The sequence below is a fragment of the Oenanthe melanoleuca genome, chromosome 1A (assembly GCF_029582105.1).
Source record: "Oenanthe melanoleuca isolate GR-GAL-2019-014 chromosome 1A, OMel1.0, whole genome shotgun sequence".
Taxonomy (NCBI): domain Eukaryota; kingdom Metazoa; phylum Chordata; class Aves; order Passeriformes; family Muscicapidae; genus Oenanthe; species Oenanthe melanoleuca.
The window spans coordinates 63556798-63628129 of record NC_079334.1 but is presented as its reverse complement, the minus strand read 5'-3'; the positions used below and the strand labels follow the sequence as shown (position 1 = coordinate 63628129).

At 44.6% G+C, this 71332-nt stretch overlaps 2 protein-coding genes and 1 long non-coding RNA gene across 4 annotated transcripts in view; 2 read left to right on the top strand and 1 right to left on the bottom strand.

Moving 5' to 3' along the window:
- The window catches only part of CAMK1D (calcium/calmodulin dependent protein kinase ID), an 81684-nt gene extending 65965 nt beyond the window's left edge, over positions 1-15719 (top strand). Inside the window, exons 7-9 of one of the 2 annotated variants that reach the window (XM_056515699.1) lie at positions 3264-3351; positions 4592-4730; positions 11815-15719. In XM_056515699.1, the coding sequence (XP_056371674.1) occupies positions 3264-3351; positions 4592-4730; positions 11815-11816 (229 nt within the window). In that variant the 3' untranslated portion in view covers positions 11817-15719. Of the gene's footprint in view, positions 1-3263; positions 3352-4591; positions 4731-11788 lie in introns of both variants that reach the window. The other variant, XM_056515691.1, reaches the window with a different exon arrangement.
- An 11976-nt stretch (positions 15720-27695) lies between these two features.
- Positions 27696-62998, bottom strand: CCDC3 (coiled-coil domain containing 3). The gene is made up of 3 exons (XM_056481780.1): positions 62232-62998; positions 61145-61319; positions 27696-29591 (listed from the first exon to the last, which is right to left on the bottom strand). Exons 1-3 carry the CDS (start codon positions 62642-62644, stop codon positions 29316-29318), a joined length of 864 nt encoding a protein of 287 aa, XP_056337755.1. The 5' UTR covers positions 62645-62998; the 3' UTR covers positions 27696-29315.
- Positions 62351-66796, top strand: LOC130248206 (uncharacterized). The gene is made up of 2 exons (XR_008839609.1): positions 62351-62440; positions 66025-66796. It is a non-coding gene; the product is annotated as an uncharacterized LOC130248206 (long non-coding RNA).
- Positions 66797-71332: the final 4536 nt, after the last annotated feature.

Below are 71332 nucleotides of genomic sequence, written 5' to 3'. Positions count from 1 at the left end.
TCTCCAGAAAAGCACCAACAGCAAAGGGATGATAACATTGCTCTTGTTTTCCTAGAAGTAAAGCTATACTCTAAACACTATAACACCAGGAGTGTTTCATAAAAGTTACAAAATCCTCCAAGTGCAAAATAGAGTCTGGAAGCAGAGTGCTCATGTTACAGCATTGCAGGATTAGCAGGGTATTTCTTCAAAGGCAGCTTGGGGAGCAATCCCATCCTGACTTTGGCAGCTGAGGCTGCATTCTGAGCCACACCACTCAGCCTGCCAGCACGTGTTTGAACAGCTCCTGCTGCACTAAATTAGCCCCAGCAGTGCTGGTATTTTGCTCTGATTAGGAGCTATCTTCTGCGAGGTGCTAATGTTGCTGAAGAGACCGAAGGTGTAGGATGGTTCCACTGCTGTAGCATCTGAGGGCTTCACAGGACATCCACCCCCTTGTGAAGTAAGCAAATACTATTCTGCCTATCTGGAAAACACCTAAATACCAAGACTTTTTTCCTGGAATTATAAGAATTGCATAGTGAACATAGAGTTAGGCGTGATAGAAGGCAGTCTGTGAATTCTTGAAACCAGCAGTTTCTTTTTGAAACCACCATCATTCCAGAAAATGATCCCTAAGCTAAATAATAATAAAAAATATAGCCTGCATTGGGGCTGCACGCCCAATCAAAATCTTCATATGACAAAAATGTATTTTCAAATAGTTGTGGAAACTGGCAAGAACAATCTTCTGGAAGAGCTGGCAAAGGCATCATGCCCCAAGAACTTGTTCTATGTTTCCAAAATAAGATTTGACAGGTGGGAAATAGTATCTGTTCTTATAGAGTTTGTTAACCACCTTGTTTGTAAAATGCATCATTAGCTTTGCTGGAAAAATGTCATTTGCAAGTGTAAGTGAATTTTCTGTCTTGGTCTCTTTGATCAGTTACTGAAGGGATGGTTTGGCTTGTAGTTTCTTCTGAGATCTGTAGTGTGACAGCCAGTGCTCCCAGCTGGTGTGTGTTGAGGGCACCTGCCCTCACCAAGGAGCTGTTCTTGGACAGAGCAGAGTGCTCGTGACATTTTGGAATGACTCTGACTAGTGGTTTGCATTCCCACTAGGAAACTCTGCTAGGGCTGTGTGGGAGTGTGGACTGCTTGGGATCCATCAGGGTGTGTGCTGAGCCTGGCAATATTCACTGTGCAGGACAGAGGATGGAGCAGTGAACATGACACTTAACCCAGATATTGCCTCACAAAGATTTTGGTCACCTGGCCCCAGTGGGAAATCCAGGAAATCCAACTTGCCTTGCTGTCAGTGAGAAAGGTGATCAGAAGGAATCATCTTCAAATAAAGATCTGAAGATCAACCAGTTCTCAGCCAAACACCTCCCTTTCTCTATCAACAGCACAGGACCCAAGAGAGGAAGTCAGGAGCTATTTGGGAGCTGTGCTTTGCCCAGTTCTTCTGTCTGCTTGAGGCAGAGGCTACATGGCAGTGGCAGTGAGACAGGACCCTTCCCAGCTGGGAGAGGGTCGCCCTGAAAGGGAGCCCTGCTCCTTCCTGCCCACAGTCCTGCTGGCTCCAGCACTCTTGAATAACCCAATAGAGATGAGCTCAGTTACAACAGGATGGGATTGGTGGGTCTCCACTCTTGGGACATGAGGGTTTAGTCCTCCCAAGGGTCAGTCATTCCTCTCATCTCTCTGGTGAAGATCCTGAGAGGTGGCTGTCAGCTGGAAGGCAGGCAGCAATTTGGAGAAGGCTGTTCTCAGCACGTCTTAGATGTGCCAAGGACATGAAGGCAGAAAAAGCAGCATGTCCTTAGAAGAACAGGGCTACAGTGTGGAATGATCTGGGCAAAGCAAAAGGGCTGCCTCCAATGCACAGGACACATAAATGGAAGCAGCAGGCTGGGGTATGTAAGCAGAGTTTTGTCTTTCAGAAGCACAAAGCAGTGCTGCCATTCTGCTGCCTTAGTTGGAAAACAGAGAAAGTTCGGGTGCTACCCTCAAAGGAAGATGTGGACTAGTTGGAGAAAGTCCAGAGGAGTTCACTAGATCAGAGGATTAGAAAACATGAGTTATGGAGAAACAGTGAAAGAATCAGTTTGTTTAGTCTAGAGAAGAGAAGACTGAGAGAAGTCATGATAACAGTCTTCAAATATGTGAAAGGATGCTTCAAAGACAAAGGGAATAAACTATTTTCTGTCTTCTAGGAGATAGTGAGGCACTGGAATAGGTTGCCTGAGGAGTCTCCATCTTTTTGGAGATCTTTTAGTTTGTCAAATATTTGTCAACATTATTTTGACAGAGCTGGCATGGGCAGAAGGACTAGATGACTGCTGAGTCCCCCTGACCTTCTGATTATCCTGTTGGAGCTTCCCAGACTGGGACACTGGTCCTGGTGGATTATTAAATTTATTATAATTTTTTATTGCTAATACACATTGTTTTTCTACACAGTGGCTAAAAAATTTGATTTCTGAAAGTATCACATACAACATGCAAGGCAATCTTTGCCTCCTTGCATCACCTACATTAGTACTAATTACCCCAGCATATGGTCCAACACCAGCTCATTGCAGTGCCTGCTCTTCCAACAGATCTTATGCCTTGAGGAGTTAAATGAATCAATAAAATCCCCTTGAAATAACAGAGTTTAGTGAAGATTTGAAGATATCTTTATCTGTGAAGGAAACTATGCAAGATCAATCAATTCTTTTAGGTTAAGTTTTGTTCAGCTTAAGCTCTTTGTGCAGCCTGTGCTGCTTCAATGAGTGTCCATGTCTCTGCTTTACTGTAAATCTGCATTAATCATGATGAATGACTATGTACATTGCAGGGTGGCAGGAAAATCTCCAGAGCAAACAGAAATCAGGCAGGTTGGAGTGGCTCTGGAAGCTTCTGCATAGCTGAGACTAAAAGTAGTCTCAGCCTGTTGATGTAAAGTCTTTGGATGTAAAGAAAAAAAAAAAGGTAGAATGTTTTCATCTGGGGCTGTAATGGTGATAGAAAGCAGCCATGCACCAACAAAATCAGCCCATACCTCTTTGTAGCTGCCAGACCTACAAGCCTTATCTACACTGGCTTTTATTGCCCCAGATTTTCCAGCAGAGCTGCCAGCAGAGGCAGCCGTGGGAAGTTTGAGCCCGTGTGTGAAGGAAATCATTGTCACTGCAGGTGCAGTCACACCTGGGATCAGCCTCTCTGCTGAGGGGAAAAAGTAAGAGTATTCAAGGAGAGGAAAAGATCTTAAAATGTACCTGCTCTGTCCATTTCAGGATCGCTGGAGATACAGCACTCAACAAAAACATCCACGAGTCGGTCAGCGCCCAGATCCGGAAGAACTTTGCAAAAAGCAAATGGAGAGTAAGTGATGTGTCCTGAGGGGTGGGTGACACTGACACACAGCTCTGCCACCCCCGTGGGTAGTGCTTTTGGGGCCCAAAATTGTGGTCAGAATGGTTGGTCCAGGCTTAGGTTACATGGCCCTGAAGGGCCTTTTATACAGGATGGGTTTACCAAATACCAGATGTAATGAGTGTGAGAAATGGAGCCAGGGCTGCTCATATCTAAAGCACTCATGGTTTTTGGTGGAGTGGGGTCAGCACCACACGGGGACATGAAAAAATGTGTGTTGAGCAGGAATGTATTTGTCAATGTCCTAGTTTAAAGGACAGCTGTCTGCTAAGAAAGGCAGGAGCCTTTCTTTGAAATGGAGAATGTAAACCCCCTCCCTCCAAATTATTATAATTTTGAAATTAAGGGGCTCTTGGGCAAGGATATGGGAAATAGGAATAACAGTTCTTTACTAGAAAAATTAAAATAGAAAATACAGTATTACAAAGAACAAATTCCTCACAAAAAAAAAAACACTGACAGAGTCAGTGACCTGACACCCCATCAGTCAGGGTGTTGGCAGCAGTCCCATTAAATGGTGGCTACAGCTCTCCTGCAGTGGCAGGTGTGGTTCATTTGAAGCAGTGCTCCTGTAGAAGGTGCAGTTTTCCTCTAAAGGTCCAGTGATGATGTGGAAAGGTCCAGCTTTCCTCTGGAATCCAGTGGATAAAGGCTGCTTTGGTGTTCCAAATCTCAGTTTTTATCTAGGTAGGAAAGGCTTGGCTCCTCCTCCTGGGTGAAGCATCTCCCAATGGGATGATGTAATTTTATCAGTCATGCACTGGGACTCAATGGCCCATTAACAGAAGATATCTCCCTGGAGGAAGGATGGGTTGTGAAAAGATAAAGAATACTGCCCCACCTGGTTTTTAAGAGATGACCCATTAGCAGATACTATCTGCCACAAAGATAAGACTCGCTGCCCCACCTGGTTTCAACAGATGGTGATAGAATACATACTTTTGGTCACATCCTTTATTGCAACCTAAGACAGTCAAATATTATTATTTTTGTCGGTTACTGCATCCTAGCTGAGCTTTAGGAGAACAAAGGTTTGATAATGCACTTCCTAGTTTAGAATCCGGGAAAAAATTTGAAAGACAACAAGTTTATTCCCTTCTGACACTGAGCAGCAGGGAGAGGAGCACAAGCAACCCTTCCACCTCCAACTTTTGCTATTCCCGATTTCTTTCTTGCCGTTTTCCTGCAGCAAGCGTTCAACGCCACGGCAGTGGTGCGGCACATGAGGCGGCTACACCTCGGCAGCAGCCTGGACAGTGGCAGTGCCAGCGTGTCCAGCACCCTCAGCCTGGCCACGCCGCTCCCCGACGCAGCCACGCGGAAAGACTGTGAGTAGCCAAAATCCCGGGAGCGCTCCTGCCACGACAGCTGAGCAAACCCACGGCATCCCCATCCTGCCCCGGCCCCCAGGCTGCAGTCCTCGCTGCCCATAGGTTTGGCTTTGTGCAAGCAGTGTTTAAAATAAGGTGTTTAAAATAAGGATTCGGAACGGGTCGTCATTTTTTGGCCGGCCAGAAAAATGGTGTTTCAATTGGAAAAGTCTATGCGCTTAAAAAAAAAAAAAAAAAAAAAAAAAAAAAAAAAAAAAAGAGGTTTTAGTTGTTGAGTTTTACAGGAAAAACACAGTTTCTTGTGGAGAAAAAGGGCCTTTTCTTGGGAAAAAGACCCAGACCCCCACTAGAACAAAGTTTTGTGTTTGGTCAAAATTTGAAAAAGTTTAGCCAAACTTATGTTTGATTTTACAGTGTTATGATAGGTATACATACATACATATACATACAGTATATGATTTTATAGTATTATGATTTTCTGTAAAAATTACCGTACTTTCCATTTGTGTGGAGAAGACTGATCCTGCCAGTCAGACCTCTCTTCTTTCTTCCTGGGCCAAGCTAAGCTCCTGCACAAAGAGGTTCATTTGTCTGAGCAGAATTCAGACTCTGTGCACCACCGTGGGACTTGGCCCTCTGCCATGTTTGTTTTGTGCTATAATTGATATTTGCAAGCTGCCCACTGGACTCAGATGTTTGGGATACATATTTTTTCTGAACACCAGGAAAGGGGATATGGCAGCAAAGGGATTATTTAGAAGACAGAAATGCATCCTTTGCAATGAAGCTTTTTTTATTCTCTGGCTTCCAAGCATTTCTTTTATTCTGTCCTGTCCATCTGTAGGTATTTTATATCATGAAATGGAGGGATGTGGACTTTACAGTTGGGGGAGTTACTTTAAAGTGCAACACTAAAAAGAAATGCTTTGCTCTGCACTGAAATAATCACTTCTAGACTGTACCTTGCACTATCCTGGAGCTGAAAGCACCTATTAACTCAGGATGGATTTTGAATAATGCTGCTCTCTGCTTCTGCCACCCCTGCTTGCCACCCTCTGCTCCTTGACAAGGACATGCCACCATCCACAGTCCTGTGTGGAAGTTGTTTCCTTTTGCTGCCATGGGCACGTTTTCCCCCACAGCTGGGGTGGGTTCTGCCTTCTGGGTACTCTGTGAGATGTTTTTTCAGCCTGTGCTATGGCTGAGCCAGGGGTGAGCCCCTTCCCTCTGCATACTGGTGGGAATTCATACCCAGTGTCCAGTTTGTGATGCCCAGTGCCAAATCCTACAGCTGCTGCCAAAAAAAATCATCACTGTGCTCCTGGCACACACCTGGCACCTGCAGAGAAGTAATGCTGACCATACTCAGAACTTCCAACCACACACTGGCCATGCAGCAATGTAGAAAACCCCCTGTGTGGGAGAAACGTCCCTTGATTTTGGTTCCTGTTGCAGTGTGGCAAGGCTGGACCCCAGTCAGGTCTAGAGCATCTGATGAATGCTGCTAAACTAGTGGGTGATTAATGCAGTTAAACTGGTGAGTGATTAATCTCCATCCATCCATTTGATTAATCTCAAATGGTGTTAATTAATGGCAATTAGTAGTCTGAAAAGCATTAAAATGTGTGTGAACAGGAAGGGTGGAAAGAGAAAGAAATCTGTTTAGCCACTACAGAACCAGCAGGTCCCTGTGGAGAATCCAACCATATTTTGCAGTGGTGAAGTCAACCAGAACATGAAGGATTAAACCAGATATGTTAAGATAGGATGAGTTCTTACATGCCAGAAATCCAAGACAGAAAAATATTGGAAGATTTCAAATCATCCCAGTCCAGCTTGGCAGATAATACAGAAGAGCTTTCCTTCCTCAAAGAAATCATTTAAAGAGTTAGGAGATACTGGAGCCCCAGAGAACCAATGAGGAGAGCCAGAAGTAAATCAAGAAGTTAAGAGAGAGCTGACATATCAAATACTTTCCACCCAATAACTCCTGATAGGAAAAAGAAAATCTCTGAGGTCTCTGCCCTACTTCTTTATTTCTCAGCGGTTTTCTCCGGGTACAGATTCCTTGCACGAGAATGATCCCATGCAGAAAGTTACATGATCCAGCTGTGCCACCATTACACAATAGAATGCTGCCTGATGCTATTAATAGACACTTTTATGAGCTCTCCAAGTAGTTTCAAATGCAGCAATTTCACATCACTGAAGACAATTAAGTACAGCCTTTGCCTAAGTTATGTGAGGCTGCATCCAGAATCTCTGTGATAGGCCAGAGATCAGGCATTAGGCTGAATTATGCTACCTGTGAGGAAACAGGAAGGGATTCCTAAAGGAATCAGTCAGGATTTCTCAAGTGTATTGGCCTGATTCTCAGTCCATGGCTGGTTTATCCAATTCAATCATGATTGGACTGCCTAGATTATTTATAGGTCCTAGAGCTCTGTATTTTTAAGGTACTAGATAAATTGCAGCCAAGTTGTCAAATGTCAATGGGAAATGGAATGTGGCCAAGTATAGGTGCAGCATAGTCATCCTTGAAATTGAAGTGCCTCCTTGAAGCATGGAAAAGTAGTTAAAAGTCCTAACAAGTATCAAAAAGATCCTGAAGAGTCAAAAGGCCATGTCAAACTTCAGTCGTAGACTATATTAATATAGGCTTCATCCATCCTTTATTCACCAGTCTGGAAAAATGAACTCTATTTCTAATCACTCTGAGCCTGCATCTTATCAGAGCAAGGTGACCATGCCAGGTCCCCACCCAACAGCTTTTGTTGCACCAGAATACTGGTACTCAAGAGATACTCAACCTCACGTCAACCTGCGTCTCAGCTGGAAGTCCTGGAGACATCCCAACAAATCCTGGAGCAATGTGAGCTGTCACTAGAGTGATGTCCAAGTCACACACATTTACATTCCCGCCAGATTTATTGGAACTCAACAATGAATTTCACCCACTGTACTTCTTTATCAGCAGCTTCCCAGGATGCCTGGGGAGCAGTGTTTAGCCCAGGTGCAGAGTCTGTTTGTTTAGCTAGATGGCCATGGTGAGGCATTTAATCATCTTTAACGTGCCCAAGAGGAAATTATTCTCAGCAAGTGCAATGCTGGAGGGATTTTTGCATCCCACAACTCTTTGCCTTCAGCCCTGGAACCGTGGCATCAGTGTGGCTGAACCCACACCAAAACTGTACCTTGGGTCCCTGTGAGATGTGTGTGCCCTGCTGCAGGTGGCTGCAGGTGAATGGCCATGGGCAGAGGATGCCCTGTGGAGGTACCCAGCCAACCCAGCACTGCAGGAAGAGCAGCAGCCGCTCCTCCAGCCGCAATCCGCTCCGCTCCGCGCTACGAACCAAACCCAGCTTTGCCCAAGTTCCTCCAAAAATAACATTTCTAACTGTGTTTCTGGCTTCCCTTTTAGGTATGTCTCCATCCACTCTCTGTAGTTTTGTTTCATCTGCTCCTTCAGGCGTTTCTGCGGTAGGAGGGGACCGGAGACCCAGAGCCACCACAGTGACCACAGTGCACACAGGGAGCAAGTGAGCGCCGGGGCGGCGAGGAGCAAGGGGCTGGCAGGGCCTGGGCCCTCTGCCCTGCTCGGCCAAGGACTAGAAGAAAGAAGATTTTTTATGGCCATATTTTATACTGCGATTCTGAAATGTTTCATTTATCACAAACTGCAACGACTCCAGGAGGAACGGAATCTAACAGTCTCTGGTGCTGTACATATATATACATATATATATATATATACATAAATATATATATGTATGTCAGTCTAGCAATGTTCTAACTAATGAACACTCATTCTTTCCCCCAGTGATTTACTCTTTTTCTCAGTGTAGGTAACAGTATATGTAGTATTTTTTTCATTAACTACAAACATCTCAACTGGATTATTTAAATAGAAATACTTTTCTGAGCTTTTTTTTCTTTTAAAAATTACTTCAAGTAACGTCCCTCTTCCAGTTTACTGGGGGATAGGCTATTTCTGTAGGTAGGAATTGGCATTAACTTTGCAACATGGGAGGATTTCAATGGCATGCCATTTCTTGATCCTCAAATTGGGCTGCAAGTCTGGCTTTAGCAGAGCTGTTACTGCTCAAATTAAGAAACTTCTGCTTTCCCCTCCATCCTCTTCCTAGAAGGCCATGGGGAGAATTAAATTGCCACCAGCTGGGAGTCAGCTACATCCTTGGCCTCATTCCTGGTGTGCTGGGGATCAGCACCCTTGTTTCAGAGGAGAGGCAGGTAGATGGAGTCAGTGCAAGGGAAATGACAGAGCACAGTCTCATCCTGCAGCTCCCACCTCCTTCAAGCTGCTGTGTGTTGTGAGCAGAGGGAAAGAAAAGGAAGATACAGGGGTGACAATCATCCTCCTCTGCCAGTGATTTGCTGTGCTGCCCTCAAGCAAGACATTTAATCCACCAACCTCCCTGCAGTGTGGCCTCTGGCATGGGGTGCATCCAGCCCAAGGGCTTCATGGGAGAGATTCTGAGCACCCACAGCTCCTTTGGACTTTGCCTGGCATTGCTGATGCTCAGCACCTCTCAGAGTAGCCAGAAGTGGTGAGAGGACAGCAGTGGTGCTTGAAGCCCTCTGTAAAGCACTGTGAGGTTCTTGGGTGCAAAGTACAGGATCTGGTGTAGTGTAGCTCCATCATGATCAGGCTGAGGGTTGACAAGGAGTGCTGAGCTGGGAAAGCAGGACCTCACTGAAAGGCACAGCTGGTGGCAGTGGTGGCACTGGCTCTCTCTCCTCCCCAGAAGCTCATATTTAGCCCAAAAGCAAGCCAAATTTACCCTTTTTAAATTACTGAATGCATGCACTTCCCAGGCTCTTTGGGCTGGTGCATCATGCAGGAACAGCCACCTCAACTGCTGTGCTGCTGTGCATTAAAGCATCATGAAACAGAGAAGAGAGCAAATTTGCCCAATTTGCTAAAGGGCTCCCTCCAGATTACCTCAATGAAATTCCCATCTGATTTTGGCTTGAGGAGGTGGGAGGGGAGGAAGGTGGCAGAGGCAGATGCCCTTCCCTGGGCACTCTGAGTCTCTCACATCCCAGGCAGATCCATCCCTGCCAGAGGCACAATTCCCTGCAGCATGCTCTGCTTCCACACTTGCCTCATTTATCCTGCACAAGAAGTTGTGAAAACCAGTCACAGACAGACATGAATGTATCAGGCAATAGTGCCTGTGCTGGGAGAAGCCATAAGATAGGTATTTTTCATTGATATTTCTATATCCTATATCTATATAAAGCTCTAGCTTTAGTTGGTTGGCTTCACATAACAGAGCTAGGATTTCATCCATCACACTAAAAAAAACCTTGGGAAAAAAAAAAAGCTGGAAAAGCAGGTGCCAGTGAGCACTGACTCTGAAATAGCCACTCCTTCGGTGGCACTTGAGGCTGTTGCACCAGATCTCTGGTTTCCTCTGTGCTAAGTTGCTCCCTGTTTCCAGAGGGCTGTGGCACATCTGGCTAAGCCCTGGGTGCACCCTGTGCACTTCACCGTGCTGCAGCTGGCATGGATACTCACACAGAAAAGGCTTCAACTTCAATTTCTCATTTTAGGAAAGAGAGCAGATACTGAACTGTTGGGGGCTTACAGCAAAACTCCATATAATTTCCACAGTGAAGACTTCTGACCAAGATTTGGGCAGACTGAAGGGCAGGGGATCTCCTTGCAGCAAGTCACACTCCTGTCCCCATAACCTGGCATTGCCACCATACACTTTTTATGAGCATTTACATCTGAACTCTTATGTCTTGCTGCAAAAGCATCAAAACACAAGTAGAACACTACTCCAGCCCCAAGAGAGACTCCAGCCCAAGAAATTAAGGGTGGTTTGAACCCCTTGATTTCATAAGCACAGCTGGCCCTATTCTGCTCCAGTTGCAGGCTGTAAATAGACTGTGTCCCAGTTTGGTATCAGTGGAGTTCCCCACAATTACACACGTGCAACCAAAAGCAGGATGTAGTTAGGGAATGATTTTGTCTCTGTAGAGCAGTTTTAAAGGTTAGGGCTCAAGTGTTCCCTCTGCACCTCCTCTTCTGAAACCTGAGGTCTGAACCTCAGCAGTTGCTGTGGCCACTGATCAAAATACAGCATCCAAATGAAAGAAAGAAAAAAAAAAAGTGAATGGATTTCCATCTCCAAAACAAAGAGCAGTGACAGGAGCAAAGGCAGACATGCTGTCCTGCAGATGGGGGGTTCCCATGCACTGGCTGCCCCTCCTTGCTGGGTGCTTTCTGTGGGTTTTTTTTTTGTTGGGAGGGGTATTCTTTCTTTCCATTGTTGGAATTAGTGTGATTTGGTTTTGTTTCTGCAAGTAATATTCTGCCTTGGTTGTGTAATTTATCATCATTCTCTTTGGCTTGCTATCAACTGCTGGGATCATAAGATAAGAAACAAAAGCACTTAAGAGCAAAATTGTTTCTTTCTGCTACAGTTTTGGTGGTGGGGAGCTCCTCTTTGGTATCAGTGAAACACAGCTGGAGACCTGACAGAGGTTCGCCAAATGCTTAGAGATCTCTTCTGGAGCATCACTTGGTTAAAACTTCTCAGTTTGAAGCTGGGTAAATCTGTCAACAGGGGTGACTTGGCAGCACCCAAGCCAGATCTCGGGGGATTTGCCCCTTGGCAGCACAGCCTGTTAGGGCAAACACTCCAGCCTTGCTTGCCAGGGATGCTCCAGTGCTTCTGCATGTCCTTCCCCTGCCCCAGCTTCTGCTCAGCCACTCTCACAGGAGAATGCAAGTGTAGGACAAATAATGTGGATATGGGGGGAATGGCTGAATAGCTCCACAGTAGAAGCTTCAAAGCAAATCCCCAGCTGGCCTTGCCATGAAGGACTAGGTAGAAAAATCACTCTGGGCTCTTTTCCAATGAACTGTCCTACTAAACAATCTATGATTTGCTGCTTGCATGAGGACTTCAGCCTGGACTCTGTTTGTTACCCTTTTCTGCTTTACTTTACTGGTACCAATGTGTTTTTCCTTTGTAACTTGTTTTCCTCAGCTCCTTCCCCTTCTTTTTCTTTGCTTGCAGCTTTGATTGTTGATTTTTACCTCCAGAGTCACAGAGGCCATCTCTGATGCCAACAGCAGTGCTCTTGCTGGGAAAACAAAACAAACAAAAAATCCAGAAAAGCTCCAGCTGGCCCCTTAGCCTGCAGAAGAAGTTGTGAGGACAGGCTGCCCATGAACTCTGCGAGCTGAAAGTCAGTATTGCAGTGGCAAGGGCTTCTGCTGATGATCTTGCATGTGACTTCATTCCCAGTGCACCCTAACTCTCTGCTGGATCACCCCTCCTGCAGCACGAAATGGATATTGGCCCTGCCACATGGCCAGTGGGGAAGTAGGAGTGAGGGAAAATCTGGCAGTGTTGCTTTCCTGAGACTGTCACTCTGCTGCTGCTGCTGTCTCTTTTGTCCTGGTTGCTGTTGTACAGGTGGCATTAGAGTAGTGGGTACAAAAAAAAAAAAAAAAAAAAATAAAGGTAGGATTTTACCTATGCTTTGTATGTCTGTTATGGTTGTGGTGCTGAAATAAAACCAAGAAATTTGGTTCATTCCTGACATGTATCAAACCATAAAAAGGGGTGTGATCCCACTGGTAGACATCTCCCTGTAGTTCTGCTGTAGGCATTGATTAGAGGTTTCTGCTGTGCTTGTGTCCTGCATTCCTCCATGGCTATTGACAGTAATTTTTTTATTACTAGTTCTTTTGGGTCCCTGGCTGATTCTGATGAAATTCAGGTTTTGTTCTGAGGTTTTTTTCTGTGCCAGGGCCAGCATAACCCCTGATCTCAGGTTTTTCTCCCCAAGCCCTCTGCAAACCAGAACATGGGCCTCCAGGGTGCCCACGAAATGCAGCTGCAGCTGGCCCCAAGGCTATCCCTTCCTATTTTTAGGGAAGCAAACTGCCAGAGAAAGCCAGATAGCTTTCAGCCATTGGCAAACAAAGAGGATATTGCCCTTTGATGTGAACTTGGCATTAACAAGATCAGCTCTAGGGAAACCTGTGCTATTACTTCCTCCTGTGATAACAGCTCCAGCCCTGAGCAGCACTGAATGAGCACCAGATAAAAACACCAGACTGGCTTTGCCAGCATGATCATGCAGGCTGTAGCTTGTTCCTTTTGCTCTTTCCAAAGAACCAGGGGATTCATCTACTGGCAAAATAACAGTTTCTAGGCTGAGCCCCAAGGTACAGAAGTGACTTCCATTCAGCATATGGAAATTCCCATTTGATGCAATTATTCCTGTTCTTGCTCTCATGCATATTTACCTGTCTGAATTGTGTCCTGAATGCATCCCAGAAATTATTAATGGGAAGGGAGTTTTCCCTTCCTTATTGTGCTTATTTGCACCAGAAACTCGAACACTCATTCAAGCAAAAAGCAGAAACACACACAGAGATTATTGTATCCAAGGAAAACAGCATCAAGACCAAGAGTGGAGGAGTAGTTGGCAAATCACTGTCAGCAATGGCTGAGTGAGGGGACAGCAACCTGCTCACAAACACTGCATGAACTCTTGTTTCCCCTGGTGAGCCAGCCATCCCATATTTCATGCCCTGCAGCAAGTTTTACCCAATCCCTTTTGTTTTCCCTCACATCCCCACAGCCAGGTCCTGCCTTCCCACCCTGCCTGTGAGTGCTCTGGTCTCTGTGACACGTGTGTGTTTGTGTGTGCACATGTGTGTAGTGGCCCCAGGGATCACAGATCCCTCTGGTGGGTGATCAGGAGCTGGCCCAGGTTTTTGGTCTGTCTGCATGGTTGGGTCAAAGCTGTGTGATTAGTGTTTGTAGCAGAGCACAGAGGCCCTTTAGCCTGGACTCTGGTTTTCAAGACCCCCTTCCCCACCACAAATAGTGCCACTTATCTGTCCAGGTAGCTTTTTTTCCCCTCCTCTTCATAAATGCTAAGGTCAGTGGAATGGCTCTTACAGTTTTTCCATACTCCAGAGTGGAACCAGGGCATGCACTCGCAGGCTTTGTGAAAAAACCGTGCTGAGCTAATGATGGCATCAGCTGTCCAATAAATGCATGATACTGCACTGCATGTATTAAACTGCTGTTCACTGTTTCTGTATTTCCCAAGCCTTTTCTTTATGCACATTCAACCCAACCTCTCTGAGGGAATTACTTCTGTGTATTGCTTTTAAGTGACTCAATGTATCTGTAACTCGAAATCCATTGTTATGTTTCAGTAAATGCAAAACCTGATGTTTTGTAAACAAGATACTGCAAAGCCTGGTAATGTATTTTGTCTTTCTGTTGAGTGCTCTGCAGCATTTACAGGAAGAGTCACCATCCAGAGCAGCTTAAAATTAGGCAGCAATCACATACACAAGTGTAGAAGCAGGGAGCTGGGGAGGTGAGAATCCCTTTCTTTATACAACACTTACAAATTTGATCTGCATCAAAAATTTCTTCCCTGGGTCACTAATGCTTAGAGCTACCAAAGAACTTGTTGGTATGTCTCTTTGCTTTTTTCTTTTTTCCTTTTGGTTTGTTTTTCCTAGTGAAAATTCAGATTGGTTCACTCAATTATTAGTATTTTTCTCTTCCTACAAAATAGTTCTTTCTCACCTGTTGCAGAAAGAAATGTATACTGGGGACTAAGATGCTGTGATTCTTTGTCTGCACAAAATAGGGCAGAGAGCTGAGCTAAACTATCCCATCCTTTCCAAAGCATCACCACCTAAATACTGCCATTTAATCCCTGAACCTCCAAGTAATACCATTTATCCATGGAAGAGTTTGGTGTGGTACTTTTCCTTCTTCCACATGGAAACCATGCCCTTGCCTTCTCTCCCCTTAGTCATTGACCCATTTTCATCTGTGCTGGTCTTTCCAAGGCAGGGTACAGGATGGTCCTTGTATTAGCTCCAGCCCAAACCTCTTTGGGCATCAGCAGGGTTTTGGTCCCAGCTCTGTGTGGAAGATGCTCGAGCTCCCAACACTCAAAGCAGAGTCATCTGAAAGGACTGGGAAACTGCTCTGTGTTCCTGGCAAGGGCATGCCAAGCAGCAGGCCAGGGGAGCAAGAACCATGCTGGTGTATAGTCCTTGGAAATTACTCTCCATGGTGGCTGAAAACACCAAGAAGTCTTGAGCCCTCTCTTGAAGGCTGGTGCTCAGGCAGGGCTGTGCCATTGCCAAATCACTGTATGGCAGCACAACAAATCAGTTACAGCTGTAAACCAGCCTGAGTTCAGATTGCTGAGGCAGCACCAGGCTCCATGAGGAGCTGGATGTGGTGGCTCCTGATGGGTGGGAGCTCCCAGGGGATTGCTTGGAACAGCTCTGAGCTTTTCCATCTCTCATCTTGCATCCTCTGAGCCCAGCATGGCATCATACAGGCTGAGTCTTATTAGATCAAGCATGACCCCCAAAGTGAAGTGTGGAAGGTTGCAGCTCAGTTGGTGCAACTCATGTTTTGGTCAACACAATGTCAGTGATCTGCTGTACATTGACCTATAGTTCAGAAACAGTATTTTGGCCCATTTGGGCCTTTTTTTAGATAGACATTTTATTTGAGCCAGAAAACATTGGGGAAAAAAAAATAAACAAGCCTAGTCTGCCCAGAATAGTGACTCCCCAAATATCCCAAACTGCAAAACATCCCTCAGTTGACTTCTAATGGAAATGCAAGCATGTTTTCTACAAAGGCTTAAATCTTAATCAAGGAATGTCAGTGTGCCTAATATTGCAGGTCTTGTGATTGATAACAAGTTCATAACAGCATCCATGTCCAAAAAGAAGGGAAAATGTGTATTTACTCCATGCATGTATTAAGGCATTGCAAAAGTTTTATCTGCATCATGAGTTTGCAGTTCTGCAAATTGTTAATGGGGCTACATCGCAAGTGGTTCTCTGCCTTGACAATCATGTATACATATCGAGATTTCTATCATAATGACAATTGAAAGGGATGACTAATTGTTTTCCTCCAATAAATCCAATTAAACCAGCCTGATGTGAAGTCTGATGATTTTGAGTGCATGAGTCTCCACCCACATGCAAGAAAGGGAGTGAATAATTTCTGTGGTGCTCCACTGCCCTGTTGTGCTTTATGCAATGATGTTCCTTTATGTACCAAAGGAGAATGATAAGGTTTTCTTTCTCCCTAGTTCACTCCATAGGGAAAAGAATAAAAAGGATGATTTATCCTTTGGATTTTTCCTAAAGCTGTCAATGGAAATGGTGTTGAATGCCAACACATGGAGATATGGCTGTCTCCTGGGCACTGAGAACATCTGTGTAGGGCTGGGAAAAGGACATGCACTTGTTGGAGACTGCTGCACCTTTGAGTTGGTCCTGATGACTTACACAACCCGTGGTGGGAATCATCAAAGGAGATAGGATTTTTTATCAGTGAGAATTCCTGAGTCCCTCTGCAGTCATATGTGCTCTCCAAAGACTGTTGAGCATGCTCCATCATTGGCTTAATTTTCTTCCAGATAATGTTACTGGGGTATGTTAGTACTTGCTTTTCATTTTTCCCTCCTATTTTCCTCCACTGTTGTTTCTTATTTTCTGGTTTTCACTCACTGGCACACAAGAATTCCTCCCCCATTAAAATAGGTGGCAAAACCAACATGCCCAGCAGGGCCTGTGCTTGAGGCCAAAACTAGGTGGTTTTAGACACCTGGTTCAGTAACAGAGCTGAAACAAACAGCAGTGATGATGGCCAATGCACAGCAATATAAAGAGAGAGGCAAATTACATATAAAGCTTTTATTTTGTGAATGAAGAAACAACCTCCAGAACCAACATGTTAAGTATTTGAAAGAAGTGGTAAGCAACTGTGTTCTCAGAATTAGGTTTTCATGGTGGGTTGTACCAGGAGAGGTGAGATAACCTCCAATTTGTGCTCTGGTAAAAGCACATCCATGGCAAGATGCATCTTTGGAAAAGTATATCCATGTACAAAAATGCTGTCTGGAAGTTTGTTGGAGGTGGGGTGTGACACTGAGGCACAAACACATGATTTGCAGTATCAGGAGGAGCAGCAGATCCTGTAGAAAGATTGTGCAGCCTTCCCAGGTGACATAAGCCTGAACTTTCTTAGTAAGGTCCTCACTCCTACCTGTGTGTAAGTTAGCTGGATTTAGCTCAAATTTGGCACTTACAGTGGATAAAGCTCTATCCCACATTTCACCATGGAATCAAAATTGCAGCCAGGAAAACTTTCTCATGTTTTGGTTTTAAAGTCATGAGTCCTTCTGTAGGTTCAGTGGTCACAGAGTGCACCAGGCTCTTCCAAGACTACCCCAGGACCACTGAAATCCTCATGCATGACACCCTGATGATGTCATGGCAATATTCACTTAATATTTGTACATTTTCTTTGCTGCACAGCCACAAATTCTTGGCTGTTTGCAACAAGGGAGATAAAACATCAGTACAGGGAAACCAGAGGAACAAGACCAAGATGCAACTGTAGAAAATATTTTGCTTGCAACCTTGCCAAAATCCACAGCCATGTTTGCACTGGAGGGAAGGGGACTGTCCTTTCTTTGAAGGCTTTCAGAGTGTTGGTATGGCTTATGCCATACATCAGCCTTTCTTCATGCTACACCAACAGCATTTCTCACTCCTGCTCCCCAGAACTGTCCCCTCTCAGAACCAAGGCTCCAGTGGGCTGTGGCAGCTCTTCTTTCTCAGCCAAAAGGAGTTTTGAATGAGTGGCACCTGTTGAAGCAAAGTTCAGGTGCACAACCTCGAGGACCATCCAGCCTGAGTAGGGATAGACTCCTGTGGTTCAGGAGCAGGTGATGCTGAGGAAGATTCATTCTGCACAGAGCTTTCAAGTCAGTGCTTGGCAGTGTAAACAGTCCTAACCTCTTCTTGCCTACATTGAATCTTTTGATTCAAGCCAAACCTTCCTAGCCCTGTGAATCCACAAAACCATATTGGTTTTGTGAGGACTCCTTTGGGCAGCTTTCCATGGGGAGACAATCTGAGCCTGCACTGCCCAAAAGCCATCCCAGGACACTCTAAGCTGTCACAGGGATAAGAGGATGCACTCTTCCCACCAAAATGTGCTTCCTCCCAGCTCTGGACATCCCTCAGGGGAAAAATCCGCCTCCATCACCACGGGTGTGTGCCCTGCCTAGCACACATGAGTCCCTGTTTGGTGGGCCCTCTCAGCCATGCTGAATTATTATGATTATAGACATTTTTTATATCTGTGGGCTGGAGAAGAAGGACCATCTGGATTAACACTGCAAGTATTCAATTGAGTATTTCCAGATTGTTTGGTGTTTGGGCATTCTGGATTACATTGGGATAAATTCCTGACTTCCAAACTTTGTTTGTTTATCCTGATTTCAAGAGCTTCTTTTCCTTTTTAATCTTTGGGGTTTTTCTTTTTATAATTTCAATATTCTGATAAATTTATGGTCAAATAATGATGATTCATTTACCTTCTTCATGAAAGTGTTTTGTTTAGGGAAATAAATAATAATAGAGCTGAGAGGCAATTTGTTGTTCCCATCAAACTCACGAACTTTGTGCTTTTTTTGGCGCCATATAGACTCTTGTATGTTTTTCATTTTCTTTCTTTAGGGTAGAAGCAAGAGCTGTGTTCACATCTGTGCCTCAGCTTGCAGTCTAACAGTGACCAGAAATGCACAATAAATCTCAAACTAATGCTCCTTTTTGTTTTAGGCCAGCTGGGCAGGTACCAACCATATTAAGAATCACATATCACATCTTCAAGTTTGCATTTGCTCAAAGTACTATCTGAAATGTAACTTTCCCTCTCAGTCTTTGACCTGATGCAGCTGAGTGTAGCAGCTAAGTGGATCAGATTCCTGTTCCAAAGAAAAACCAAAATTATAGTCAAGGTGAGCCCATACTGATCTTCAGTGAGAGCTGACAGACGAACTCCTGATCTCAACAACTAGAACACAGGTGCATGATGGACACACACTTGGAGTTATAATGTATGGTAATACAATGTTATGTTATGTTATGTTATGTTATCTTATCTTATCTTATCTTATCTTATCTTATCTTATCTTATCTTAATGTTATGTTGTTATGGTCTTAGGTTGCATCTGCTAAAAACAGGTGGAGCAGTGTTCTTTATCTCTTTCATGACCCATCCCTCATGACTCCAGGGCAAATATCCTCTGTAAATGGGTCAGCTGTTAAAACCAGGCGGGGTAATGTTTTTTATCTCTTCCATGCCCATCCTCCCTCCAGGGAGATATCTTCTGTTAATGGGCCATTGAGTCCCAGTGCATGACTGATAAAATTACATCATCCCATTAGGAGATGCTCCACCCAGGGGGAGGAGCCAAGCCTTTCCTACCTGGATATAATCTGAGATTTGGAACTTCAGAGCAGCCTTTTTCCACTGGATTCCAGAGGAAAAACAGACCCTTCTGCATCATCACTGGACTTTCAGAGGTAAACTGCACCTTCTACAGGAGCACTGCTGCAACAGAACCACATCTGTCACTGCAGGAGGATGCAGCCACCAACACCCTGACTGACGGGGTGTGAGGTTGGATTCTGACTCAGAGAGCGTTTTTGTACTACTGCATTTTATTTTAATTTTCCTATTAAATTGTGGTTCTGACTTGGGATCTCCCACTGGTTTACTTTCAAACCAGCACAATTATACGATATTATACTATTACATTGTCTCCATCAGAGGGAATTCATCTGTGATCAAACTAGGGCTGAATTCTGAAGACAGTGTGCAGCTTTGCTGCCACCAAAAACCTAGTTCATTGCTGAGTCCATGACAATCACCTTGGAGGTTTGAACTGAGGAATTCTTCCCTAAGTATTTGCAGTATGCAGAGGGCACTATGTGCTTGAGTTTACTGAAGGTTCCCATTAAATCTATGGAAAGAACTGATTGTCCAGCAATTCCTCTGGAAGAAAGTCAGAGACCTTCAGGAAAGAGACAACAGATGTGGTTAAGATGGGTTTGTTAGCAGGACCTTGGGGGCTTCACTTATCTGTGCAAAGAAGGTGGTGACAGACTGATGAGATGGTTTAGCACCAAGTTTGGCTGAACAGATGAAGGGGTCCTGACACTTGTTCCTGGAAGTCACCATGGCCAGGAACACCTACAGCTGTAGATGGCCTGGCTGGGCTGTTGTGCTGTGCACCCAGACCATGGTCCCCAGCAGCTGATGGACCTGTACCAGGTTGTGCCTGTTACCTCTAAGCTGGTTATAGTAAGATGAGCTGAGCACCTCAACTGCAAAGTATTTAATTCTTTAAATTCTCCTATGGCAATGTAATACAGTAATTCTGTTCAGCTTCAGCCTCCTAACTTGTTTTGATTATCTGTGGCCTTATGGTGGTGATTTAAACCTACTGATTTATTGATTCAGTCTTAATTGGGTCCTGAACTGGGTCATTGCATCATTCCATCTTTAATTGCTTTAATGAAAGTCTAGCAAATTAGGCTGGTAATATGATTGCTTAGAGGAATTCTTGCCTGTTCATGCTTCTTAATGAAATCCATAAAAGTGAAAAAAGGAATGAGCTTATCCTACTAAATTGCTACTTGTATTATGGAATCTGAGCAAAACTCAGAAAATCAATCTGCAGTGTCCTTGGCTCTTCCTCCAAATACGTTTTCAGAAAGGGAAAACTTAGCACCTCAGCAAACATCCTCACAGAAGAAGAATGAGAGGAAGAAAACAGTAAAATGTGAAGCTTAAACCTGGTTCCAGTTCACATTTCTCAGACTTCCTTTAACTTTGCTAGCAAAAGGAGAACACCTAAAACCCACTTACACCCCAAAACTGAACTTCAGCCCAGTGGCTAGAGTACACACTGGGATCCCTCCTGCTCTGAGAGCCCAAATCTCTGTGGGTTTTGAGGTCTTTGATCATGTCCCCTGTTTTGTGCTGTGACATTCATGAGAAGCATGGGTGTGGCTCCCTCCATCCCCACTGGTATCTGCCTGTTGCCTGCACAGTTCCTTTGCACCTCTTCCCCTCTGAATTTACAGCAAGTCTGCTGCATCTGCAATGCATTTTCTACCCACTGGGCTAATGAGCTCTGTGTTGCCAAAACTGCCTGTAACTTCTTAATGTCCCCCTGTTTTATGGCTGGAAATATGCTGCTTCCTCCCACTCCTTGCTCATCAGTGAATGTTGTACTTCGAATTTCACTTGACCCTGGCTCCTGCTGCAGAGAAAATATCATTACTTACCAGCAGTGCAAAGCCCCCCACCAGTCCTGCTCATATAGCCTGAAGCCTGTTCCATAAAGAATACAAAGAATCTGCTTCAAAACTGCATTTGCAAAACCAAAGAAAATCTGCAGTCAATTAAAAGCAATGAGAATTAAGAGTACAGCAGATGAGGAATACGAAGTTCAGATCAGCTTGATCCTCAGTGTGACAATGCATTTTATTTTGCCCTCTAGGAGAGAAGGGATTTTTGTCTCTGCATGGGCTGTAATGATGTGGCTGGAAAGCTTCCATTATCTTTTAATTAAACAGTGATTACATTTTGCTTCCTCCAGCCCGTTTAGCCCCTGAGTCAGTGCACAGAACGAGGTGCCTGTCACAGGCACTCTGAGGGCAGCACTAACCACTCCCACTGATCAGGGCTGGATCTGGAACCCCAATACCTGTCCCCAGGCTGCCCACAGCTCTGACTGCACTTCCAGTTCCCCTGCTCTGAGCAGGGACACCTTCCACTATAGGTTGCTCAAAGTCCCATCCATCCTGGCTTTAACACTTCCAGGGATGGGGCATCCACAGCTTCTCTGGGCAGCCTGTGCCTGTGTGTCACTAACCTCACGGAAAATAATTTCTTCCTTATTTTGTAACCATGCACTCTGTCTTGGAGCAATTTCAGATTGATGGTGGTTTTTGTCTCTGTAGGGTGAGGTATCAAATATGTGGCTACAGAATGGACTTGCAGGTGGCATCAGGATGTAACTACAGATGGGGATTTGGCAGAGGCTGTTAGCAAGGGCAACACTGGGACCATCACATTGCACCCAGCCATGGCACAATGCTGGGGATCCACCAGTGGTTAAAAGGAGATTGGGCTGACTCTCTGCAGCTGAAGAACTTTCAGCCATTCATTGTAACCTGCCTGAATTGCTGTGGATTTTCCACAGAAGTAATAGACTAGATATCAGCAAAAAATATTTAGAGAAAATGTTTTTCAGTTGCAAATAGTTGACAATTTGAAAAGTACTTTTTCCATGCACTGAAGCAGAGACCAGCATCAGCACAGAAGCTTTCAACCTGAACAGTGTCAATACAGCTACTGAAAATGTTGTAAAGTCACAACTGCCCTATTCCAGCAAACAGTGCTGCTTTCACACACAATTATAAGGTACATTTCCTATGGTGGGAGTTTGTTCCTCATCTTGTGTTCATGGGGAGCAAAATGTTTTGTATATCTAAAAAAGAATAGATTGGAATCCTGAAATGAGCCTGAGTCACCTATGTATGCACAAGAAAAGAGATATCAGGTTATGAGATATTTTCTTTTTACTAAAGAAATGGTTTAAATTGTTGGCAGTTTCCAACTAACACACTGTGCTTATAGGTGCATATTGCAATTTTTAACATCTCTGAAACAAATAATTTGAAGACAGCATAACCCATGACTTGCTTTTCTACAGCAAGATCTGCTTTTCCTGGCATCAAGAAATGGGAAAAATAATTCATTGATGACAGTCTGTGACATTTTCTCTTCCTTATCTCTTTAGGCCAAGTCTCCAGCAAGCAGAGTATTTCAGAAATAATCATAAGAGAAATATTAAAGAGAAGAAAACAAAAACAGTTGCCCTGTTCCCATGGAAATGCATGGGAAGAGTTCAAGCCAGCACCCCTTGTGATGTGGCCATGTGTTTGTCCTTGGATGGTGAGCAGAGATCAGGCAGCTCATCCTCTCCATGGCCTGCCTGGGGTTTACTGGCATGGCAGATAAATGAAAGCCTTTGACCTTGCAGGCTCTCTGCTTTTCTGTGGGGAGAGCAAGTGGAACAGAAATGTCATCTGGGGCAACCTGCTCCTCTGCACTCTCCTCCTCTCTTTTTAGCTGGTCCAGCCCTTCTCTGGTGGATCCTGGCAAGCTCAACACAAGGATCCCTCTTCCCAAGCCACCAGTGACCCCATGGGAGCATCTGCCCATCAGTCTCACTCTTACCTCCTGGCTGAGAAAGGGATGAAGAAATTGGGCTTTGGAGGTTCAAATAAGTGGTTTTGTCCCTCTGGTCAGCTGCCCTGAGACTCCACCTGGAGTGCTGGTTTACCTGCCCAAGTGCTCCTCATCCTCTGTGCACGGCCACATGGCTCCTGTCAGGAAGGGTTTCCCAGTTTTCCTCCTTCCAGGCAGTCTGGGTGAATAAGAAGTGCCAGATCATGGCAGTCCTGGGGGAGGATTCACGTTCTGTGTGGGAACTGTGTAAAAACTTTCAATAGTCAAAGGCTGGCAAAAGAGCTCTTGACACTGGAAAACAGAAGAGACCTCCCTGGGCTTTGCTCCAGCCCAGAGGACATTTGTCCCCTCCCTTTTATTGAGATAGTTTCTTTCCTGTCTAAATAAGCAATCCAACTTTTGGCACCTAATGCAGATTACCCTGATTCACACTCTGCAAGGCCCTACATCTCTGATGTGCTGGCACCTTCCCTCCCTGCCCCACTCAGGACGGTGACAGTTCTAGAACGTGGAGCAGGTGCCCAAAGTCGAGGGCCCCTGAATTCTCTTCTGCAGAGCTGCCACTGAGCTGCTGTGTGGTTTGAGTGATTTACATGCATCTTGCTGCCTTTGCTTGACTGTGAGTGGAGAGGGATCATGCAAAGCCTTGCTTAGAACATTTTAAGCACCCAGTGTAGTCAGTGGAAGTATGAAGTATTTTGTTGCGTTTGTTCCCAGACTGTGATATATAGGCTGTACGTTGGCAGCTGGTGACCTTCCAAAACCATGTGGTTTTTGGTTTCCTTTTGACTGCCTTTCTTGCAGAAAAGATCTCAAGAGTCTGTAAGAGCGAGTAGAAATGAAGAAAAGGAGCCAGCCCACTTGGTGTGCTCTGGATGTTGACAGCAATGGCTTGAGCTCACCTCTACTCTTCACCATGCTGCCAGGTTGCCACCCAAAAATTATGGCTCTGGGTCAGAAAAGCTGCTGGGCCACTCCCACCACAGCAGGAATCACTTACCCATTGCTCTCCAGCCTGGTCCTCTCCCTGGAGCTGAAGCTGGAGCTGAGCAGCTCCTGGCCATCTGCTGACACCAAACACAGTGGCAGGGGCTGTCTCTCTCTCCAGTGGGGATCCTTGGGCTCCTTTGCACAGACTCTTGATGGACAGTGTGTGGCAAATGGTTGTCCCTTCTCCCTTTTCCACATCTCCAATCCTGTGGCCACTTCTGTAAAAGCAATTCTGGCCCTGGGAGTGTTCCCAGGGTCTCTCCTGTAAATGCTCCTCATGTCCTTTCTGAGCTTATTGGAGCATCCTCATCCTTATGGCACCACCCCAAGCACATACACAAACCCCTGGGCACTGCAGAGGCATCCAGGAGATTAAGATGCAATAAAAATCTGCTTTTATCAGTCCTGGCAAGACTGCCTGTGCTGCCACCTATGACAGCTGGACTGCCCAGGGAAGGACAGGCTCAGGAAGGTTCATTTAGAGCATTTGCTGTGGTTTTAGCTGTGCAGCACTACAAAGTCTTTGCTGAGCACGAGTACATTATAGACCCAAAACATTTCAAAGGCTTCCTGCTGATTTTTATTGGGACAAAGGGTACATAGAAGGGACTTCTGCCAAATTTTGTCATGACTCCAAAGTGGGAGGTTGCCAAAGAAAATGCCACTTTACTGATTATATTTTAACATTGCAAAACAATTATTTACCACCTAAAACTTGTTCTGAGAAATAGCTCTGTGTTTGTGGAAAAATTCAGTAAAAAGAAAAATTACTATCCATAGGCAGATAACCAGAAGGGGAGATGCCATTACATGCAATCAGCATTAACCAAAGCAGCCAAAAAGTGCTGGAACACTCTCACCAGGAGAAACCATCAGGCACCTCAGGAGTGGTGTGATGCCACCAAACCCAAGTAATGGAAAAACAACCAAGTCATAGAATCATTGAATCATTTAGATTGGAAAAGACCCTCAGGAATATTCAGTTCAACAGTTAAACCAGCACTGCCTTGTTCACCACTAAACCATGTCCCCAGGTACCACATCTACATGTCTGATAGATACCCTCATTGACAGTGACTATATCACTTCCCTGGGCAGCCTTTTCCAGGGCATGACAATCATTGTGGTAAAGAAATTTTTCCTTATATACGAGCCATACCTCCCCTGGCACTACTTGAGGCTGTTTCCTCTTGTTGTCTTATTTGTTATCTGCAAGAAGAGCCTTGTACAGTGTACTGGTTTTGGACTAGGTCCTGGCACTAGCCAGACTAGTTATTTGCTGAACCAAGAGAGATTTTTGGGGGTTTTCATCATTACATGTGTGTTTCACAAAGGCATATAAACTTTTGTGTCTATATACTATAAATATAATGTGTCAATAAAAATCAGACACTAATTGGCTTTTGGGACACCCTCAGGCAAATCAACACTCTGTGCCAAATCCTGACCCCCAAGAGGTTCCTGCTCCCAAAGACAGCACTGCTCCTGCCCCACTAAATCCCTGCTGTGCCTGCCTTCCCAGACATCCCTGTTGGGATGGCTTGCCCTGGTTTCCTGCACAGCCAGCGAGCCCTCCCAGCAGTGCCACATGTGCTGGGACGTGCTGTGCTGCTGGCTGTGCTTGCTTTAGGGGATTAGGAACATGCCTGAACCCAAGCACATGCTGGAAATGATGTTTCACATGCAAAGAAGGCTGGTTTGGAGGGAAATAGGTGCCTTTCTGTGATTAAATGAAAATAATTGGGGTTAAATAGGGAGGAAAATGAAATTTCCTTGCAATTACTTGGATTTGTTTTAAGGAAGAATGACATATGTTTTCAGTTTTATCTTCTTTCTACAGTTTTGTCTCTATGTTTTTTATCCTACTTTCAGATATTAATTTGGGCTCCTTAGCTCATTAATGGGAGATTACCTAGCTTGGCTAAATATTTTGTGTATTAGTAGTGAGCTTTACTGATACAACTCTGAAACACTGATATGCTCTTTGGTTCCAAAACCCCCTTCTGCCAAAACCCAAACAGAGTAACATGACTATTGCCCTAAATTATTATTCAAACATAAGGAAGTAATTTTTTTCTCAATGGTTTTGGTGCTAAGGAGCAAAGAAAGGTGCTAACAGTGTCTGCTCCCCATAAATCCTCCCTCATTTTGTGGTTCTTCCCCAGTTATTCAGGTAGGGTTTTTAAATCAGGATGATATTGGGATTTATGAAAACAGTTTGTTTGATGCACTTCATTCTATAAACATCCACTTTCAAAAAACCCAGAAAATTCAGTTGTCTAAAAATTCAAGATATTTTTGGGTGCAGGTTATCATCTGGATTATCCATTTATGCTCTGCTGAGACACACAAGTCCTGCAAAAGTCGTGACAGAAATAGTACAAGAGGAATGTGTTGATGGTTAAAAGAGGACAATCCTTAAAGAATAATCTCTCCTCTCCTCTCCTCTCCTCTCCTCTCCTCTCCTCTCCTCTCCTCTCCTCTCCTCTCCTCTCCTCTCCTCTCCTCTCCTCTCCTCTCCTCTCCTCTCCTCTCCTCTCCTCTCCTCTCCTCTCCTCTCCTCTCCTCTCCTCTCCTCTCCTCTCCTCTCCTCTCCTCTCCTCTCCTCTCCTCTCCTCTCCTCTCCTCTCCTCTCCTCTCCTCTCCTCTCCTCTCCTCTCCTCTCCTCTCCTCTCCTAAATTTATTTGTCCACAAAAACATCCCCACAGTGAGTGCAGATGCCAAAAATCCCATCCTGGTCTCCAGTTGTGTCCAGCTGCTCTGGAAACCCCTAGCACTGGTCTTGCAGATGTTCTGGCAGCCTTCAAGCCCCTGATATTTTTTGCAAAAGCAGATGTTACTAATTTGTAAAGCATCTTTGAACTTCTCAAGGGGGACTGACACATTTGGTATTGTTTCTAACCAAATGGGGATTTTTTTTTTCTGTCTTTCTGTTTTTTACTAGGATGTTCTTTGGGTTTCTACACCATCTCTTGCCAACCCATCCATCTATGCCAACCTCCTCTTCATTTCTGCATCTCAGTCCTTCCCTCCTAGCTTTTCAAGAGGAACATACTCAATCACGCCTTTCCCCTTACTCTTGGAACTGGCAGAAAATTTTGCCCTTTTTGCAGGTCTCCAGATGAGCTGATCCCAGAAATTGCTATGGAATGGGTCTAAAAGTTACAGCATGTGTCAGGCAGGCCCTGTGTGAGGGGTACCAGCCTGGGTAGACAGAACCCAAATTCCTCATTCCACTTGTGCCTCCTGCTCGTGCAGCCCTCCTGGTCACTCTCTGGATCCTGTCACCAGCAGGGACAGGCAATCAGTGCTGACACTTTAATGGCATTTTCATTTAGGTTTGACATCCCCTGTTACTTGTCGAGAGGCTTAATTTGTGACCTGATCTGAGTGCTAGTTCTTATCTCTGGAAAAGATCCAAACCCAAGCAGGAATGAAAGGGAAAACTCACAAGGAAACAACCTTTTTGGGTTTTGTACCCAGTGACAGCACTTTGGGTTGCATTTGGACTTTGCATTTGGGGAGGTTCTTTTTGTTTTCTTTGAAGAATAAACAAAATTCTCACAAAACTTACAAGGAGAACAAAATGTTTTACTTTTTTTTTTTTTTTTTTTTTAAGGAAGACAAAGGGAGAAACAGGAAGAAAATTCAAATCTTTTCATCAAGCAAAAAAAAAATACGAGCCAAAACAAAAATATATTCAACACTGTGTTTGGAAAATCTGTAAGAACAGCAAAGGTGTAACTGTATTAATTCTATTTTCTCAGGTTTATACAAACACTTATAAAACATAAATGAATACCAGCGGGAATATTTTTATTAACAATAAATTGGAACACGAGCTTTTAATAACTATCCCAGAAAAACCAGTTCATTTATTTAAACAGTAGTTTAGAAACCAGAAAATCAAACAGTAAAATGTAATTAATTTTCTATGGATTTAAATTTTGGAGTTAAAATCTCTTGATGGCTTCTAGGGAAGCCTAAGTTCTGTAGCAATTCTCAGGAAACAGCATTGCTGACTCCAGCAGAAAACAATTCAAATTGTGGTGATGTGAGAGGTGGAGCCTTTGAAACCATTGGAGCTTGTGGAGGAGTCAGAATCTTAAGAAATGCCAATATTATTTCAAGAGGGGAAAAAAAAGTATTTCCAAAAGGAGCAAAACTGGAAGGTAACGAGAGTCAGCTTCTGTGTTCTGCTTGGACTGAAGCTCACATTTGAAAGTTGATATGGGCTTTTCCAAGTGCAGGGATAGTTTCAAGCATTAACATTATCAGCCACAGATACTGATTCCTAAACCCACACTACTTGAGCAGAAGTCAGTTTGTAAATGCCTAATAAAGGATATGATGGACTTTTCTTTTTTTACAAGGTAACCAAGAAACAGGTTTTACTTCATATTTTAAGAAATTAGACTATATCAAATGTGTAATAAAAATATTTTCTATAGGATTTTAAAATATATACATATATAAACTACCTAAATTTTTAATGCCCTGTTGATATTGATGTGGTCTCTACAGGTTTTAAGTGTAACTGAGGCTGCCCAGCAACCTCCATTCTACCTCAGACAGTGACTACAAAACTTGAAGCTTTGTCCACACTGTAACTTAAACCTGCTTGAGAATGGGATCTAAATTGCCTGGGCCTGATCCAACAACCACTTATAGATTAAGTCCACTCCTGACTGCAGGATTAGGTTTAAACACAGTCCCAAAATGATGTGGTTTCCAACCCAGTTGGCTGACCCATGACAAAGGCACCTGAGGGAGTCACTGAGAACCTTGAGGCACTTCTTGGAAAAATAAAAATTGTTGTGTATTTGATTTAGAATATTTAAGGATATATAGGGGTAGTCTTAAGACAATTTGGGTGCATCTATATTTCATGTTGCAGAGAGGCACAAACTGCCTGAGTGTCAGACACAGCCTATGCCCAGGCACTGGATGAAGACTTCAGTCAAGCTGAAGCAAGGCTGAGAGCCTGGGGCTGCAGAGGGAGCAAAGGGCATTCCTGCCTTCATCCTTCCCACTGCATCCATCTCTGGATCCCCAGCCTTGCTTGCCCAGCCCATGAGGAGGAGGTAAACTGGCAGGAAGAGCTCCTCTGCCAAATGCCTGTAGTGGCCCTGAGGGCTGGGCTGGCACTTCCATCAAAGAAAACCTTAAACTGGGGGTGGAGATGGAGGTGGGTGAGGGAGGAGAAGCACAGACAACAGTCTGGCCCTGTGTCCACTGAGAACAGCGAGGACATGGCTTTGGGCTGTGCCAAGTCCAGCTGGCATTCCTGTCCAAACTAAAGCAAGTTCAGATTCATTTTCCATGCAAGGTTTGAAGCACAGTGTGGACAAGGTCACACCCTGACCTAATGCAGACAAACTCACCGCTGCCATCGGCCTGGGCATTATCCTTGCATTATACTTTAAGGTAGGTGCCGTGGGAGTTCTCCTGCTTCAGGGAGTTAATGTAGGGGATTTGACCTCCTGCAGAGGAGAGTTTCTCACTGAGCTTTCTGTTCACCAGCTCCATGTGCCTGGAGTTTTTCCTGGCTTGCCGGAGAGACCTCTTGACTTTCTTCACGCGATCTCGCAGCTGCTTGTTGCGCTTCTCCAGCGCCGCCACCTTCTGCTGCAGCTTCTTCACCCTGTCCTCCTCCTCAAACAGGGCCTTCTGCACCGAGGAGCACATCAGCTGTGGGGACAGCAGCACGTCAGCTTCACACCAAGGGTTAGCACAGCAAGGGTTAATTCAGGCATGGCAGAAAACTCACAGCGTTTCAATAGCAGAATGATTTTTGGGGGGAGCTTTTACTTTGTTTTTATATTTTTTTAAATAAAATCCTCTCACAGATTTAGTTAAGACCCAAAAATGTAGTTCTTAATGATACTAGTGATTCAAAATTACTTTTATGAACTTTTATGTTTTGTTAAACCTGTCCAGTATGTTGAGACTACATTGAGTTTATGGAGAAAGGCTACCCAAATTCTGGTATTAAACTGGAGTTTGGGTCAAGGGGTGTCCATTTTGGAAAACTCTAGTTTTGATTCAGCTCAGCAGCCCTTCAGAAACCCCAGACTAAGACAAGAGCCTGCCCTTTGCTTTTATGTCAACATGTGAAATAAGGAAGCAAACACAGAATTGGTTCTTTTGCCTTTCCAAGAACAGAGGTGTCTTAACACCTCATGATATTGGCTTGTTTAAGACAAAACCCTAGAGGGTAAATCTCAGCAGTCCCTAGGAGAATCCACAATCCCATGAATTTAACAGAAGTTATTATTTAGGGGATAATTGCCTAAAAACTGCCCCTCCCACTCTACCCTACACAACTTACTGCAGTATTGCCCCCTGAAGGGACATCAGGTTCTTGATGTTCACTCATGCCAGTGGCTCTTAGGAAATAAAAAAGAGAGGTGGTTTCAAAGGTGCTGCCCCCAGGCCATCACTAGAAGAAGAGCTCACAGGGCATTTTCAAATCCTGGGCTGGGTGATTGTACAGTTGCAAAACATCTGGTGGACAAATCTACTTCCTCATCCTGGGATGACCCAAAAGATCTCTCCTATCTCATGGGTATGTTTATGGTCTCACTTGTTTCCTGTTTGTAGGTGCAGTAACAGGAGTGGGATGACAAACACCAGCTACAAGGGCTGCTGAGTAGTTTCAATGCAAAAGAGTTCAGTTCCCAACACACAGCCTCACCTGGGATGGGATTCAGCTGCCTTCTCTTAAGCAGCTAAAAGTGAGGCTCAGGTCTGGGCTCCTCTCTTTGCATTTTCCCTGTAATATCTGCAGAGACACCCTTACAGGTGCTGATGTGCACCTCATAGGACAGAGGAGGAATCACCCTCTGAACACAACCCTCTCCTTTTACTGACCACAAAGACACCAAGTTCCATTTTTTCCTACCTGAAACACATTTTCCAGGCAGAAAAAGAGGAGGTAACTGGAGCTCAAGGACAGCTCCACCAAAAAGTTTCTAATTTAGAAAAGTTTCTAATTTAGAAGACCCACATCAAAATCAATTTCTCCTCAGGTGCCTCCTGCTTCTTTTTTTTTCCCTACAAAACACATCCTGAGATATTTTATTGTGAATGTGGGAATTTCATCTTGCTGCACTGCAGTGCTGCACAGTGTATTCTGCTGGATTTATCTTCTAAATACATCTAGAAATTTTTCTATGTGTGTCAAGCACTCCTGGAGTCTGGATGGGCTTTCTCTGGCAGAGCATTTGGAACAGACAGGGAATCTAAATAAACAAGTAAATCCTGACTGTGATGATGAAGGATTACATGTTTCTTTCCATCTTACTTTGTAGTATTTTCAACAACTGAAAGTTGGGTAGGGAGCCTGCCTTGATGAATAACATTTCATTTGCTTTGGAAACCCCCAGCAGTGGGAAACTATGGCCAGTCAACACAAACACAGCAACTGCTTCCACTCCCTTGGAAGCTCTTGTTCCTTGTGCAAAAGCACTGTGGGGTTTTGCTATATGGCAAATTCTTGTCCCAACTGTTCTCTCTTTTATAAATGCGTGCTAGTGAGATGGGGAGCTCACAGATAAAGGGCCAGAAATTGTGTTGAAAAGGAGAGAGTTTGGTTTTGATCACAGTTCATTCCAAGAGCTCTTTGAAAATAGCCAGCACATCTTGGCTTTTGTGTTTGCCAAACCCTTGCAAAACCTCAAGCAGAACACTTCTTGAATTTAAATCCCCGTAAAGAAGGACACTGAGTTAGGGAAATGTGTTTGTTGGGAAGACATGAGGTGGAAACTCTACTTCACGAGAGATTTCCTGCATTTTCCCTGGATGCAGTGGCAGGCATGGCCCATGCCAGAGTCCAGTGCAGAGGAACAAACAATTCATGCAGCTGAAGTGGGAGGTTGTGTGAACCCAACCCCATTTCTTCTGCCTGGCTGGCTGATGGGGAATAGCAGACATCAGGGATAGTATTATCCTCATCCCAGATACATTCCCAAACATTTTGAGGTTTGTCAGCAGAAGTAGACCTGCTTTTCAGAGCCACTCAAACTTCTCAAACACCATCAAAAAGCTAACCAGCTCATTTGCTTATACTGCATTTCTACAGTCTTCACTGAAACACACTGTTCAGTGCTTAAATTATCTGGAGATATCCAGAGACATCACGGGAACAGCACAGTTCTAAACTGAGGTACTATCTGACATGCACAGCTTTGTTTGCCAGCAGGGTGGGAAGAGCCCAGCTTGATAACTGGATGCCTGCCTGCAACTGCAAGACTACAGCTGGAAAATAAACACTTTGTTCCTTCTACATGGGGAAAAATAATAAGGTAGAGTCCTCTCATTCTCACTGGCTGGTTACAAACAGCATTTTTCACAGGACTCTGCAGTGGGGATGATGATGATGATGTTTGAGTGCTGCCCTTGCTGTTACTGCTGGGGCTGTGATTCACCTGGCTGCCACCAAGTTATCCTTAAACTGGTGCTGAGAACTCTGTAACTGTGACAGCTGTGAGCTCAGCACAGCCTGGACAACCAACCCAGCTGCTGAACAAGCTGGTGAGAAGTTAACCAGGCCAAGATGCTACTTGGATGTTTGGGAAATGAAAAGAAGGACTAGGAAATGGCTCCTTAGGCAAACCTTATAGGTAATTTTCCAATTCCTTTCAAAATTTGAATTTCCTGATGACCCATAATTCAGAAGAGTTGTTTGATCTGAAGATCTGTCTGCATGTCTGCTTGTTGCACAGTTTTGCTAGGAAGGCATCCTCAGCAGTGGTACACTCAGGTTCAGAGCAACACCAGATAAAATGAGAAAGGTGACAAAAGAACCATACAGATCCTGAGGATTTATCCCAGCCAGCCTACAGCTGTGAAACTGCATATTAAATATATTTGAGTATTTGTCTGAGAAACTGTATCACAAATATTTCACCATATCTAGGAGATTTACAAAATCTGCCAAATAAATCAGCAATGCAACAAATAGAATAGAATCACAGAATCACTGAGGTTGTAAAAGAACTACAAGTTCATCCAGTCCCATCATTAACCTAACATACTGATTTTGGAGCCTCACATTATAGGCATGCAAACCCCTTACCAAACACCCTGAACTGATATATATATATATACATATATATATATACACACACACACTTTTCTTATTGACAGACACACATCTGCCTTCTACAAGCTTGATTTGAGTGGCATGGGATAAAGGTGCCATGGATAAGGGTGTGATGGGAGTGTTTATCCACCACAAAATGTCCATAATTGGTTGAAATCAGTGTTACAGAACTCAAGTCACTCAAAACCCAGCAGTGGCACCCAAGTCTTACTCTTCACCTAACCCAAGAGAGAGATTTTTACTCCCAGCTATCTCCTCGTGCATGCTCCTTATGGCAACACTGCTAAAAAACACTGGACTCCACTATCTAAAAGTCTTTCCAGTGGGAGTGACTGTGTTGCATGGAAAGAAAGACAAGGAATAAAAGAATAGTGGGAGAGGTCTGGCAGAGGGGAGTATTGGGTTTGGGATGGAGTGACTTAACCTCCAGTTACTGGGATTTTTCAGCCAAGACTAACACTTCTGCTGAAGTGTGGAAAAGTCCCTGTCAGCACTTTTAAAGCATCATGTTGGGTGAAGTGGTAGGGACATGGCAGTGCTGGGTTTGACCACCTTTGCTTGCTGCAAGAACAGCACTTTCAGAGGTACAGAATTAGGACCCCAAGGATATATCCAACATCACTGGCATTAATGGAGGTGAGCTGGGATTTCACCCTAGGATCTCATGAATCAGCAAGATGCATAGGACCTGGATGGAGAAAGAAATTGTTGTAGCTGTTGTTACCTTGCTGAATGCTGGGTCAGCATTTGCCACAGGAAATGTAATGTTTGTAGCACAACTTTCTGGTTCATTCAAAATATTAGAGATGGGGATTTCTTTGGGGTATGAAGCACTGCCTATAGGAAGCCTCTGCCAGGCTACACCCACCCCAAGGCGTCTCAGCATTGTTTTTCTTCTTCATTTCATTCCTCACTAAAAGCAGATTTTCTCTTTCAGCTCCTTAGATGCAGCCAGTCAGGGGAAGTCATCTTCCCCAACAATCATCAGAGAGGAATGGGCAATCCTGGAGGAGATATCTTGCCTACCTTAGACACTTCCCTTCAGTGGACCACCTGTGGAGACTCCTGCCTAGATAACTATCTCAGACTGGGATGGATCTCATAGTGAATCCCATCAAATGACATCTGAATGGCACTGGCTGCCCAGGGCAGGCTGCAAGGGCAGAACACAGATCATTTTCTTGGGAGTTTGGAGAAACTTGTCCTGGAAACAGACCCAAATCCATGTCCATGGGCACTTGGGGGTCTTTAAAAAGTGTTTTGTATTGATCTGCATCAAGCCACTGCTTGGTGTGAAGGTATCTGAGCTGCAGGCGGCTCTCATCTGCAGTGGGTGTTGCTGGCATCCATTTCCAAACCCCACACTTCCCCCTCAAACTCACAGCCCTTACACCCCTGCTCTGGCCTGGGGTGGATTTACAGGACACAGGGTCATTACAGGGCACTTGAGAACTGGTGAGAAGAGCCTCAGCCATGGAGAGAAGAGAGGGCCCTGGCCCCAAACCACACCTAGAGCTCATCCTGAGGCATTGCCTTCCCCTGGCACTTGGAGCCTGAGATGTTGCTGAGAGGGTGGAAATAAAGATACCAGGTGACAGTCACACCAAGTGACCTCTGCCAGAATTGGAAACGAGGATGGGAAAATGTCATCACAGTCACTGCCAATGCCCAGGAAGGGATCAACACCTTATTCCCTGTACTTGTGAAGGAAAAAAAGTCAATGATTTAGCGAGTATAGAAACATTAATGAGGAAGAGAAGAAATGGGGGGGGGGGGGGGGAAAAAGGTGTAGGGTATGAGCCAGACTGCCTACCACAGGCACCTCATCGTGCCAAGTGAGCAGATAAGTCAGTCCTGACAGTAAATCCCTAAATTCCCTGCCCAGGCAGTGGGAGACAGAAGGTCTCCAGGAAGAGAAAAATAAATGGAGAGGGTACGACCTCACTCTGGGGCACGTCCAAGTTCCTTTGCTCTGCTCACTGACCACGCAGCCAGCAAGGGAGGCACAGCAGAGCCAGCCCTGCTTCTCCCGGCGCTGGGGCACAGCAGGGACGCGCTCCTGCCTGGTTTCCCTGGAACAGACTCGGGGCGATCCGCCCGGGATGCCACAGGAATGTGGCGGTGAATCGGGAGGGGAGCTGCAGGGAAGGCTCAGGCTGAGCTGTTCAGCAGGAGCAGCCAAACTGCTGCTCCTCGCCTGAGATGGGGCCCAGCCCCACCTGCCCCATCCCTTGTGCCTTCGTGGGTAAAGGTGCCATGGATGAGGGTGTGACGGTGGCCTGGTTTGAAGGACAAGTGTCTGCCAATAAAGGCAGAAGCTTCTCTTTGCAATGGAGAATGTAAACTCCCTTCCTCCAAATTATTATAATTTTGAAATTAAGGGGCTGTCAGACAGAGATATGGGAATTAGGAATAACAGTTCTTTACTAAGAAAATTGAAAATAGAAATACAGTATTACAAAGAGCAATCCCAAAACACTGGCAGAGTCGGTGACCTGCCCATTAAATGGTGGGTACAGTTCTCCTGCAGTGGCAGATGTGGTTCAGCTGGAGCAGTGCTCCTGTAGAAGGTGCAGTTTCCCTCTGAAGGTCCAGGGATTATGTGGAAAGGTCTGGCTTTCCTCTGGAATGCAGTGGAAAGAAGGTACCTTGGTGTCCAAAATCTCAGTTTTTTTTATCCAGGTAGGAAAGGCTTGGCTCCTCCCCCTGGCTGGAGCATCTCCCAGTGGGATGATGTAATTTTATCAGTCATACAGTGGGACTCAATGCCCCATTAACAGCAGATGATATCTTCCTAGAGGGAGGATGGGTTGTGGAAAAGATAAAGATGATTGCCCCAGCTGGTTTTAAAGATGGACCATTAGCAGAAAATGTGTGCAACGGACATAAAGATCACAGCCCCACCCGGCTTCAGCAAATGGTGATGGAATACACATTTCTGGCCACATCCTGTATTGCAACCCAAGACAGATGGTAGTGTTCATCCACCACAAAATGTCCATAAGTGGTTGAAGTCAGTGTTACAGAACTCACATCACCCAAAACCCAGCAGTGGCACCCAAGTAGCACCCAGGAGCTTCCCAGCAATGTGTGCCTGCCAAGACTGGTCAGGGCTGGCAAAGCAGAGGGTCTGGAGCCCTTGCAGGGGTTTAGCCCCTTTAGCCTTTGTTGAGACTTACATCTCCCTCTTCAGATTTATGCACCAAAACTTCTCAGGGTGGCCAGTGCAATAAGGAACTGTGGGGTGGCACATGGTGCCTAGTGCACAAAAGCAGAGACAGCAGCCAGGACACCACTCCAAATGTCCAAATTACAGTCACTTTGTTTTTTGGTTTTTTTGGGGGGTTTTTTTGTTTGTTTGTTTGGGTTTTTTTTTTTTTTTTTTTTTTTTTTGTTTTGTTTTTTGGGGTGTTTTTGGTTTTTTTTGTTTTGTTTTGTTTTTGTTTTTGTTTTTGTTTTTTTTTTTTATCTCAGAGCTAATTACAGTTTCAGCAGGGCTTCAAAAGTCTCTGTGAGAGGCTTTTTTCTTTTTTTCCCAACAATATGTACAGAACCTTTCCATTACCACAGCTACTAAAGTTACCAAAACTTGCTATCCTCTTTAATTTTCAGCTCAGCTTTTTCCCACCTAGTATCACTGTAGTCACAATAAAACCAATTAGATCTGATATGCCTAAAACTAATATACCTTATCCCAAGTGTATTGTTCTCTGACTGAAAGTTGCTGTGTAACCCTGTCTCCATCTAAACTTGTTTTGCTTGGCTTGTATTTCAATAGGATTAGATCACCATTCCCCCACACATACACACAGAGAACTAATTAAATACCAAGGAAAGGATAAAACCAGCAAGACCCAAAATCAAAGTGTATTGTGTCCTTCCTTCTCACTGGTGGGAACATAGGGAAAGGAGAAGGATCAGAGCAGCACAGAGTCATATGATTTTCTCCTATTCATTGAAATTTTTTAATTAACTGACCTTTACCTTGTGTTACAACAGCTTCTAGAAACTATGTGTTTATTTATTTTAGTGGTCCTGTCAAGTAGAGGGCACACACCTTATAGCACAGTAGCAGTGAGGGAAATACAGTATATCCAACATATACCATCCCCAGATGCAGCTGAAGCTGAGAACCAGCATCAGATGGTGAAGAAAAATATTTATCTTTACCAGTATTCATTTGCAGAACAACATTGGTTTAAAGTAGCGTTATAGCTGGTTTGGGATTCTTTAAGTATGATTTACTTCAGTCTAATGTATTAGAACCTGTAGAGTTCCCTGGGAGTCCTGACAGAGGTGACTGATGTTCTGGCGTGGCAGGTGCTGCAGGCATGTCTGTAAGCTGAGGTTTACTTAAACATGGATGTAAGGGGTACAAAAGAACAGGTGGGAGACATGGACTGTGGGAGAACAGGGGACACATGGAAACTAGGCTGATTAAGGCCTTAAGGAATTCAGAACCTCCTGGGGGTAAGGCCATGCCAGACCTCTCTGTACCTTCAGCAGGTTCAGACTGCAAATGCTCAGAGCTCTGTCTCTGAAGAGGGAAGAGTTTGGATCAGTAAATATATAATAAAAAAAAATGTTATGTATAATATGAAGAGAGCCTTTGTTTCTCTGTCACCTATAGGTCAAAATGGGGAGAGAATCTGAGCAAATCCCAGTAGGCTGTGGGTGGGTATTGGCAAACAGCCACAGTGTGACTGCAATGCACTAAATGCTGCCTCTCAAGAAAACAAAGAAATGGACATTTACTGTAATTGGAGGCCATGTCTCCTCCCCAGAAAATATATCATACCCAGGGACATTTGTATGCACAGGGGGAGAACCCATGCTGAGAAAGGCAAATGTTTAAAGTTAATGCAACATCTATAAAAGTCAAGTTCCCCTATAAATCCCTCTGCTCTGGATGTGTTGGCTTCACACTGCACACAAGCTGCTGCAGCTCAGCTGCCTTTACAAACAGATAGGATTTCCTTGGCTGAAGGCTCAGCTGGAAGCCCTGGGCATGCCCTGCTGCTGTTCATGGCTTCTGGATTTCAAGGACAAATTACAGGTGCCCTGGGGTAACCTGCTGCCCTACGGTGCCACTGGGGAGGGGGGATGTTCACATGTCTCCTGAGCACCCATAGAACTTTTGGAGATATTTCACTTTATTTTCCAAGTCTATCTGGGTCCAGAAAAGCACGGGGAGTGAAAAGGCCACACTCAGACTTGTATTTATCTGTGTTTGGTGGGTCACTTGTGGTAGTCTTTGCATCACCCTGCTAAAATACGTAACCTCAGTCCTGGGTAGGAAACACTGGCTTTCTGATCTTTTTCTACAGTCTTTACAGAGACAGAAATTCCTCTGGAGGATGAGTCAGAGGAACAAATTTAGACCAGGGAATCAGGCACTAAAAGTGAGTTGAACAGTGTGTGCTTACGCACGCAGTGGAGACGCCCCTGGCATGGCAGGAGCAGGACCAGAGGCTCCAATGAAGCCTTTCCCTGCAAACAGTAAGGGATTTGTGAAACCTGCCTGGAAATGATGGCAGCAGCATTGAAGTCAGGCTGGGTGAAACACAAACACAACACAGGCTTGACAAAGGGCACTGCATCTGCTCCTGAGCTGCTCTGCAAGCCCAGAGCACAGAGGAGACTCAGCAAGGAGCTGTTTGCTGTGCCCCATGCCAGCAGCCTGAGGTGTTGGAGCCAGCAGGGCTGAGGACCAGGTCCAGCCCTCATTCTAGCACAGAAGTGCCACAGTTTGCCACGGCATGAAGTGGAAAAGCCTTGGTGAGGCTGAAAAAGCAAAGACAAAGGGGAGGAAAAACAAATATCTGCAATCTGCAGGCGCTCTCTGACTAATGTCAGTGCTGAGAAAGGCACCAAATGCCTGAGAGACTAATCAGCAGCTCTGAACAACAAGCTCCAAGCACTAACATCTGGCTGAGGGGAGCTCACTGCTACTCACAGATATTCCTGTCCCACCAGGCAGCCCAGAGCAGCCTGTCCATAGCTCTGGCTGCTGCGTGGGCTGTAAATCCTGAAAGGGCCCCAGACCACCCTGGGTGAGAAAAATGCACAACAGGCTATTTTGAAGATGGCAGCATTTGCCAAATAGGCAGTTTTCAAGGTGAGCTATTTAGGGGCAACCCTCCTGCTTGCATGTGCTCAGATGGCCCTAAGTGTTTGGGGCATTAATGGCTGTTTCTATAGGAGACAAAAGCTGTTTTCACTCCAGTACAATTCCCCAGATCAGGTTCTATTTCTGGGCCACTATTTCAATTCTCAACAGAAACACAAGGTCAGGGAAATACAGGGTCATATTTGAAATCCAGTGTTGCATTTACTGGCCAAAATCTCTCCCTGTTGTTTTGCTGCATTTCATACAGAAACTCCCACCATGTGCTGCACAACTTACTGCCTTATACAGGGAAAAGCTTTTCACACAGGGCTGGCTACAATGCCCATGGAAAACAAGGTCATAAGGGAAGGATGAGTCAGGCCTCCCCATACACACAAGCCTGGAGCACTCCTTCCATCCTGATTTCAGGAGAAGGAGGATTGCAGCCACAGTTACACAGGACAAAACACTCACAGGGCTGGAGGATGCCCTGTGGTGAACTCTTCCCTGCAAGCATCTAAATTACAGAGCACACACCCCACTGCTGGTTAATGTAGCAGTGGTGGCTCTCAACTGTTTAATCCTATGTTAATAATTGTGCTGGAGAGAGATAATTACATAGCAAGTGCCACACCACTGCACAGTGAGCACATGGTGATGCCTTCGAGCTGCAGTTCAATCATGCACTACCTTGGGGTTTGGCTCTTTCATGAATAAATGCACTGAGGTCTGAAAAATCTCATAATACCCTGCTGTGATGTCTTTTTACCTGTAAAATCTGCTATTGTTCCTGGCCAAATACTTAGGGATAGGCAGCAAATGCATCCCCCTGTAAGTCTGTGTTACTGTTTGTGTGTGCTTTAAACGTGATTATGAAATTAATTTTCTCTATCAGTCCAAAATTCTTCTGTGGTATTTGTTATGCTTTTCCCATATTTCTCTGACACAGAAATTATCTGTACTTTCACCAGCTTTGTATTGCATCACTTTAGCAATAGCAAGGGCCAGGAACGGACAGCCTTGAAGAACACATGATCTGGATTGCCTCACAACCCTCCTGCAGCAGCAATCACAGTACCCAAACCAGTCACCATCCAAACAACTCCACAAAAATTGCCAAACATCACAGAATTAATAAACAAAACAAAACAAAGCAAAACAAAGCAAAACAAACCAAAACAAACCAAACCAAACCAAACCAAACCAAAACAAAACAAAACAAAACAAACAAAAACCCAACAACAAAAAAGACAAAAAAGATGGCAAATCCACTCTGAGGAAGTCAGGACTTGGGCTCCAATCTAGTCCCATAATTAGGACACTTGCCCTGTTTTTTGTCAATTATAATGTTGGAAGAACAAAATCTCTGTCATTATGAGCTGTGTTATCTGAACAGCCTGTTCTCATTAAGCAGCACGTGCACTTCACACCTCATCAAAGAGGGCAGATAAAATGCTCATCCTAATCAGAGGAATGGGACTGTGAGGGCAATAACCAGTTAGGGGAGAGTAGGTCCAGTAAATAGCTTCCCTGTGCTTCAATTCCCTGTCTCCAAAAATGGATCACAGAACATCTGTGATTTATAGAGTTTCTGAGTCACTATAATCTAATCCAGAAAGGTCGATATTCAAAGCCTGAACAGTGTGTATGGGACAGGAGCAATAGCAGAGCCAGGACTCTTGGGCAGATACTTCACTTGCATGCACAATGGAACAGTGCTTCTCTGTGCAAATTCAGAGTATGAGCCCAGAAACCAGGTTTTTACTTAGGTGCTGGTAGTCATTGCCCAGAACTGCCTTGTCTCCTGCAATCTGGAAACATATTGTTCAGTAGGGATCCTGGACAAATTGCCCATCACCAGATCAAGTCACTGATTGAACTTTTAATGTTGAAGGATTTAGTCAATACAAGTTTGCAATATAAAAATTGTATGTTTATGTGTTACTGATCAAGGCATTTAAGTCCACATTATCCAAGAAGGGAAAAATTCTGTTTTATGAACATGGCTTAGACATGACTCAGATATATGAGCAATGTCCATGGTCCCAAGATCAGGTCAAAGAGACAACTTCTATCAATTGCCTTTATTGGGCCATGGAAAACAAATAATTCCTTAGCCATCATTCACCAACAAAATGGGTGTGAGTAGTTAGGCAACAACATGGCAATGGTCATTCCTTTATTATTCTGGACCTAAGGGTCAGTAAATGAGCAGAAAAGCCACAGAAGAACACAAAAGGGTATTTTACAGGATTGGAAGAAAACTTTTATTCTGACTCTTTATCTAGATCAGAAATTAATGGAAGTGTGAGCTAATCTGGAAGAGCACAGCCAGAACATGGCACTAAGCCTCTGCAGAGAATGGCAAAGACCATTTCCTGCAGGTATTTGAGGTCTCTCTTCATCAGCCAGATGGGGTTTAGGGCTGGTACATGTAAAGTGCAACACAAATTTACCTGATGAGACTGGATGACCAATTTATTTAATCTGAGCCCCATCCAGGTGATCTCTCAGTTCTGCCTTGCTCTGCTTAATCCTGTTAATAAGTGCATCCCTGTACTGGCACACAGCCACACCTACACTTCTCATGGAAGCCAGTGTTACTAAAAGTCAATCAAATTGATTGACTATCCTGCTCCCTCCAGATAACTGTGAGGCATTTCAAGTGAAGAAAAACAAACAAACAAAAAAAAATCTTAAGAAATTGCATAATTCCAAATGTTTTTCCTTCCACATTCTCCCCACCCTAGAGACTGCCACTTAGTAACATTTCTTTATTTAATCCCTTCCTAAAATACCCTTTTACCATTGAGAACTTTGCAACTGTTTGGGAGTGGGCCGAGTTGTTTGCTGTTTTGATGGAAAGAGAGAAACTAAATTATTTCCTGGCTGAGATTTATGCGTCAAGATTTAGCTTGCAGCCAGACTTTTTTTTAGCCAAGTTATAAAATCTGAAGATAATTCCAGCTCTCATCATCAGTGACTTTTATGAAGCAATTCAGGATATGTGCAGGAATAAAAAGAAACTCCTCACCATGGAGGTTTTCATGGAAATGAAGAGACACATTCCTGCACAGAAGGAAAGGGCAGGAACATATGTCAGCCTAAGCAGAGCTGTCAGAAAGCAGAATCCCAGCTTGCTAAAAACTCATGGGCATGTTGATGAACCCATGTTTCTTTAATGTTTTAGATGCAAATTGAGAGTGAAGCAGAGGTTGCACTTGCCTGTGAACAAAACAAAGTTGAGTTTTGCTTGAGACATCAGGCTTTTGGAAACTGAAGAGCAAATGTCTTGATGTGATACTATAAAGATGCTCCTGATCTCCTGAGATTATTCAGTTTCATGCTGGTCAGATGGAAGGTATTATGGTCATGTTTTCTACAAAAGGACACAGAAATGCCTCACTAAGCCATGGATAATGAACTTCTCCACATCTTCTGTCACATTTGCCATGGCAGACCCTGATGGGCTCACCCATGTCTGAACAGTAAGGTGGCCAGAGCAGGTGTCAGGTGGACAGGCTTAAGGGAAAGAACAGAGAGGAAGATGAGACAAGTAACTGAAAGTTCCAGAAACCCACAGTGAGACTTGTGTGCCTAAAACTCAAAGTCTCAGGTGAGACACCCCAAAAAGGCTGAGGCTGTTGGCTGCGTCCACACGAGCAAGTCAATTTGAGCAAGAGTCAATTTGAGTCTACTATCTATAGACTGAAGCTCTAGACATGTTGGGGGTGAGCAAAAAGACAGGGAAAGGGTTCAGAAGGTGTGTGAAGGACCAGCTGTGGATCCGTCGTGTTCCCATTAGGAGCTGGTGCACACCATACAGGCATCTGGAGCAGTCTGGCTGTGTTTCCCCCAGGAGGAATCTGCTCACTGTGCAGCAATGAACTCTGTGAACTGAACCAACAGTTGTCAAGCAAAATTACATGTCTCCTACTCACCAAACTAATTCCCTGTCATGGTGGAGATTGCACTGATTTGACACATCTGGCAAGCTAAGAAAACTCTCATTCCCTCAGGTGCTTTGCCTGAATTCCATGGCCTGTGAAACTCCAAATAGGAGACCCCACAACCATTGCAAAGCCTGCAATGCAACTGGTTTCACATTTGCCTCCCATCCTTCCTGGCAGGCCAGCTCCAGGCTCTGGAGTGTTTCACTGGGCTGGTGGAGGCCCCTCACAACTCACTTGAGGACAGGAGGTGGGGATGGATGTGCAGTGCAGCTCTGGGATTGTGAAATACAGCAGCTAGTGGCTCCCCAGAGCCACCTTCTGCCACAGCTCACTGGCACATACTATCTGCTAATGGTCCATCTTTAAAACCAGCTGGGGCAAACATCTTTATCTTTTCCACAACCCATCCTCCCTCCAGGAAGATATCATCTGCTGTTAATGGGGCATTAAGTCCCACTGTATGACTGATAAAATTACATCATCCCACTGGAAGATGCTCCAGCCAGGGGGAGGAGCCAAGCCTTTCCTACCTAGATAAAAAAACCCTCAGATTTTGGACACCAAGGTACCTTCTTTCCACTGGATTCCAGAGGAAAGCTGGACCTTTCCACATAATCCCTGGACTTTCAGAGGAAAACTGCACCTTCTACAGGAGCACTGCTCCAGCTGAACCACACCTGCCACTGCAGGAGGACTGTAGCCATCATTTAATGGGACTGTAACAACACCCTGACAGACAGTGTGTCAGGTTGTATTCTGACTCTGTCAGGGTTGGGATTGCTCTTTGTAATACTGTATTTCTATTTTTAATTTTCTTAGTAAAGAACTGTTATTCCTAATTCCCCTATCTTTGCCTGAGAGCCCCTTGATTTCAAAATTACAATAATTTGGAGGGAGGGGATTTACATTCTCCATTGCAAAGAGAAGCTTCTGCCTTTATTGGCAGACACTTGTCCTTCAAACCAGGACATGCTGACTTTCATGCTCTCCCAAACTCCTACACTTTTTAAGAACAGTTGAACCAGCAAGTGCTGGGAGAACACTGAGCCTGTGAAGCCACCTTGGCTGTGTTTCAATGTCTTCTGGAAAGATCCTAATGCAACACAGACATTCACAATATGTTTGCACTTGCAGCTAAGTGCTGGCTACACTTGAGCTTGTAATGAGCTCTCTCCACAATACCACACATGAAATACAGGCAAAGAGACAGGCATATTTGTTTTAGAGTTGCATGGGAAGGAAGGCAGATGCCTAGAAGCAAAAAGAACTCAGTAGATACTTAGATATTTAGTAAATAATTAGATATTGCCTCCCAGCTCTGCTAAACACTGTCATGCCTTAAACCCAGGTAAAAATTGTTTAGACACTTCAGTTCTGAAGTGAGTTCCTGAGATACAACCAGAACAACTGTGAGGTTGGACCTGGATGTTCAGATCCATGGATGTTCAGATCCACTAAAAAATGTGAAGAAATGTGGCTGGCCTTTTGTTTTTGGGACTGGAGAGTGACAGATCAGAGAAGATGCTTTGCTATGGACTCAAGGCTCTGAGTCCAAGACTTGCTTTCATGCAGGCAGCAACTTGAATGAATATAGCAACAGAAAGGAGAGCAAAAGTAATGTGGTAGCAGCTAAAGAAGCTGCCATCTGTCCAACAGCTCACAACAGCTTAGCTGTGCCTTTTGGAGTCAGTGGTGTCATTGCTGGGAAGGTGTAAACTCATGTTTTACATTAATGGCTTAAATATCTAAATTTAATGAATACTGTTGAAAATGCATGCCACATCCTTTGATTGCTGAGGGAATAAGTCCCAGGTATTTAAAAGCTTAATTATTAAAAAAACTTTTCAGTCAGTTAGAACTGATGAATATGTAACAATAAGAAAGAAACACAAAAATTATAGGGAAATTCAATTTAAACATCAGTTGATTCAATTACTGGGCTCAGCCCCAAAGTTCAGATGAAAAAAGCTCTCACAAGTAATGTTACATCTCTACCACTTCTCAAAATAGACCAATACCCTAAATTAACGGCAACTCTCATCCAAAAATTTCTGAATGTGCCTTCATATTTCAAACTCATTTATTACTTTACTTTCTATGCATAACTTGTAGTTTGTGAGAGCTATACAAACCACATAAAAGGGAAGAGGAAAAGGGAGAGGTGCTGTAATAAATTCTGCATTACCTGAGAAGATAGGTAAGCATCTGCTCGTGCCAACTCCCCTTGGTGTTAAATTGCAGGAGGGGTTTATATGCAGATATAACCTCATTGATTCTGAGCTGAGTTTTGAATCTTGGGTGGTGACACAGTGGTTACAATTGTGGGTTGCCTGGACTTTAAAAATGTGGTTAAATTACTATAAAATTGCAGTAATGGCCATGACAAAGAACGTCTGTGGCAACCACAAATGAGCACTCCTCAATCTTCACCCTGTGTGTCTGTTATGAATTTTACCACTGCAGGCATTACAGCTCACAAGTAATTCTCACACAGCATCTGCAAAGCTTGCAGAAGCTCAGAGGAAGAAGACACAGGTCTGCTCAGCTCTGACAATTTCACTGTTACAGATTGTCCGTGTCTTCCAGGGCAATACAGTTGTGGGGCACTTTCACTCCTTATAGCCAGCTAGGTCAAGAGCTTCTTGAAGGCTACCCCAAAAATCCATCTCCATATTTCATCAGGACCAAAAACTCCAACTCTGTAGCAGCTGTGAGAAGATGTTATTCCACCATCCCTTTCAACAGCTGCTGGACATCTCAGAGCAGAGTCTGCAGCAGCAGGACCAGTGTGATGCATCACTGTGTCCCCAGCTGGGGGCAGGTCAGCAGTGTGCTGCACATCTCCATCTCCTTCCTGCTCTTTTTCAAACTCCACCGTGTCAGCTGAGTTGAACCAGTTTTCTGGATGCCTTCCCACTTCCTTAATACTGCAGCAAACAGCACTAAGAGTGTGAAAGGGCTCAGTGCACATCCCTGAAGGAACCCAGGCCTGACAAGCTCTTCTTGGCTGTAACTGCTGTGTCAGAGACATATTTGCTTTTGTTTTCCCCTTGTTTTTAAAGCTGCTCTGTAGTGTGTGTTACTGCATTTGATGGGGAACTTTAAAAGGCTCCTTACAGCAATGCTTTTTCTCACCCTGAGTCCTCAGCTATAGTAGAAATTGGAAAGATGGTGCCTTGGACAGCTTTTGACCCTGCTTTCAAGGCTGCTTCTTATTCATTCCTGTGGTTCAGATTTCTTTGTAAACATGATTTCCTATGACCCACAGGGAGGCAAATCCCTAAAAATAAGTTTTGGGGCAAGGACACTGAATTCTCCATTATATGTAATATAGTCCCAAACCCCACATTTTCTGTCAGCCAAACTAGAAAATAACATGCTGTCCAATATGAGGCAATGAGGGCAACAAGAATCAGATCTCTTTGAACCAAATAATATCAGACTTCCTGTATAAAATTGCTGGAAGTCATTCCTTTTGCTCACCAAATGACTTCAGCAGGTGCACATCTTTCCTAGAAAAGAGATTCAACCTCTTTTTCAGTGATAGAAAATCCATCATGACCCCTGGCAAACTAAAGATGAATGATCTACTTCACTTCAAAAAACCAGCGTATTTAGATTGGGTTATATGGACGCAGATTGCTGCCAGTTTCAAGCTGCAGGTCAAGAAAGAAAAATATTTAAGGCAGAACAGTTTTGGTTTGATTTCTGAGTCAGGAAATCCTTGCTGTAATTGCAGTCTCCCAGGTAAGACAATTCCCCCCATGCTCTCACCCAGACCACATCCAGGTGTTTGAGGAGGTTCTACTTTCCTCTTCAGAGAAACACAGTGGCCTCTAGCAATGGCTAATTACCACTCTGCTGATTGACAAAGTGCCAAGAAGTGAGCACTGCTACCTCAATAACCAATAATTACATTTTTGTCAGGCTGCCAAGGTCCTCACACACACCTGCACACTGCCCACACAGTGGTTACCAGGAGATTTATAATAATTAATTGTAACATTCCTATCACGCATCTCCCCACCCACTTCCAGCAGCAACATGTAAATCCAGCCATGAGCATGTCTGATTTCCTCTCCTTGTTAACCTTAGAGCACAGCCAGTTAAGAACATCTTCTGTTTGCATCCTTTGAAGCCTTGAGTAATTTTTTTCCCTGACATCCTTATTTAATTCTAGGTGAGGAATCACACTTTTTTCTCTTCTTATGCTATTTTACTCTGGTTATTTGTTCACGCCTTCCTGACTAGTCTAGACAGCCCTACCACTTATGATTTTCCTGAGATGGATGCTTTCCAAACAGTACAGCTCTCCTCCCACAGAACATGGGCCAAGCTTCACAAAACCAAACCTCTTCCCACGGATCACCATTTCCCCAGCTAGCAATTGACTTCCAGAACTGAAGAGGTAGGAACTAAAGACAGTGCAAGATATTCATTGCTTCCAGGATCCTTCCCAAAAGGCACCTACTGTCCATGTAGCATCCCAAACTGCATCCCTCATTCCTGCCCCTCCCCACTTTGTGCTCACCCCTGGAACCTCCTGCTAACACTGATGAGCCCCTGTTGCTTGTCTTGCTGGTCTTCATCCTGCCCTTTTTGGGAAAGCAAAAAGCCCCGTTGAAATTTTCCTTCTCCCTGATTTGCTTCTAATCTGTTTTGCATTTTCTTCTTTCTTTTTCTTCCTTTTTTCTGCATCACGTTCTGTTTTCACATCCTTCTCAGTTTTCACTTTCTCTCACAGGTTGCTGGCACTATTGACATTCATCTGCACTTAATCTTCTTGGGGTTAAGTCTTACACACAAATATTTGCTTTCCCTGTTGGCACTTCTAACAGTCTAGGCAAAACTTTGAAATTTCCCTGTGGCAATAGCAGTGGGAGGTCCCAGACAGCCAGGGAAGGGGCTTTACTCCCTCTTTTCTCAAGGACTTGCATTGCAGAGTGTTAGTGGTAGCTGATTCCTATCCAGGATAGGGGAGGAGCAACCTTTTCTGAGGCTCAGACATTAAACTTGGTTTGTAATTTTGACTCCTCTTCTGTGAGATGGTTGAGGATAAAGGTCTACAAAAGCATGAATGCTATGAAGGGAGAAAATAGAGACTGACAACACCTTCCAGCAGAAGAACTGAGAACATAATAAATCAGGTTAATAAAGCAGGAAACAGGTTGAAGGCAATCAAAAAGTTGTGATTATCAAGAGAAGGCTGGACAGCTTTACAGGAGATAAATTGATTGGATGTCACTGAACATATAGAAATGAATAAATACATGGAAATTACTTCACCATGGAGTCTTCTTCACCTGAAAACACTGGAGAATAGGAGAGCATCAGCTAAAACTCTCTTCCTGTACTTTTCCATGAATACCTGACTTAGATATCTCTTGGTATACTGTGGGTCTTGGAGTGGGGACAGGGGAGAATGCTGACAGTCTTTTACTTTACCTCCTCAGAAAACTGCCATTTTGTACCAATTCAGGACTTCTGACAATAAAGCACCTAACAAAAGGACTCCTGTACTCTGCTGTTGGCTGAAGCATTTTAGGATGTTGTATGCAATGAAATGCAATCTTGCTTCACATTTTAAGATCAATACTGAAGTAGACAATCTCCTTAACTCCATTCAACTAATACTGAAATACATCTAACCTAGAAGCCAACCAAGCCAGAATATTTATCATAAAATGCATAGAAAAAAATATGTTCAGAGTCACATCTACAGTGCATACTTGAAGTTCAAACAGAAAAAGCCCTAAAATCAATGTAGAAGTAATTCAAACAGCCCCATGACTGCTCCAATAATGTTAACTACATTAGAAAGATTGTTCCAATTGTTCTGCAAGCTTCAGAATTAAAGGTTTTCTGTGTCAGAGACAATGTTCCCTTTTGGTAGAGTATTGATAACATGTGTCCTTTGTGGTTTGTTTTTTGTTGGGTTTTTTTTTTGTTTGTTTTTGTTTTTTTCCTAGTATTATTTTTAACTTTTTTTTTTTTTTTTTTTTACACATTTTGCACCATTTCATAAATCAGTCTGTGACTACTCACAGGCCTTAAAAAAGGGGGGGACAGAAATGTCAGAATTTCAAAACACAAGGAATTGCTTTAAAACAATTTAGAAGATTGGATTTAAATCCACAAAACAAAACTCTACATCCTTCATGCATTCAGCATATTTTATCCAAAAGGCTTTATAAGCTACAAGATAAAGACTCCAAAATACATCATAAGCTCCAGCCAAATTCAAGCCACCTGCTCCACACAGCAACAGATACAGAAGGATACAGAAGGAGGATTCCAGGCATGTTGCAGTGCTTGAGTCAAGCTCTGGCCTTTTCCTCACCACTGAATCTTAGCTGGAGCTGCTATATCCAGAAAAAGAAGGCAGTGAGACAGAGCCATAGTCATGGTCAAGGTGTTGTGGCATAAATGGCCCAGGACCACTTCTGTCCCTTTTAGACACAAATTAATTCATATGTGGCCAAGGCCAGGCCACAGTGTGAGCTCAAATGACCTCTATTCCTGCAATTAATGTATTGTCTTTGCCTCAAAGGCAGCAGAATCTGAAAACAGTTATTTGCAGGGCTACACCCAGCACTGGGTGCAACATTAGGAAATCTTTCCACTCCGATATTGTGCTGGGCAAGGATTTCCAAATCCCTATGCTGTTCTATAGAAGTCAGGAATATTGACTGCAGATGAAACTGCAAGGAAAAGGAAAAGGAAAAGGAAAAGGAAAAGGAAAAGGAAAAGGAAAAGGAAAAGGAAAAGGAAAAGGAAAAGGAAAAGGAAAAGGAAAAGGAAAAGGAAAAGGAAAAGGAAAAGGAAAAGGAAAAGGAAAAGGAAAAGGAAAAGGAAAAATAAAGAAAAAGAAAAAGAAAAAGAAAAAGAAAAAGAAAAAGAAAAAGAAAAAGAAAAAGAAAAAGAAAAAGAAAAAGAAAAAGAAAAAGAAAAAGAAAAAGAAAAAGAAAAAGAAAAAGAAAAAGAAAAAGAAAAAGAGAAAAAGAGAAAAAGAATATTCTCTAGGACCTGGAAAAAGGAAGGATACAGTGTCTGATAAATACTGAGAGCAAACACTGACACTCCAATAACCACGTTCCCAGCTCGATAGCTGAGGGGTTGAGGCTGCCCCAGGACACTGCCAATGTGTAAGTTAATGTTTAAAGATACGTGTGGCCCTAGGAGCAGATTAAAGTACACAATGAGCCCTGGGCAAGGCTAAGATTTCTCCATTTCAAAACATAGGAAATGCTGTAAATACCGTAGCAAATGCAATTACCAGAGCGTGATAAACACCACTTTGTTAGCAGAGACCACAGGAAGCTCCTCCTGTGTCAGAGTTCCTGACAATGAGCAGGAACCAGAGGTGGATCCTGGACTCCAGACACAGAACAGGCAGGCAAATGCCTCAGAGATGCCTCCAGTCTGGGACTGTGTTTTTAGCCCTTCTCTGGCCTGAAGATTTGATGGAAGGGGTCTGCTCCTTCATATCCTTGACATTTGTAATGTGTTTCTTGAGCAATGAGTGTCTGCAAGGACAGGATGCATACCAGCAGCTCCAGAGTGCCACTGATTTGGAAGCACCAGGACATTTCCCATCAGGAGTTCAGCTGCTTTCAGACATTGGTTAAACATAGCAGGATTTTGTCACTGGATACGGTTTCAAGCCATTTTTATTACAGCAGGCAAGATTTGAGCACAAAGTATTATTTCCAGGACACATTTAATCGATGATTCTACACCTTTGGGAAAAGAATCAAGAATCACATTTGTTCCTCTGCCCTTTGAAAACAAGACTTAAGAAAACACAAGCTCAGTTGGGATTCTGAGGGACAAATCGTGTTCACTCAACTCAAACAAAATGTGCCTGAACATAAAATGTGAAAAATGACAAAACCCAAATCATTAATGGTAGTAACAACCCTTCCATAGAGTTTTCTTAAAAGTGCTTGTTTCCAATTGTCAGAAGCTTTTCACAACACCAGAATTTGTGTCCAGCATGGCACAGAGAATTTGGAAGTGGTTTTTAGAAAAATTCACCTCCAGTAGTCTTTTTGAATCCAGCTGATGGAGGAGGGCTTTGGATGCTACCTGGTTCCTGCTGGAGCTGCTCAGCCAGAGTGGGGGGACATAAACCCTCTCCAGAGACAGCAGCACAAACAGCCAGTTGAAGAGTAAAAGGACAGGGACAGGGGGCTCTGGAAGCCTTCACAGCCCCTCCCAGAGCCATGCCATGAGCCATACAATGGCTCTTCCTCCAGATGCAGGCAGCCAAAGAGGAATGTCTTCTTCTGACCCACCTCAGTCTCACAGCATGACCCAAGTTTGTAAATAATGGAGATTTTACCACTTCAGTGGGCTACACAGTTTGGTGGGTTGTTTCTTCATTTCCTATTTCCATTAGTTATTTTAATTTTCTCTCATTTACATTGTTATTTTTTCTTTGTCTCTACTCACAGACAACTCTCCAGCAGAGGTACTTGCAGACCAAGTAAGTTTCTTCTCCCCAGATAAGCCATGTGCACAGAGATTCTCACTTCAGACAACTTTTACAGACCAGGAGTAAACTCTCTCCCAGCCAACCCAGACCTCAGAACTCTTTTACAGTATGAGCAGGCATGGGGCAGAGGTGCCCTATGGTTGACTAAGTCCCTTCCTCATTATTGCTCATCTTCCACACTCAAGTTTGTTGCTTTAAAGGTGGAAAACAGCTTCCTCACTCTGCAAAAAAATGGAGCATTTTGAGGGGATGTGGCTGCCATGTTTTTGCTTCAAAGGCTCTGAAATGGGATTTCTTTCTTTTCCAATGTAAGGGAAATTCAGACTTAAAGCATCTGAATTTCTATTCCTATCCTGAGCCATTGTCAGTACAAGCTGTTCCTCCACTTTAACTTTACCTCCTTTCTCTCCCCAGCAATTAAGCAATTAAAAAATCCAGTTAAGCAATTAAATAATTTTCCACAATTAAAAAATCTAATAAACAACATCCAGAAGACAGTATTTGTGTTTGTGTCCTGTTTAAAGTCTCTGGAAAAGAAAGCCAAACAAACAATCGTGCTCTGAAATGGGTATACAACAAAGACAAATGAAGGCAATAAACTCTTTGCATTTTGTAGAAATGAAGAGGATACAAGACACCATCCACCTAAAGAAGGAAGCCAGATTTCACACCACCAATATACTCTGTTTGAATAAACAACCAAACCCCAGCTGCTCATATGTCACCCACCTGAAGAAAACATCTAACTCAAAGTAGAACACTACCTGTACAATAAGGCAGGGAGAGGAAGGGCACAGGATTTTGACAAACAAGTTTACAGGAAAAAAAAAATTTCGACAGTTGTTTCTAATCCCAGAGGGCATTGAATCCAGGATCCAAAAGAATTGTCTCCACTGGACTGGGATACAGAGCCCAACACAACTGTTTTGCTTTTACCTCTCCAGAATTAAATAGTTCTCCTGCTGGCCCTACAAAGTGAAGAAGATGGGTCAATTTGAGGATAACAATAGGTAAACATTTTGCATTTTAGTCCCACATCTTGTCTCAATATAAAATATTGCACCAACATTCCCCTTTGCAGTTGCTACTTCCTTACTGATTTAGGATATGCAAAAATACTGCAGAAAAAGTCCATTAAGTGCTTTTAGAGCTCAGGAAATATTTTTTCCTTGCTTGCTCTTAAGTTTTTTGGGCAGAAATTCAGACTTGGCTTTTTAGTCATATTCTTTTCCTTTTGTATTTTACAGTGTCATGGAAACTTGCTTCTCCCTCAGTGTATTTTTCCTGCTGTCATTCCTGTTACAGATAACTTGACTAACAGTTGCAGGAGCCTTGTTCCAAAAAAGTTGACAGACCGGGCCAAAAAAGGGAGGGAGTCACTGCATCAGCTGCTGAAGCACCTGCAATGATTTGCACAGCAACCAGCTGCAATTGGTCCACCAAAACCAGGCACTTTGGTTTGTCACTTCATATTAGCTGCTGCAAGGGGCTGAGGGCTGCCAGGGCCAGCAGCCAAGCCAAGCCTGGCACCACATGGCTGCTCCTGGCTGAGCCCAACAGGGCAAGGACCCTTCTCCAGGGGAATTTGGAAAGGTTCTTGGCTGGTGGAGGCAGGACCAGCTTTGAAAGGCTCCATCTGCAGCTTCCATTAGGGACTCGAACTCCTACTGCCTCAGAGCCAACTTGGCTTGTCATTTGTGAAAATAAACATCAAAATGCATGGGCTGGGAGAAAATATGTCCCAAATTAAAAGATCTCATCTCCCTTCAAGCCACAATGGCTGATCTGGTTACAGGCAGCATCACAGGTGTCCTGTCTGCCGGCTGCCAGCTGGATTTTGGTGGGTGTTGATTTTAATAAATGTATTGCTCCAAACAGGTGAAGAGCCATGTGCAGTCAGCTCTGATGTTTGCTTTGCTTTACCCTCCTGCTCCCAACCCAACCAAATGCATTGGGATAGCCCCAGTGTGTTACTGCCAGCAGGATGCCAGGACTCAGATTTGAGCACCTTTCAGTAGATCCCAGGCAAAGTTGGTACCTCCACCCTCTGAGACTGAAATCTCATGGGACAGGTATGACTAGTAATCATGACTGGATCAAAAAAAAAAAAAAAAAAAAAAAAGAAAAAAGTGATCTGCTTCTTTGGACTGCACATTCTGTTTTGTCTTGGGTTAGTAAGGTGATACATCCACCTTAAGAGCACCAGCCTCAACTCTTCTCCTTGGAGAACGTGTCCCAGGTATCTGGGGAGCACCTTGAGTATACACACCTCTGTTGAGGAAGGGGATTTGGGTGTGGACACAAGTTCTTTCAAGCATCCATTGCCCTGCACTACTCAATTTCACAGCCCAGATCCCCACCAACCCTTTCCCTGCAGCTCTCCCTTCATCTCTCACAGTCTACATGAGCTGGGATGTCCCTTCTCACTTTCCCACTCTGAAGAGGCAGGAAAGCAGAGGTATCACACACAGGGAAGGAAACAGTGGACTAAAGTCAGCCTCCTCATGTCTCTAGTTGCCATTTTTTCCCATGACAGTGTCATCTCCAGAGGGGAAGGGTGAGAACTCCACTGCTCACTGAAATGCTGCAATTCCCAGCCCATCTTCACATGTGGATGCTCAGGGTGGGCTTCAACCTTCCCACCAAGAGGGGTATCACCCCCCTCAGCCACTTCTGTGTTAGCATAGAGGGAACATGACCAGCTCAATGAAAGTCCCACCTCTCCTACCTACACAGTGCCTTGATCCTTGGCTAAGAGGCTTCCAAAGGTCAGGGGCTCCCAAAAAACTCTTCATCCAGCTAAAACAGCACTGCAGCAGGATTTGTGCCCGGCAGCACAGTCTTTTAATCATATCTGGGCTGGAAAGCCCAAGGGTATGGCATCCCAGCAGGCAGCCTTGGATCTGAAACAGAGGAGGGACAACAGGGTCCCTTCAGCCCCACCTTTGTGTCTGTCAACATGCAGCTCAGCCTACAACTAACAACTGCCTCCAGGGTCACCAGCCAGATGGAGAACCCAAAAACTGTCCTGGGGCTGGGGTCAGATGCTTGTTCACCACCAAGTTTAAGTACAGCAGCAGATAGCCTCATGCCATGAAATATGGAATGATTTAGAGAGTTTGGCAGAACTTCATTAAAGTATGACTCTGGGTAATTAAAAGCAGCCTGGAGCTATGTGGGTCTCCCTTCCCAGCCAATTCCTGGAAGGATTGCTGCTTCACCCTTCGAGGAGGCAGCAGTACATACACACACACACACACACACACCCCTGGTTGTCTTGGCATTTCCTCGCTTGGAGAGCTGGAAACTGGATATTTTTAAGGATATTATGTACTTGGATGTGCCTGAGACACAGTCAGAGCTGTGCTCTGGAGTAATCTGCATTGCCTGATAGGCAGCAGGCTGGTCCAGACACGTTCACCAGGAGCTGTGGCACCCTGTGGGGCTCCCCATTGGTACCAGGAGGGTGCTAGCTGGGGGTCTCACCTCAGCACCTCCCCACCAGCATGGCTGCCATGGGGGCAAGAGTTCAGATGGGTGGGGAAAAGCTCCACTTTCAATCCCAAATTCTGACTGTTCACAAATTACACCAAATCCAAGGTTCCCATGTTACATCAGGTCATCCCTCCTGCATTGTGTATGAAAACCAGCCAATCTACCCCCAACAGAAATAACGTGCCTCTAAAAAACAACTGAAAACCAGAGATATCACCCCATTTTTCTGAGCACTGCTCAGAACACATTCTGGGTGTTAGAAATATGATAAGGACCATATGCAATGGAAACATCCTGTGGATAAGGCTATTGTGTATTCCTTTGTGATGTTTTACTCTGCAATTTATCAGCCTGTGTGCATATGGAAAGATAGAAAACTGACAGGAATATGCCAGTCAGAACTCTAAAAGTCTCCTACCACAGCCTGGGTGTGAATATTCAGGAAAGGATCAATGCCATTTCTGTGCCAAAACACTCCTGGGGATGTCACCCAAATGTGTCAATTGTCTCGTGGTCTTCCCTTTGACCCAGACACTTGTCAGCAGTTCTCCATTTCATCTGATATCGCTTACATGTACTCAAATCAACAACAGATTGTAGGGAGGGGGTATGCCCTGGGTGAGTTTCTGGGAGGAAAACAAAAGCATTGTAAATCACTATGAAAACAACCCAGAAGTGATGGCACTTTCTATCATGCTATTAGGCTCATGGAGAAACAACTCCTCTAACCAATGGCAGGGCAAGAAACCACATGTAAAAGATGTTTGAACTTCTAGATATTGGACCTCATTTTAATTCTATTTTGAGGCCTTTTTGTACTGCCTTTGCCATGTAGCACAGTTTGTAACTGAGATTATTTTGTATTTCCCTAGTGCCTTAAGACAAGAGAAGGGAGAATGTCTAATGCAGCTCATGCTACAAGCAAACACAAAAACTCAGTACATGGGAATTAAAGAGAACTGTCTCCATCAAGCCAGGATGCCAACTGCTCTTCTTCAAACTGCTTCTTCTCCTAAGACTGCTGGCTTTGAGCTCCATAACCAGCATTTCCCAGTCCTGAAATTCATCTCTGAGCACTTGGAGCAGAGAGGGAACTCTGTAAGAGTAGAAGCTCTTAACTTTAATAAGAGGAAAAACATATTACTTTTTCATTTTAATTTTGTGGACAACACAGTTATCAGCTTACTTTTCCTAGTGGCCAGGATTTGCAAGACTCACAGAGCAGAGTCACTTTTGGCATCAAAAATGTCCATCTCAGCCACCCCAGGAAGAGCTCAGGCCCATGCACCCAAGGCAGCTCACGCTCTCTCTGGACATGACACTATTTAATCACTTCCAAAATCAGGGTGGTCTGAAAAATTATGGGGACTTCCCCAACTTTCCTTCTTTCTTCCCTCTCTCTGGGGGCATGTTGCCTGAGAGATGGATCAAAACAAGTCCCCATAGCAAACATCATGTGAACAAGCCCTTCTCTGGTAGGCAGGGAGCTTTAGCACAAGTGGCTATTTGTCTGTGGCTTGTGCCCTTGTGGTACAAGTGAAGTGTCACTGATTGAGACCCTCTCCAATTCACCTGCTTGAGAGCACCAGGGAAGAGACAGGCTGGGACCAGCAGAGGTGCTGCTGCCCACAGATGGGCTCAGGCACTCTCCCAATCCATGCACACAGGAGTTGCTAAAATATAAACAGTTCTGAAACTATTTCCTCTACTTCCACAGAGGAAAAACGTAATTTAATTTCATTTTTGTGTTGCACAGTAATGGCAAGGCCATTTATGCAATTACACTGCTTTCCTTATCTAGTTCCCTTTTCAGCTGCTCCAAAGTCTTCCAGGTGTCCCAGTCAGGTCATTAGTCTGTTACAGCAGCCATAGTGCCACCAGAGAAGGAGATCCAAACCCAAAGATGTTAAACAGATATTTGTAGATTGTAAGGCTAACCCACTAATTACCTTGCTTTTTATTTGGGACACTGAGTACTCTTATTAAAGCTCTATTATTACCCAGATAAAGCTCAGGAGGTCTCTCAGAAGGCAAGTCCATTTATCTAAATCAATTGAGGTAACAATGTGGTTGTGGCTCTGCTGCTTGAGTCAATGCAGGATGAGAGGTTTAATAAAAGGTATAATCTCCCCCTGCAATCTCTGATCTCAACTCAAGTTATTGGCCTCCTTAATTTCCAAGGACTTTATTCAGTGCTCTCACTGTTCTCACATCAGCTGACACCTTGACATCAGTCCCCTGTTTTGATGCATGTGGGGTCATTTTGCAACTCTCATGGACACATAAAGGAGGAGGCCAAAATAACACATTTCCTTACCAACCTATTGATAAAACCAGTTCAAGCTCCTCTGAATAATAACCACAAGTGTTGCTAGAGATTTCTACTGTTCTTATAGACACTAGACCTCAAGTCATTTCTCATGGAATCCCTTGTGTGCAGACAAAGGAACAAGGTCCTCTTTATGAGATCACACAACCCTGCAGAAGGCCAGAAAGAGAAATTACAGTTCCAAGATTTGCACTAAAATGGTGAAACTCTCTAGGGAGGCTAGATTTCAATCCCAACGTGCTGCATCATCCCTTGATTTCAGAAATAACCTTGTGGAAACCACTGCAACAACAAGCTGGAGTAAAGCAAGAGATCTGCAAATGTCACTAAAGGGCTGAGACAAAAAGTCAAGATGAAGCCATACTAGTATTTGCCTCTGCAAACATGGAGACCAAAATGCAAATTCCTAAGGAAACAATGGCAGGAGCTATCATTGCACTCTGAAATGGCCAGAACAAGCGCCTAAGTGAATTTATGAGATTGTGGGGTTATTGGAAACTATGGAAAGTGGTATTTGGCTCTTAGCCCAGACTGCAAGGGGCTTAAAAATGCAGCTGGAATTAGCTTACAGCAAAAGCAGCAGGCCCAGGGTGAGGAAAGTATTATACTCAACAAGATGTGCCTTGGGTCTGACCTCTTTTCATCACACGCCATGGGGTTTTCCAAAAATTAAAAGAATTTTACCATGATGTAAAAGGCAGGTGGCACATCTCAGTGCATCAAAAAGTTCCTGCACATCTCTTTGCTCTCTTTTGCATCACCAGACACATTTTCTGGAAGGAGAAAAAGGAGTCAGTGTTTTCCTCATGTCATCCCTTCAGCAGCCCAGATAAGGCTGCCTACATGCAAGGAGCACTGCAGACAGAAGAGGCCAAGCAGAAGGACAACATGTCAGCAGGTTTGGGGTTACCTGCTCCATGGCCTGCTCAAGCACACACCCTGCAGAAGGGACCTCTTCCTTGGAGTAGTATTACATGAGGCAAAAACACTCATCCATCATGGGATTTTCTCACATTCTGTCTGAGCATCCCAGACTGCAAATATAAATTATCCATTGCAACTGCACATGCTTCTAGCACCAAAGTCTCCCTTAAAGTGTCCACCCCAGAAAAATATCAAGAGCAGGATTCCAAGACTTTCAGACTATGGGATTTGGCTGTAAACAGAAAATTTCATCATTCCTTTATTCCAGACTCATCTGGTCTGCTGTTTTTTAAGTTGTCCCTGCATGCAGCCGTTCCAACACCTGGAGGCAGGACCCTACCTATGACTTTCATCCCAACTGCCTTCTGCTCTGAATGTCTCAATATTTCCACCTCTCCTCTCTGACTGCACAAAACATCCATGGTGTATTTCAAGTAACAGTTTATGTCAGCACACAGCAGCTAGTGAGACCCCTGACTCCTCACTACAGAATGAGCCTCATCAGACAACCCTTCCCTCTCTATCCAAGCTCTTCCCAACATGACACCATCACAGAACCCTCCTTTGGCTGTACCCAGGCTCCCAAAGAGGCTCTTTTTGAAAAACTTCAAGAATAATGCCCTGAGTTATGCTCACTGTCTGTGCCATGAAGCTGGCACACATCAGAGATTTCAGCTTAGGAGCCAGCACGGGACAGTTCATTTGGAAACGGAAATTGTTCACACTGTGACAGGATGTGAGCAGACATGGAGACAACTGGGAAAGCCACCACTATCTGTAACAAGGCAGAGAGAGGAGGGAAACACTGGGAAGAGCTGAGGAACAAATTCCTAATATTGCAGCAGCCAGAAATGTCATCCCTTTCCCAGGCTGGGGCAGGCGGGCGCCGGGAGCTGGAGCTCGGCTGGGCAAACACAGATGCAGGAGCTGAATGGGAGCACAGTCAGCCCCAACTATTTTTAACGGTGCAGAGGAAGCTTTTACTTTTCATTATGAGGGCGAGACAAAGTGTCCAACAGTTGTGCTGAGTTTGTTCACTGGATGGGTGGGGGCTGAAGCCTGTAAAGCCCCCGGCCTCTGTCTGTGGGACCAGCAGCTCTAATCCCCCCCAGTCTACTCACAGCTGCACGGGTCAAAGAGTGCAACAGCTGAAATGCACTTTTGATACATGTGCTGAGGGTTGCCCCAACTTACCCTGAGGGTTTCTGCCTGGTGATTTCCATTAAAGCTGATCAGTGAGATCCACTGCTGGCATAAACGAGCACCAGCCCATCAATGTCCCCTACATTTAGCTCAGCATGACAAAATAAACAGGGCAGAGGCAGCACAGGCAGACACTGGCAGTTGGATCTGGTGGTCCCTCAATGCCACTTTGCTCCCCTGGACAAAAATTGTGGATTTGGCAGCAACAGCACCTTTTCTTGCCAAGTATGTTGTTTGTGGCACTGGGGAGCAGGGGGGGTGGGAGGGAGGAGGCAGGGCTGGGACCAGGGCTCTCCACCTCCCCCTTCTTGCCCAGACAGGATTACAGCTCAGCAACTGAATTGTAGGATAATTAATTTCCTCTTAAACATCAATTTCTGCTGCTGTATTACAATACACATGTATTTGAACAGCACCATTCCACACTCCCTCCTCAAAATATCAGCAGCAAAAAAAACACTTGCTCATGGGGCATCCCAAGGAGAGGAGCTGTGTCACTGGCCAGATGGTCACACAGCAGCTCAAACTTTGTATGCTGGCATTCAGCCAGGTGGTGAAAGGAGAAGGCTCAGCCAGCTACTGAACTCCCTGCATCCATCTCCCAAACACTCACACATCTGCTGTCATACATAAACATCATGCCCTGGGTGAATCCACAGAAGACACAAGCAATGACACCTGTCCTGTCTGTCCTGACCTAGAGAGGTGCTTAAAATGTTCTCAGCTACCAGGGGAAACCACCAGCCTCAGGATATAAGGTTTGGCACTAAGCCAGCTCTACAAGTTCCACTTTTGCAAAAGTATATGCATATCCAGAACATGCACACACATGATAACAGGTTGCTCCTCTCTGCCAAATAAGCATTTATTAAAATCCTGATTTTATTATACACACTACAATCCTATAAAGGGGCTCAGAAGCCACCAACAGTGGGCATCTTTGGACTTTCCATATGTTCTTAAGAGAGGCTTGCCTAAAGGGTAAACTGCTTTCTGTGGCCTTCCTTGAAAGGAAAAAGAGACATTTCATCTGTCTTGTTCAGAAGTAACTGCTGGCATCGCCCAGAGGAACCCTGCCCTCATCACTCACATGGAACGTGCCCTCAAGAGCCTATTTTTCCCCAGATGCAACAAAGGCAGCTCAGGGCAATTAGCTCAGTAGACATTTATTCTCTTATGTGGAGTCAGGCAAGAATAATCCCTTACAGTCTGTAATGGTTCAGGCACTGCTCTTGCTACATGAGATGAACACTGAAGTTCAAAAGAAAAGCTCTGCTCCTGAACATTTCAAATTTAAAAATGAGGTCTAGAGATAGCAAACCCAGGAATGATCTGGGTGGGGGAGGACAGGATCACAAGTAACACTATTTTCAACCTATTGCTCATGAGCAAGTTTATACCAAGCTTTGCTCAGGTCTATGGGAAGCTAAAGAGGTTAACACAGAGGTCAGCTTTGGAAACAGCTTAATATTTCCTCACCAGTGTGTTCCTTTGCTAGTGATACTACCTAAGGAACAGGAAAATCAGGGACCTGCTGCTCTGCATTCATATACATATGTTCACAAAAGACATGGAAATGCCTGTGCCCACTTTGAAAACAAGCACTGGAAAGCAAACAAACCCCTTACCCGGTTGTCTTCTTGAATCTCCCAGTCACTGGAGAAGCTCAACACGTGCTGTGCCTGCGAGCAGTTGGAAAACTGGAAAAGGCTGGCAAACATCCTTCTGTTCTCCTGGGTATCAGGGAAAATCGCCTCCTGGAAGTTGACTCCGTGTGGCAGGAGGATGTAGTTCTCATCCATTCTGGAACACAGATTGCAAGGGCAGCCCACTGTGAGAATGAACAGCACTCTCTCTCCTGCAGAAGTCACCTGTCATACTTCAGCCTGGCTCAACAGAAAGTCACACAGACTTTTAGCCAGCAAGTGGCTCTCTCTGGCATGTCAGTCACTAAAATGACAATTTCCACCACAAGGACTGGATCAATCATCAGCAGTAAGGACCAAAGAGGCTCCTTCCACCCTGCAGACACCTGTGAAACCACATGAAGGAGGCAAATCTGTATTTTGGGACATGGTTTCTACTGAATTTGCATCACTTTGCCCTTGAGCCGAGAGTTTAAGTACTCCTTCAAGCAGTCAATAAATAACTTGTGTCAATAAAGTGCGTTTAAAGATCTTGCCGCAGACTAAGCCCTAGACAGCATCAAAATGAGTTTTGTTATGCATCCAGTGCAAGAATATACTAAGTATTTCAAAAAAGCCACTGCAAATGCTCTTGAATTGAAAGGTCACAGAGATGGCTGTGTTCCCACATTGTGGTTTATTTTCTTATTCTTTCGATGAGCCCAAAGTCAGGGTTTGGCTGGGACTCGGGAGAGTCGATGGAAAGCTATCGGGTGAGTATTTGGGGACGGATTTTAAACTCCCATGCCAAACTTCGGCAAATAGCCGCTGGCCTCTCTCCAGCTCTGTGACCGTCCCGCCGCGAAAACAAAAGCAGCAGCACCCACGAGCTACTCAGCAGCAGCTCCCCGTGCGTGTGCTGGCCGACAGTGCTGGAATACTACGGGAGTTTGGTGTTTCGGGCTTTTCTTTCCCTATAAACTGTGGGTGGGAGCAGGCGCTGCGCGGAGAGCGGCAGCGGGGCGGAGATGCCCCGGAGCCGGGATGCGACATCCCAACCCCTCCCGGACCCCGCTGCCCCGGGACTCACCGGAGGAAGAAGAAATAAGAGTAGCCCTGCATGACGGTGTGCGAGTGGCAGGAGAAGTAGCCGAGGCCGGTGAGGTTGAGGCGGGAGCCGGCGGGCACCTCCAGCATGCTGCCCCACGCCTGGTCGCACAGCAGCTCGATCTCGGCCGAGTAGAAGAGGTCCCCCGCTCCCTGCTGGGGGCCGCCGGGGGGACCCCTCTGCCAGGGCAGGTAGTTGTAGGCGCCGTAGGGGTCGGGGTGCAGCGCCAGCACCCGCGCGTACACGATGATCGCGGCCAGCTCGGCCCGGCAGCCCTCGCTGAGCGGCCGCCACTCGGCCGGCAGCTGGCAGCCCTCGGTACCGCCCGGCCGGCCCGCCAGCACCAGCGCCAGCGCCAGCACCAGCACCGGCACCGGCACCGGCAGCGCCGGCATCGCGGGCGGCTCCGGGCCGGGGCTCGGGGCGCTGCAGCGGGGCAGGACGGCCCGGAGGCGCTGCGGGCTGCCCCAGAGGCTGCGGGGACCGGGGCTGGGAGAGAGCGATGAGAAGGGGTTGGGGTGCAAAGGGCGGCAGGGAGCAGCGGAGGGTGCCTGGGGCAGATGCCCAGAGGGCGCAGAGCTGAGCAGGCAGCGGGGAGAAGGGGCGAAGATGCAGCGGGTCCAGGGGCAGGGGGTGTCCGGGGACAGAGATGCGAGGAGCAGAGATGCAAAGGGGAGGGATGGGAAAAGGCAGAGATGCAAAGGGGGCAGAGAGGCAAAGGGGAGGGATGTAAGTGAGAGAGGTGCAAAGGGGGAGGTGAAAAGGGAGGGATACAAAGGGGAGGGATGCAAAGGCAGAGTTGCGAAGAGGAGGAATGCAGAGGGAAGAGGTGGACAGGACGGAGACTGCAAAGAGGGAAGGTGCAGAAGGGCAGAGATGGGAAAGGCAAGCACACTCCGGAGTGAGGGCAGCTGCTGCCAGACACTCCCTGGACCCGGCGTGAGCACTTGGTGGCACCCAGGGTTTTGGAAGCTGAAAGTGTGGCTCGTAGGGTTTTGGAAGTGCAAGGGTCCCAGAGGATCAGGGGGCTGTGCACAGTTCCCCTAGGAAAGAAAATCTTGGGAAACTTAAGATGTGTTTATTTAGAAACTTGTAACTCTAGGCATCCACTTCTCCCACTTCAAATGAGCCTGGAGAAAAACTTGCAGATTTAGGAGACCAGCTCTTCCTAGCAGCCTGCAATCATTTTCCAAAATACATCTGGTGAGCAAGGTAAAAGTAAAAAGCCAAGTATCAATATATTTTGACTTCCCACTGCTTCATCCTAGAACAGTCTGATGCAGCTTAGGGCTTCTCCAGCTTTTTGGCAGAGAGCTCAAAGACTGACCCTCTCCCCACATACAGACTGCTGTGGAGCTTCTCCCAAGGATCCCTGGGGGCCTTGCACCATTCACAGCCTCCAACACCCTCTTTCTATTTCAGTATTCTCCTTTTCCCACATCTGATCTCACTCGAATAATAGTCAGGAATGGGCATGGGATGCTTAAAATCTTTTGGAACGCTTTCTCTATGAATATCATGGAGACACAGTCACAGTTAAATCTCTCCCTGGCTGTAAAAGTTAATCAAAGTCTGGTATCATGTCCTGGCTTGTTCTTTTAATCTTACCCTCTATCTGTCTCCATCTGCCTCTCCAGTCCTCTACAAGGACTAGGAGCTCTTGGAAGCAGAAGGTGCCTCTTTGTTCCATGTTCATGCTGCCCCTGGTAAAGGAGGGTCCTTGTGCAGGACTGGGGTTCCAAATAATGAATCATCAGCTGAATAATGCTGATTCAACTCCATAATAGTGAGATAAAACATCTTCAGTGACAAGTGTCTTCCTCTGGAATAGTGTAATCAGTCTCATCTGTGTGCTGAAGAGTTTAACAAAGTAGTATTCATATCTCATGATGACAAGATGCTACAATATATTTCATCATAGATTTATGCATGAACAGCAAAGTTGGTTCTTGCTAAAAGATAAACAGATTTTTATTATTTTTTCCTTTAAAAAATCAGAATGACAGAGGTTTTTTTCTAATTTTTTTTCCCTGTTTCTCGAAGATCAATTAATTACTTCCAACTTTCAGGAAAAAAGTTTAAAAGGCCATTTTGAATTTTTTTAAGAAAATACCTTCAAGAAATCCCAAAAGACCAACCAGCTCAGTATTTCTTTAATGTTAACCACTAGGAAAAGCTGCTTTTTGCTTTGGAACCTGAAGGGACAAAACTGTGATAGAGAAGGTTTCAGAGCCTCTTTCAGTAGCTTTTAGATAAATAAATAAAAAATAAAGAGTAAAACAAAGAATTGAGGTTGATATTGACTTCAGATAAAGCTGAGGCTGTTTTGGAGTCATTTTGTGCAATCCAGTGTAAGTGGAGGCTTTGATTTGAACCTCAGGTTTCTATTGAGAAATGGTATCTTGAGGCATTGGCAAATAATAGAGAGAAGTGCTGCAAGTGTTGGGAGAAATGTTCAGCCCATCCAAGGTGGTCTCTACATGTCTGTCCATGTCTTTCCATGTGGTATGAGTGGTGTCAGAGCCCAGCAGCTTCATCCATGCAAATCTTGTGCTCAATGTGGGTAGCAACATTCTAGTGTTTTATTACTTCAGTGCCACTGCATTGCAGGCAGAGCTCCAAGGTTGGTTTTGTCCCAGAAACCAAATTCTCAGCTTGTGTAAAATAAAGTTTCTATTTTCTCTGTGTATACATACAAGATCGGTATCTTCTGGGTAGAAAAGCCTCACATTTAACTTTCATCTCTGCTTACTGTGTGCTGCAAGTAAATAATGGTCAACTGTCCTCAAGCCACTTTGGAAATAACTGATGTAAGCTGCAATTGATCTGTTCTGCTGTTCCTCACATTTCATTTAGCCACCACATAACATAATTTAGCTGGGAGGGAGGACAGGGTGAGAAAGGAGAGGCAGCTCACAAGCAAAATATGGAAGTGTTTCCTTAATGCTACTACTAATAGCCTAAACTGCTTATATTTGATCAGGGTGCTGGAATCAGTGGGACAGCTCAGAAAACACAACAGCATTTGCTGGCATACTCTGGTGCTGGCTGATGCTCTCCAAATTGCCTTTTGGTGGTGATCACCAGAATGTGGATGCAAATAATTAATGTTCTGTGGAATTTCTCTGTCATTCTGCAGAGAGGTCGTGTCAGCAATTTGAGGATATAGCTGGCATCCATGGAGTTGATTTCAGAGCTGAATGAGCTGAAGGGAGTCTTAGCCATAACTGTGGAAGAGACACAGTAGGTGTGCAAGTCTGCACACAAAAATACCTCTCCCTTGGAAGTGTCTGATTTCCTTGGTCTCCTTCATTCATGTTTGCTGGTGTTGTCACCACTGTCACTTAAGGGCTTGGGGTGGCTCATCTTCTCCCATGCCCTCTGTGACATATCCCCAGCTGAGACCTCTCCCTGTCAGGAGTCTCTCTGGAGATTTATTAGTGTGTAACCTTTCCTTCCCATATCAATAAGCTGATTCTTTTGCTGTTCAGTTCATTAGCAACTCAGATGGGTGTTTTGGTAAAGAGTTCACACCAACTACATTCAGTGATTAATGTGATTTTGTTCTTAAATTTCTCTCCACATCAGCACCATCAATTTTTTCTCTCTTCCTTCATTTCTGAGGTAGTGAAAAGCAACAGGAGCATCTGAATCCATTCCAGGAGTCCTTTCTCTTCCAGCTCTAAATAACAAGGAATTAGTGACATGAAGTAAGGATTTAAAGCCCTCCCTGGAGACTGCATCCTTCAGATCTGTGTTTGCTGTTTCTCTGCAGGGATCCACCGGCTGATCTGAGACCTTCTTCAGTGCAGTGTGAATACTTTTGTACTGTGAACTCAGCGTGGGTCTGACAAGTGCTGCAGCCAAAACCAGCTAATCAGAGGAGCACCAAAAGAGCCAATTACTGCTCAGGCTGCACTTTCAGCCACTCATGCATGTGCCACAGTTATTCATTCACTTCCTCTGCTTAGATAGTCTTTGAGACAGGCTCATGATTTTCCCAGGCAGGAACTCTGCCTTTTTTTTCACACATTTTTACAGATATTTAAATCAAAGATTTCTCCCCCGGGCTATGTAATTTTCTTTGCTGTTTCTGTGGCAATGTGGGTGATTGAAACCTTTTAATAAAACATTGCTCTGCTCTGTCTCTCTTTGCCTCTGAAGTATTGACTGAGTTGAGTGTTAGTCCAGGTATCAAACAGGAGAGCACGGTGCTCAGTCTTGCTGCCTTTCTGATGGATGTAGGTGATCTGAAACTTCAGCCCAGCTGTCTTTTATTTATATATCTGCAGTGATTCCTTTGTAGTCCAGGGTACAAAATATCAAACCCAGATTTTTTTCCCCCCGCCTACCAGTTTTTAAACTGGGTGACCTACAAAGATGAGTATTTGGCTGTGCTAGTGTCCCCACAGGAAGAGATGTTTTTGTTAGCTTCTTCTATCTATGCTTCTCTAATTTGAGTCATTCTTCTCATAGTTTGACATTTGGTCCATTGTATTTAACTATTTTTGTACCAATACTGGACTGACTGATTCCTATTTTTTTTTTTTTTTAAATCACATTTCCTGGCCATAGTTATTCATGTTTTTTTCTTTTGAAGAGTAATCATGACCATGAAGAAACTGGACCTTTGGGGGTCAGCTGGGAATACACAGTTGTCTCGAAGAGTTTGGAAAGATTTATTTTATGCACAGCAGTAAAAGGACTTTCTGTAGTATCAATTAGAATTCAAATAGAAAAGTGAGTAGAAGGATCAGGTAGTTGGTAAATATGGATATCTTTGGCTGTACCTGCACTGTCTCTTTCTGCTCTCTCTTGTCCCCTTTGGCCTTTACCTTTTCCCTTGTCTATCTTCACAGAACCATAGAATGGGTTGGGTTGGAAGGGACCTTAAAGATTCCCTAGATCCACCCCCCTGTCTTGGGCAGGGACACCTTACACTAGTCCAGGTTGCTCAAAGTCCCATCCAACCTGATGCTGAACATTCTGAGGGATGGGGCATCCACAACTTCTCTGGGCAGCCTGTTCCAGTGCCTCATCACCTTACTCAGTAAAGAGCTTCTTCCTGCTATCTAATATAAACATACTCTCAGTTTGAAACCCATCTTCCTTCTCCATTCTGCCCTCATTGTGGTCACTGAGTCCTGCTCTCCTTTGCCCTGATCTCTGACAAACTTCACCAATCCAAATGCAGTTTCCTTTGGATCTGGACCTCTGTCCTGTTAGCTGTGTTCTCCTACTGAAACTCCCATCTTAGCCTGGCTCCCTGACATCTGGTCCTCATCTCAGACCCACCGTTTCTGAAGGGGAACAGTTTTTCTCTCATCCATCACTTGGACTTGCAACCTGGATGACATCCTCACTTTAGACTTCTCTCTCTATTCTCAAGGTTGTGTCGACACTTTCCCTATAGTCTCTCCCATACATTCTCCCTTTCCTGCCGTTCACAAAACAAAGATGCTTTTTTGTCTCATGCTAGAGTCCTGCAGCATCTTTTCCTGGGCAGACCCAGCCTTGGCCCACCACTGCCTATCTAATTTATTGCCACATCCAGTCCTTTTCCATCTCATCATGACTGAGCATCTTTACCTCCCATCTTTTCCCTGGATTCCCTTGGCAACCTGCCTCCTCCACGCTCTGTTTACAGAACAGCTCTGAGGCAAGGGCTTCCTCAGATCCACATTTCTGCAGCAGCTGGTTTGTGAGCCATGTCTGCAGGTCCAAGAACAAGAATAGCAACAACATGCAAGCTGATTCCAGCCCAAGTCAGCAGAGGCCAGAAGTTGCTGTGCTCATAAGTCTGTTCATAAATCAGTGTGAAATGTGCTGTCTGAGTGTAGCTCCCAGTAGACATCTGCATAACACATACCACTGATACAACCAGCGATGGGAAAGATATCCAAACACAGCATTCCCACAGCTGGGGAGAAAGGAATAGAGATGTCTAATTCCCCTGTCCCTGGGGTGAACCCTGGCTCAGGTAAAGGCACTTTTTAAGCATCAGAGGTTTTAAAGGCAGAGAGATTGTTAGGAGAGTTTAGTCTGTCCACAATGATGCTGTCACCCAGGGACTCCTGTGTCATGATCATTACTGAATTTAGAAGAAGAAAGTGGAAGACACACAATTCTCACTTTAAAATCTCAGGTGCTGGAGAAGACAGGTCATTCCTTGGTCAGTCATTCCAATGCTAAAATCTTATGTTTTTTCTCCTTCTGGATCTAACTGGCTTCAGATTCCATCCATAGGTTCATGCCATGCTGTTGTCTGCTACGTGAAAAAAAAACCCTCTTATTAGAAATTCTCACCCAGCTTTGGCATTTATAATCCAATTATCAAATACTCCCTTGAATACATTGAACACACTTTCCTTTATTTGGTGACAAGATGACTGGACATTATTGTAGCTTCATTACCCCAGACTTCTAACATTCTCTTCTTCAGCAGACACCAGAGATGAACTCAGGATCATAAAGCCTGGTCTCCAAAGAGCCAGAGAGAGAGCAGCACTACCACATCTATTTGGTTTCCTGCTCTTTTATCCAAGAACCACATTTATTCTGCTAGCCAACATTACACAAGTATGGAACAATTTTCATTAGTCACTCCTGAAGAAAAATTGTATTGGCAAAGTACAATCTGCCCTTCAATCCAAGATTCACTTATCAAGTGAAGGTAATTCTGGCCTGGTTTTGGGCCAGGGCAATAATCCTTCCAGCACCCAGTCACTCACACTGGTTCTCTTCAGCTGCAGGATCACAGGAGAGTGATGAAGAAAAGTGATGCTTACATATCTAGGTCCTAATGTAACAGTCATACTGTAGGACTTTGACTTCTTGTCTGGAAATAAAAAGATAGAGATGTGAAATGTTTTGTCTTTGTTCAAGCTTTCTGGATTTATATCTTGTCCCTCCTATGTTTCCTGAGAGTTTAATTTTCTTCATTTTGAATCACAGCTGGAGGTAACATGTTTGACACAATTTTCTTCTAAAGTGAATTTAATGCTCTATGTGGTAACATTTCTGGGACTGACTTTTCTTTGTGCCCCCAGCAGAAGAGAAGCAGGACACAGCAGAGCTGTGGAAGGGGTTGCCTTTCAAAAGGGCCAAGATGCTCCCAAATAAAGCCCACTTTGTGACTGCAGAGAAGATGTGCAGGTAGATCCAGCAAAGACAGGTCATCAGAGACAAGTGTCCCTGTGCAGCCTTTCTTCCTTCATCACTCAGAAACCAGCACCTGCCCTCAGAGGGTCTTGTGTAGAGCCCAAATGGAAATAAGAATCATTCCTCTTACATTACATTCCTCTTACAGCAATGGGTATTTGTGTACAGAGGCTGCCCAGCCCCAGCTTGGGATGATCCCATGCAGACGAACATCTCTTCTTGCAGTTTGGATGGACAGAACAAAAAGGGGAAAAAGGCATCTTATAATGAGAGACCTTAGCACCATGTATGGTTAATGCAATTGAACTCACTCTCTGCTCAGTTTTCACAACTGGGTTCTTATTCTGATGAGTTAATTCCCTTTGACGTCCCTTCTGTCCCTCCCCTGTTTTCATTGAGTCTAAAATAACCCAACTGTCCATCTTGCTTATGGAATTACTGAACTTTCGAGAGAACACAAAGTGCTCTCCCACAAGGATTTGGGATTAAACCTCTCTTGTTTATGTTAAACATTACATCTTAATTCTTCCACTGCTGGAGGGCAAATGAGTCCCCACAACCCCAAAGAAACCTGCTTTCAAGCCTATAGCAGAGGTCAGTGTGATTTGTTTCTCATTATAGATGTTCTTTCCAGTAAAGTTGTCTCATGGTATATGACAGTTCTATTACAAAACACCTCTATATCATTTAAAGCATTTTTATTTAAAATATTTTCCATTATAAACCAAGAGATGCTTTATTTTCAGTGCAAATTCTCTTCTCTCAAACTGCACTAATCAGTGTAGTACCTGATTATTTTTCGTGGGGTGGGGGAATCAACTGCTTCCCATCCCATGTCTCATTCAACACCCCAGGAGCTCTGGATTTGGAGTGGGGAATCCCACTGAAGCTGGCACTTCCTTGAACTGGGTCTGACTTCAATCTCCTGGCTCTGGGACTGTGTGTGACTCCTGGACAGATGTGCATGCACATCTGGAGGGGAAGACTTGTGGCAAAGAGGGACAAGGCAGCACAGATTACTGAGTGACAGGTAGTGTAGACCACCACAGGGTTAGAAGTGCCCCTGCACCCCAGGAACCTCACAGATGAAGAGGTAGGAAATAATGAGGCATGAGGCAGACACAGGGATGCAGAGCCCAGGAGAAAGCTGAAGACAGTGAGGAAAAGGCAGAGGAAGTGGTAGAAAGAGACTTAGGACAGGAAGAAAAGAGCAGTAGGGGAAGTACCTTGTCAAGGAAAATTTTAAGCAAAGAAGGAGCAAATGAAGGAATTCAGTTAACTAATTGAACAGTATACAGTAAAACTAGAGAAATAAGGACAAGAAAGGAAGGAAAAAGGAGCAATGAGAACCCTAAGCTGTTTGTTCTTGTTTTTTTTACATGACCACCAACTGGAGATGTCCAGTACAAAACAAACCCCATCAGAGAAACCTGTACATCCTCACAGGAGTTATCAGACCATCTGTAACACCAGCTTTCACTCTCACACTAGCCTGCATTGCCTCCTGTCCTGCAGAAAGTGGGCTTAGCCTGAGTGTCATGCCCTGCCTTATGCCTCTCTCAGCTGCTCCCTGTGCTCCTGACCCTTCTAGAGCCAGAGAGCAGTTGTGCCTGCCCCATCACAGCGCCACCATCATCCCCAAACCAGCTTTTTTCTCATGGGCATCCCTGCACTTACTTCAATTTCTGGGCCATTTTAAATGAACTACCAAGAGGAGAGAGGTGAGTTTTCTTGTCTGGGGTGACAAGTGCAGGGTCATAACCTTCCCACCAACTTCCAGCAACACTCACATGAGGTGTGCCTACTCCCCATGAACTACCTATTCCCTAACCACCATCCAGCAAGTTTCTCACTTGAACTGCTGCTGAGAGGGCATCAAAGCATCTAGAAAAAAACTCACTAAATGGGTCAAGGCCCTGCTC

Bases quoted from the DNA above. Each gene is read 5' to 3' on its own strand.
- CCDC3 (XM_056481780.1), bottom strand. From the start codon at position 62,644: ATGCCGGCGCTGCCGGTGCCGGTGCCGGTGCTGGTGCTGGCGCTGGCG. The intron at 61,320-62,231 runs GTGAGTCCCGGG...TCTGTGTTCCAG, and splicing joins TCTTATTTCTTCTTCCTCCG to AATGGATGAGAACTACATCC. The intron at 29,592-61,144 runs GTAAGGGGTTTG...CTGTCCCCACAG, and splicing joins AGATTCAAGAAGACAACCGG to CTGATGTGCTCCTCGGTGCA.